Source organism: Quercus suber, unplaced genomic scaffold (genome assembly GCF_002906115.3).
Source record: "Quercus suber isolate HL8 unplaced genomic scaffold, Cork oak 2.0 scaffold_1086, whole genome shotgun sequence".
Lineage (NCBI taxonomy): Eukaryota > Viridiplantae > Streptophyta > Magnoliopsida > Fagales > Fagaceae > Quercus > Quercus suber.
This window is the reverse complement of record NW_027070491.1, coordinates 1-72,089: the sequence shown is the minus strand read 5'-3', so window position 1 is coordinate 72,089 and position 72,089 is coordinate 1. Positions and strand designations below refer to the sequence as shown.

Here is a 72,089-nt window from a genome sequence, read left to right as displayed (position 1 = left end):
TTTGCAAACATTATTAAATCTTTTTATTTTCCTATTTATCACACATGGGGAAGAGAAGATTTAAACCTAAGTTCTCTTCATGAATAACATTTAATAATACCACTAAGTTACAAAAATTTTGACAAAATATTAACAAACATAAAGATTAAAAGAGCAATAGATTGAGCATTCAAAAAAAAAAAAAAAAAAAAAGGAGACAAAGAGATTGATTGAAAGACAAAAAGAGATACAGGCTATCCTTTATTCAATTGAGAATATATAAATACAATTATTGCTAAGTTTACTTGTGATGGTAAACTGAAAATTGAATCAATTCCAATTCATCCATGAGAGTTGTCCAGGTCAAGAAGATAGAAATGGTTATCCCTTGTAGGATGGTCGTCAATGGGCATGAGGGTCGTCCATCAGGAAAGCGCTTGGGAAACCCCCGACACTTAGGAAATTTCCAGAAAGATTTACCTACAAAAGCTAGTGAATCAAACCATGTATTACTATTTTGAAACATAAGCAAGATCCTGATTCGTCGTGAAAACTTTCTGCTAAGTACTTAACTTCCAATGATAATTGTAGAAGATAAGATTGGACATTCTAACTCCTATAGCAGTTGTGGGAGTTAAGTTTGAACCTTCTAATTTCCTCAAATATTAGGGAAGTTACGAGACAAGTAACCACTCCAAAGCACATTATATAAGCACTCATCCACGTTAAATGGAAGTAAGTTCTCACTACTCTCAAAGTTGGAATTCTAACTTTCCAAAGAAAAAACTAACTTAAGCATTGAAGGGTTCTTGGTCGGTTCCTTCCAATCATCTTTGATCTTGTGTCTTTTTCTTTTCAGACCTCCCAAACAATCACTAGTTCATTGAAGCCCGGAGCATTCAGCCTATCGATTTTTTTTTTGCATCATCAACTTGAAATGATAAAATTGAAAGTTATTATTCTAAAAGTCTGTGCTCTTTCATTTTTGTACCCTCAAACTATAGTCGCTACTAAATTTATTGTTGGAAGTTTTGTTGGATTGACTTTGTTTTGAGTTGTAGTAATTGACCTGACTTAAGTAAAAAGTTGCATAATAAAGAACTAACCATATCAAATATGAAAGCAAACTTAGATGCACTCCCTTCTTGATATATAGAATAAAGGAAAACTTAGACTTGGGTTTGATACTTTTTAATAAATGGTAAGAATTGACATAAGCAAAACAAAGTAAAAACACAAAAAAAAAAAAAACAAAAAAACAAAAAACAAAACAAAACAAAAAACAAAATTAGTCTCAAGAATTGGGGAAGATTTTTTTTTTTTTTTTTTTTTTTTTTTTTAACAATGAAAAATTAGTATCAAAGAGTGTGCACAAAGGACTGGGTTGCCATCTTCGCCAATTGCTGGGCTTCTTGGAATATAGGTTCAGGAGCAACTTTGATTTGTAGACTTTGAAACATTCTCTTTTGGATTTGGAGGTCTTTTGGGAAAATCTCTACTTCCTTGTTGTTTGTATTTGTAGTTTCCACCTCTTCGGCTAAGTTTTCCAGAACTAACAAGTAAGATGACTTTTCTATATCCTTCCTTCCAAGTAGCATAGAGAGCCTTGCGAATAGTTAAAAGATTGCTACATCCTTTCTTGGGGGAAGAATTAAAGACATGGTTGGAACTTTTGTTGTTAAAGTATTCTTATTATTTATTCTTAACTTTTTGGCACGGTTTTTAAACTCGGATTGTTCATCAAACCATAAAGGGAAGAGGTTTAAGGTTTTTGAGATCGGACTGAGGTTCAACCAAGGTCAAACCGTGATAATGTCATAATTAATTTAATAATTATTTAAAATATAAATTAACATATTAAATTGGTATAAATATTAAATTTGTCTAAAATAAACCAAATAAATATAAAGACCATCTTTCAAATGTATTTTTCATATCACAGCTTCTCTTATAGTGTTAAAAAATCAACACAATATTATCAATTGTTAAACAAAATAATAATAATAAAAGAAAACTTATTTATTTACAATATACTATCAAGGTAAGATTTACATTATAGATTAAATAAATGTTTATAACATTATACACTCATTATAAATATATATTGATAGTGAACTAAAAATTGAACCATCTCCAATTCGTTCATAAGAGTCGTCCAAAGCCAGAAAGGTTAGCTTAACATAAAAAGGTCATCCATGGGCATGAAGGTCATCCATCAAGAAAACACTTGAAAGACCCCTCAACACTTAGAAAATTTTCAAAAATTGATTTATGTACAAAAGCTTGTAATTCAAACCATGTTCTACTATTTTGAAGTATGAGCAAATCCTTGTTTGTCGCTATAATTTTCCACTAAGTACTTAACTTTCAATGGCAGTTGTGGAAGTTAAGTCTGAATCTTCCAACTTCCACACACGTTGAGGAAGTTATTAAGCAAATAACCACTTAAAAACTCACTATATAAGGACTCATCCACACCAAATAAAGGTAAGTTTTCACTATTCCTAAAGTTGAGATTCTTGAGTTCTAGAAAGAAAAACTAACTTAAGCATTGGAGGGTTCTTGGCCGGTTCACCCCAGTCACCTTTGATCTTGTGTTTCTTTTATTTCAGATCTTTTAAGCGATCACTAGTTCATTAAAGCTCAGAGCATTTAGTCTATTGATTTTCTTTTCATCATCATATATAACGTTATAAGCATTTTTTAATCTACAATTACATTGAAAGTACAAAAGCAATAAATAAATTAAAATATACGAAATTACAAATTTGTGGGAATTGATGGGTCCGTAGTATGTTGTTATGATGTGCTATTCAAATTAAAAAATAAAAAAAAAGTTTTTAAAAAATTACAAACCAAAATGAAAGGCGGACTTTTCACATGGGAAAGGGTAGTGTCTATCAATGCATAGACCGTAGTGGTAGACAACTCATAGAAAAAGAAAAAAAATCTTGCCTTTTGGGTACTAGTGACTAGCAACAGAAGAAGGAAGATGCAAAAGAGGAAGAACAAGGAAAACGAAGATGAGAAAGATAAATAAAAGGTTTGTGCTTTTCATCTCATTGTATGTGGATTTCTTGATTTAGTGTATTTTGCAGGGACAGAGTTAGGACTTGGAGTTAAGAGGACAAAAGTATAAACAAAAAAGCAGCATCTTCTTTATGAGAATATTCAAGTTATGACTTAAAGCAATCATCTTCATACTAAGAATCTTGAAAGTTTCAATCCTTTTTAGATTTTAAATTTTTTTTAAAACAAGGTTGGTATGGACCCAACTTAATGTAATGTCGCCAAATCTCATCTTGTTGGTTAATGTGATAAGTATTTATTTGCTTATGCCATCCAGGACCAAGTTGTAATTGCAACAAACTCATATCAACCTTTTAAAATTTTGTTTGAGAATTTTCCTCAATAAGGATGTTGAGATTTTCCTTAATTTGAACATCAAGATTTTCCTCAACTGGCTTATCTAGATTTTTCCTAATTGAAACGTCAAGATTTTCCTCAATGAGTATATCAAAATTTTCCTCAACATTAATGATTGACAATATTACACCACTAGCATTAATTTCTAAGTCATTAGAAACTTTTCTTTTGAAAAAATCCAATATAATAATTAATTTTTTCATAATATACAAATAAAATATAATTTAAAATTATCATGCCATTATATAGTTAATCTCTTTAATTACTTACAAAAAAAAACATTTTTTAATTTTTTAAAAGACACCAAACCACTACCACAAAACTACATCAAAAGCATAAATGCAATATACAGGTGTTGAGATGTGTTGCACTGTTGCTAGTGTTGTACTGTTGCGTTACTTGCGTATTTTGTTTGTTTATGCTTTTCATTAAACAAAGAGAAGAGAGGACTGCTGGACTCAGTGGACTGGAGTCACTGGACAGCTCTTTATATATAAAAAAAATATAAATTTTGTCATTGATTAAATAGAGAAAGATGAGTCTAGAGTCATAGTGCAAGTTTACCTCTTTGTCTCTGGTTCTTTCTTTCACTCTTTCTCTTTAGTCTCTGCCTCTCTTCAAATTCTCTTCACAATTTATATCTGAGAGGGACGGAGGGAGGATACAGTATTCTCATCCAAAAAAATAAAAGAGATTGGATATGAATTACCAGGCTTGTTCTAACAGGGGCAAGGCGGTGTGGACTGGTGGTGGCTGGTGGCGTTAGGCGTGGTGTGCTACTGTGCTAGTCTGCCTCTGCTTCTGCTGCTCCCAACTCCTCAGTCTGCGTTCTGCCTTAAGTTAGGTTTAATTTATTTTTTGAATGGCTTAAAAACCCCTTCTTCTTTTTTCTCTTTTATTACGTGTGTCTTGCCGTTGGGTGTTTTCCTTGACTAGTTACATCTCTAGTTAGAATCGGCTTTTTATTTTTTTATTATTTTTTTATTTTTATAACTGATTGCGTTTGTTTTGAGGTGTTGTTTGGACTTAATTTTTGATACTGGGTTAGTTTTTTTTAGTTTTTAAAAATATCAATAATATTGTTGAGGGGGCGTGTAATTTTATTGAAACAAATGGCTAAAAATGATATATTGTATATATATACTAAATTAAAAAAAAAAAGAATCTGGGGGCTACTGCCCCCGCGTCCAAGAATAACTCCGTCTGTTTTGGGACTGCAATTTCAAATTTGGGGTTGATAAAGCACAAAAAATGGCACAAACAGCTCAGTTTCATGGGAGATAAGCTGAAGGTTTTTTTTTTTTAAATTAGTCTATATCTCTAAAGTTTTAAGTTTAACACTGCCTTCCACTTTGACTTTGGCATTGCCAAAAAAAAAATCATAATAATAATATTTTTAACTAGAGGAAGTTATAGATTGTGTTGCCTATATATCTTTACAAGAGAAGATTTCAACATCTTTCATGATAGTTTTTTTGACATAACCATAACATTACTCATCTCCACCTGGGCCACGCTCATGCCTCTTAAACAATCAGGCCCAAATCCAATTTTCATTTAAAATCCAAACAGCTTTACTTGCTACTTGGACACAAAATCAAACACCTTTACGCCCAAAGTCTGTACACACCTCTTCGTAGCTTTTTGATAGGGGTGTCAATTCGGGTTAGCGTGTCGGGTTCGTATCGTGTCGAGGTAGGGGTATTCGACTAAATGGCTCAACCCTAACCCGACTCATTTAATAATCGTGTCATGATCCTTCAACCCTAACCCGACCTATTAATAAGGCGGGTTGACCTGACCCAACCCATTTGACACGCTTAATAAATGAGTCGTGTTGGGTTGACATGAATGTAACATAACCCATTTCAACCTGCATAATATTAAATATAACATCCATCTAGAAACAATGTTTTTTACATCCCAAAAAGCAGTGCATACACTTCAAGTCTTCAACTCACATTCAAAATAATATAGTTCAACAAAAATATAACATTCATCTAGAAATAAGTTCTTATCACTCCAAAAGAAGTGCATACACTTCAACCCAAATTCAAAATAACAAAGTTTAACAAAAATAAAATAACAAAGTTCAACAAAAATATAATATCCTTGGAACTCGTCAATTGCTAAGTATTAATATTGAAAGAATTTGAGCAAATAATAGACTAATCCTGACTATGACCACGACTAACATCCATAGATTCTTTGTTGATGTCCAAATTCATAACATCTTCCACAAGCTCATCCAATTTCATTTGTGCAAGTTCTATGCCAAAAAAAAAAAAGTATTAATAGTTCTAGGGTCTGTAAATTTTCAATTTCTAATTATATCCATTGTAAATTTTTGTAATTACTCACTTTTCTTTTTAAATTTAAAATATATGTTGGATATAAAAGGTATTTGACAAATCTAAAATAAAATAAATATTTATTTGTTATACGAGATAAATGGGTTGTGTTAAGTAGGTCATTTTGGGTTGAAACAAATAAATTGGCGTGTCAAACGTGTCTATTGCGGGTTATGCGGGTTGACCCGCTTATGACATGTTTCTTATCGTGTCGCTTTCGGATTGACCTGTTTATGACCCAAACCCATTAAGGCCCAACCCTAACCCGAAAAAACCCGTGTCGGGTTCGTGTCGTGTTCGCGGGTTGGGTCGAACATTGACACCCCTACTTTTTGACACCCAATGTGTGTGTCCCGTGCGGTGCGGTAGGGACACACACTTTGACTCACGTCTCCAAGTTTGCTTAAAAGCTTGGGCCTATTTTTGAGCCCATGAAAGAAAATGAGTCCATATTCCATTATATAAGCAGCATTTTAGGTTAAAGCGTTTTATAATTTTTGTGGAGAGAAAGGAAGCGGCGGCAGCATATGATGGGGAGAAATGCGTGTGCATCTTTACCCACCAGATCTGTGTATGTTCCAACTTGTTCTCTCCCTTTTTGTGTAAGGGTTTCATTTCATGTTCCTACTTGTTCTGTTAGTACTACCTGTGCAACTTTTGCCATTGCTAGTAGTTATAATTTCGAAAACCCAGATCAGTTCATGAATTATGTGAGAATTCGATACAGAGAATTTGATCATGGTTTGGATCCGTTTGATAAACTGCTTCATCTGAACCTTTTGGCTGCAATTATAGATTTCATTAGTTTATACTTTGCAATTGCAGCAATAAATTATTCGACCGTGATTACTTTGTATAAGGATTTGAATATTAAATGTTGTCTTCAACTTGTCTTTTTCAAATGCGTTGATTAATTGCTTCTGCCATTTGAAATGGATTAGTTGTCGCTTTTTTTGTTAGAAAAAATTATGTCCGCCTATTATCCTAAGTTTTGGTTGCTTAGGAAGATGGAAGATGATAGGCTGTTGATGTAATGTTTTGATATACAACATTATAATTGACAGTTTATGTAAGGACATATTCAAAAGGTTAAAAAAATTTGGATTTGGAATCCAAGAAAAGGATTTGGAAGCCAAGAAAAATAACTTTTAGATTATGTCTTTCATTAGTACATAACATTATCATTGACAGTTTATGTAAGGACATATTCAAAAAGTTAAAAAAAACTTGGATTTAGAATCCAAGAAAAGGATTTGGAAGCCAAGAAAAAGAACTATTGGATTATGTCTTTTCTTGAAAAGGATTTGGAAGCCAAGAAAAAAAAGATATTTGAAGCAAGCTGACAAAAAGAAGAATGAGAATGGATGGATCTGCATAGAAGAAATTAGAAGAAATTATGATGCTAGTTGATGATAATTGTTTGTAAAATTGTAATAAAAATATTTAGTTTGATCTATAAAAGTGTTCATCTCTTATTTTTCAAGTTTCATGATGTCTTCATCAATGGATATTAAGACAAAGAATTAATGAGAAAATTAGTCTCTTTCACTTGTGTGGTATATTTATTCCAAATATTGCAGGCTTGTGTTCCAATGTACATGGTGAGGTTACTCATTTCAAAAATTGGAAAATATTAAGTTGGATCTCAATATTTTAATCTATAATATCCTTGTAGATGGAATGTCCAAAGCGCTAGGAAACTTGAAACTACAGGTAACTATTATCTACCTTATGAAGTGGAGTAGGACTAGCTGACTAGTAAATGAAGTAGTAGAAAATGGATGACAATGGTTGCTTAGTTGATTGCTTGGTAGGTAACATAATAATCTAAAAGATATATTAGAAAAAGAAGACAACATGGACAATGAAACTTTAGCAGAAAACTTGTTTGATGATTGCGGAAATACAAAATTTGAGGAATCTCCTCAAAAGCTTTTGTTTAAGCTATCTTAATATAAATAATTGTTATCTTCATTACTAATTGCTCTCTCTTTCCATTTCGTTGGACAAGGTTACAATTTTCATCTTTGTAACTTATTATTTTACTTGTGTTGGTAAATGTTGCTTGCAACTTTGGGATACGACAACTTGTGTGAAATTGTTTGGCGAAAACACCATTTTGGTCCCTACGTTTTAATGTTATAGTCAATTTGGTTCTTATATTTTAATAGCAGTCAATTCGGTTCCTTCGGTCCCTGTTATTTTTAATGTTTAGTCAAATTGGTTCCTACCATTAAATTACTAATGGAAAATGTCTACTTGGCAAACAGTGTGCTTAGTTGGCACAATTAAAGCTTATGACTTATAAAATTGTACGTCACAAGCATCCCCCCCATGTCACCCATTCTTCTCAACTCAACTTTGTAAATACTAACAGCAAAGGCCAGAAAATGAAGAATCATTTTGAAGATGATGGTGGTGAACTTGATTAAGCATCCAAAATGAAGTTAATGAGCTTACTAGTATTGATTGGTTTGGTATTTAGTACAACTGTCAAATTGAATGAAGTGTGTATATATTTACATTGTTAGTAAGAACTGTTAAAACTGATACTGGTTCTTTTACACATATGATACTTGAAATTTTATGCTATTCACTAATGTTAGGAAAAGAATGTTATTTGCACACTTTGCTATGCACTTTTTTTTCACTCCCACCCTTTAGACCTTCATTTAAAATTAAAATAGTGATCACATTTCCTTAAATTTCTAAACTACAATATTTTTTTTCGTGTGTTCCTCAAAGTTTGTAATAGAGGTGAGTTGAAGAGCTTCTCATTTTAGTGCATTCTTTAATGACTTGGTATTTAGATCATGTCATAATCACATACACATGTTATAAGATGCTATACTTATTTATATTGGAACCCTTTTTCCTCCCTTCGTGAAATAGTTTGCAGACTATTATGATGTGGGCCATTCAATTTGCAAGGAGTGGTATCAAATTTGGTCTTGCGTTTTAATTTTACCCAAGGTGTTTGAGGAAATGTCCTCCTTTGGACTCTTTGGTGGTGGGTGGTAGCTTTTTTTGTCAAAGTAAAATAAAAGACGGTTTGATGGAAGTGTTTTGTTGGTAACCATTTTCTACATTAATACCTTAATTAGGATGAGATCATATGGATGTTGCCTTTTCTACTTAATATCGCATTAGAAGATGGTGCATGCTAATTTGTGTTGAGATTGATACGCTGAGATGTTTATATATCATTGGCTATGGAAATTGCGATATGACATTTGAGCATGAGAGAGATGATCCTTGGGTTCTCTAAGGGGGTCTCACAAAGTTAGTGAGCAATTTCATGGAGAATTGAAATATTCTGTTTATTTGGGTGGTGGTTGTTTGACAGCTAGAATTTGGACGGCCTTTGGCTTAATGAAGTTCATGTTTGCTAATGATAAGTACGGAGTCGCATCTTGCTGTACTGGTTAGAACTACTCTTTTGAAGGTTGCGAATGTGGGATTTTTTTGGGACTGTTCTAAATATGTTTGCAATGTAACACTTTTCACCTATATTTTAAATTCAAGAAGATGTAAAAAGGAAGCAAACCTTCGTAATTACATAACCACTTAATCCAATTATTACACAATACATAATCTGAGTGGGGAGGCCAGCACACTGCCTATGTCTATCACATGCCTAATCTTATTTATAAAGAATAAATCTTGTCGATCTGGCTATATGTGTAATTATGTATGTGCTGGGTTGTGTGAGCAACAAGAAATGTACAAGAAGTGAAGCTTTGGACAAAGAATGACATATTAGTTTTACATGCTTACAAGGGGAAGGAAAAGTCTAAGAATCTTGATAGAATGAATTTCATTTGTGGGTCAATATCTGGTGGGAAGCATAACAGATATATGTCATTTTTCTAACAAGATGAAACCAGGACTGGTAAAAATAAAACCCTTCCCCACCTCTCTCTTTCAAGATATCCTAATCTCTATGCATACATTTATATGGAATGTCAATGATGTACTTGTGGTTATGGTTACGCACACATGATCTTTTTATGGCAAAGAGTCCCATTTATTCCTATTAGCAAAAGGTGCACTCAATTACTCTATTCTTAATAAAGTATGAAGAATCAATTTTTTTTTGTGTGACAAACGTATAATTGACTTCAAGCCCTTAGAATCTTCATTACAAATATTGACTCATGTAGATAGTTTGCAACCATATGGTGTCCTATATTCAGTCAAAGAAAAACAAAAAAGGTAGATGAATGAATTCATTCCCCTTTGTTGTTGCGTTGAAAGCCATGTTATATTGTTCGTATCCCAAAGTAAAATTTTAAAAAACCTTAACTATTACATGTTAATTGCTTTTTCGTCATTCAAAAAAAAAAAATTTGCATTTACCTAATATTTAAATCAACTCAACTAAGCCTTAATCCCAATTAAATTTAGGCTGGCTATGAATTCTTGTCAACTAATAATTAAGATATTTAATTGAACCTCACTAGCTGCATTGTTACCCCAAGCTGGTGAAAGAGACACTAGTAACTATCCACATTATTTAACTAGACAATCTTTTTGGTGGACCATGGACAAAAAACTTCAGAATTAGTAGTCAAATTTTGTTACAGATGGAAGGTTGATTTAACTCCAATGCTACTCCATTATATTGTGGTGCTCATTCCTCGCAAATGAGTGACAATCTTGAACAAGTAAATCTAATGTCCAAAGTTAAGGCCTTTCATAACTTCTTAATTTTTACAGAATTACAACTCATGGAAAGATGCTCAAAAGCAATTGCCTGGAAGGCCTTCATAAATCCAAAAGAACTTAGTTTTGGTGATGATTATGTACATGACTTGAATTTTTTAGCAAATAATGCTGTGAACTCAAAACTTGAAGACAAACTTAAATTTTACAAAGTTACAATTCATGGGAGGCTCAAAAGCAATTGCCTAGAGGACCTGCATAAATCCAAAAGAACGTAGTTTTGGTGATGATTCTGTACAAGACTTGAATTTTTTAGCAAATTATGCTATGAACTCAAAACTTGAAGACAAACTTGATGCCTGGTGGTTTGAAGATGTTTCATTTATTTGAATAGATCAATATAATGAAGTCATTCAAACTATTAAAAGTAAAGGGATGAGATCACAGTTTGTAGGATCATGAAGAGATCGTTGGATTGAGAAATGGTTTTACCGAATCACTTTTGGGCCTCACAATTTGGCTCCCAAACATCTAAACCCACACTTATAGAGTTACAATTCCAGATTGAATTAGATGGCCTCACAATTAGTAACGTTGTTTAAGTATTGTAGAAATATATGTAGGTGAAAAAGTATTGTGGAAATACGTGTTGTATTGTTTAAATAACAAAAACTGTTATTCAAACAACATTACTAAACAGACCCTAATTTTATCACCAAAAAAAAAAAAAAAATATCGTGGTCTATTTCTTTTTTGTTGTTACATAAATTTCAAGGGTTTTCGCACCCTATATATATATATATATATATATATATTGTTATTAATTTTTTTAAGTTAAAACTATCTCTTTTTTTTTTTTTTTTTTGAATCAAATTCACTCTTTCTTATCAAGACCAAACAATCTCAAGTGACTCTCCTCATTTTCTATTAACAAGTGACACCCATATCTTCAAGCAAATTTCTTCATTTGAATCTGTTCTTTATGTGTATTCTCATTTATTTCTTAACATTCTCAACAACTAAACTTGATCATTTTATGAATATGCTATAGTCATTTAGTGAGTTCTAATTAGCTTAATTAGTAAATTTTTTGTTGTTGAATAAGATATCTAAGATTTGAACCCAGCCTATACAAAAAACTAATTAGTGTTTTGGCCGGATGATAAAGAGTAATCAACATAAAGTAGACATCATATGTTAAAACTACTTACATCCTCTTAAAAAAATAATTTTGAAAAAAATCCAACATTTACTATCATAGAGCATAACTGGTCTTACAGCACTTCTTTAAAAAAGTGTTAGCTAAGTCAAGCCAAGCAATTACATTTTGAGCATATAGAACCTCACTAATAAACAACATATTTCACTTATATTTAAGATTTGTCAAAAACATTGCAAGCACGATAGGCCTCTGATGGAGGAGCATAATATAGGGAGGAAATGGAGCCCAAATGGTGAAAGAGCCGAAGGAGGCTGAATTATTCATTTGATTTGTGCTTGAGCCAAATGATGAAAATTTATGATGTCTACTTCCCTCAACCGATAGATATAAAATAATTCACTTATCCCACTGTTATTTCTAGCTCTGTTAGGAAAGAAAGTAGCAAACTCATCTTATAGTTGTTCCCTAATGAAGAATTTTAGGAAATTTGAGTTCTCTTTTATCTCATCCACCCATCCATGGAGGGTTTCAGTATCTATCTTAGCAAATTTTTCTAGATCATGAGACATAATGTTCTTTGCGAGAGCTATTTGAAATCTTAGTAAAAGACTGGATAATTTATCTCATATTTGCTTTTCTTGAAGAAAATACTGGGTTTGAGTCCATAAGCAATGAAAATTTCTTTTGAAGACTTGTTATTTCTCCCTAGTGGGGGTTCCTTTCAACATTTCCTCATGGTCCTTAACTAGGAATATTTAACTCATCATAGTGGAAAGTGACTGGAAAGTGACTATGTTACAAGGTAGTCCTTAGGGGCATGTTAACGAACATAGTTCAATTAGAGAAGTGAGTCATCCAACAAAGATAGTATTTGACCAATTAATCAAGCACCCATTTGAGTTCTTCATATATATATATATATATATATAGATATATTTTAACATTAATTTATAACTATTTCATAGTATAATTTCCTGTATTTTTTTTTTTTTCACTTTATTTTATTTAAAGTCATATTTTTTATTATTTCAATTGAAATATCTATTTTCATTACTATTAGTGTTATTTATTTATTTATTTGTCTTCCTTTACTCTTATTTTGCTTCCCCAATTTGAATCAAATTTCTTTTTTTATTAATTTTTTTAAGTTGAAACTATCTCAAATTTTTTTTTTTGGAATCAAATTCACTCTTTCTTATCAAGACCAAACAATCTCAATTCTCAAGTGACTCTCCTCATTTTCCATCAACAAGTGACACCCATATCTTCAAGCAAATTTCTTCATTCAAATTTGTTCTTTATGTGTATTCTCATTTATTTCTTAACATTCTCAACAACTAAACTTGATCATTTTATGAATATGCTATAGTCATTTAGTGAGTTCTAATTAACTTAATTAGTAAATTTTTTATTGTTGAATAAGATATCTAAGATTTGAACCCAGTCTATACAAAAAACTAATTAGTGTTTTGGCCGGATGATAAAGAGTAATCAACATAGAGTAGACATCATATGTTAAAACTACTTATATCCTCTTAAAAAAATAATTTTGAAAAAATCCAACATTTACTATCATAGAGCATAACTGGTCTTACAGCATTTCTTTGAAAAAGTGTTAGCTAAGTCAAGCCAAGCAATTACATTTTGAGCATATAGAACCTCACTAATAAACAACATATTTCACTTATATTTAAGATTTGTCAAAAACATTGCAAGCACGATAGGCCTCTGATGGAGGAGCATAATATAGGGAGGAAATGGAGCCCAAATGGTGAAAGAGCCAAAGGAGGCTGAACTATTCATTTGATTTGTGCTTGAGCCAAATGATGAAAATTTATGATGTCTACTTCCCTCAACCGATAGATATAAAATAGTTCACTTATCCCACTGTTATTTCTAGCTTTGTTATGAAAGAAAGTAGCAAACTCATCTTATAGTTGTTCCCTAATGAAGAATTTTAGGAAATTTGAGTTCTCTTTTATCTCATCCACCCATCCATGGAGGGTTTCAGTATCTATCTGTGCAAATTTTTCTAGATCATGAGACATAATGTTCTTTGCGAGAGCTATTTGAAATCTTAGTAAAAGACTGGATAATTTATCTCATATTTGCTTTTCTTGAAGAAAATACTAGGTTTGAGTCCATAAGCAATGAAAATTTCTTTTGAAGACTTGTTATTTCTCCCTAGTGGGGGTTCCTTTCACCATTTCCTCATGGTCCTCAACTAGGAATATTTAACTCATCATAGTGGAAAGTGACTATGTTACAAGGTAGTCCTTAGGGGCATGTTAACGAACATAGTTCAATTAGAGAAGTGAGTCATCCAACATAGATAGTATTTGACCAATTAATCAAGCACCCATTTGAGTTCTTCATATATATATATATATAGATATATTTTAACATTAATTTATAACTATTTCATAGTATAATTTCTAATAAACTAAACATTTCAAGAACCCTTCTCTAATTTCAAAAGTCAACTAACAATTTTCCAGTAGTCAACACTAGTAAAAAAATCTTATGTTTATTTCAATTTCATTAATTATGAGCTTGGTTATAAAATTTAGGTCTTAAGTCTTAACCATTAATATGAAGTGATGGAAACAATGAAAATTGTGAATGCTTAAGATTCTTTTTGAAAATGAATTCAAAATTTTCATATTCGAACTAGTATCTCGATTTCATCTATTCTGACTCATTGTTTAAGAGTTGAGGAATTTTATCACAATCATTGATTTTTCATTAAAATTCATGATAGTCACTCATATCCAAAATTTTTTTTCTTGAAGGCCACATTCATACCCAATTCTTAAAACTAAGATTACTAGTATAATACAAGATATTTTTGACTTCGTAGTGTAAAAAACAAATCTCATCTAAACAAGCATGTAACAATTCCCAAGATTCCAATTGTCTTCTCTTCTACAAATGGGTGTGACTCTAATGGATACAAATAATGAAATAAAAAATAGAAATTCACCGTTATGAAGCTTCCTTAGATTTCTTTCATTAACAAAAATGTAAACCCCATATTAGAAAATGTATTTACAGCTTAACGACCATAGCCGACCATGGCCTACCATGTTAGCAAGAACTACAACGACATCCTCTAATTACTACACAGGAAACTCCCATGAAATTGAGGCACCTAGACCCATTCTGTCAAAACGTGGCAGTCCCGTAGATGTCTCTCATGTCAATGTTTTTCATGTAAAACAAAGCTAACTTGTGTACTAAGCTAAAGAGAAAAACAGTAAAACAATCTTATAAAAAAAAAACAGTAAAACAATATGCGACCTTCTTCTTCCACGTAGAAAATATATATCCTTGTGGCTTAATTATAGGCGTCTGTTAGATTAATAATTCTTTTTCCTAGAGGGAGCCACGTGTCACCATATTATTTAGAGGACATAATCTTGCCATTTGGCAAAAAGAGTTCACTATTCTGGTTTTGTTAGTTGGTCCAAAACGACGACCCACCTATTAAAATAAGAACTTTTTTGGGGTCATGCAATAAATTAAAATTATGATACATGATAATATTTAATATGACAAGTTACTTATTTGTTCCTTAATTTTTATGATGTTTGATTCAGCAAATTTTTTTTTATGATGTTTGTTAATTTGGTCTCAGGCTTTTTAAATATGTTAATTTTTTTCATAATTTTTTGATATTATTTCAAAATAATCATTGTTATTAATTAATTAATGAAAAATGTTGACGTAGCTAATGATTTAAATAAAACATTATTTTATACTATGTAGACCGACACATGTACTAACACATTAGCAATACATTGAAAAAAGAAAATTGATAACAATTCACGTGCAAGCATGTGAGCCTCTATTTTGGATCAAAACCTCCAACAGCCCGTTTGAAATGACGAAAAAGAATGGAATGAAAAATAATGAGAAAAAATTTAAAACATTTATTCACTCTCCTTATTTAAGAGTTTTAATGGAGGAAATAAAAAATTCATTCTTTCATTTGAAAGTTTAAACGGGAGGGAATAAAATGACTAGGAGGAAATGCCAATTTTTCTCTATTCCATCGAAATCTCAAATTTTCATTTTTCCAAAAATTTGAAGGAATTGGAATAAATGAAATTAGATTTAATGAATTTTTTTCTAAAACTCCGAAAATGTCCTTATATATTCAATCTAATAGTAATATTGTCATAAAATGACATTATTCATTTCCTTCTATATTACTCTCGAACAATGTTATTATCTTTCATTCCTTTATTTTAAACATCCAAACATAATTACTTAATTTCATTCAATTCATTTCCCTTGAATATATTCAATTTCGTTCTATTCTTTTATGATTTCTCATTCTATTACATTCCTTTATGAACTCTCAAATGAAGTGTAATTATTAAATCAGTTTTAGCACTCACTCACAATCGTTTTGGAGCTCCTCCTCAAATTTGTCGAGAGGAAACAAAACAAGAAAAAAACTTTCTCTACTTTGATCTTGAATTTTGGTTTCAAATTCAATCAATCCTTGAATATGAAAGTAGGATATAAAGGAGGAGGACAAAACTTAGTACAACACTTTAGGTGTCATTACTTAGGTTTCTTTTTTAGAATTCAACCATGTAGTTTTTTTTTCATGGGATGAAAGTATGTTTTTGGTTAAGTAGTTACATGATTGAATTTTAAGAGGAGAATCTAAGGAATAATATCTAAGTACTGTACTTAAGTTTTTCCCAAAGGAGGAGTGTCCAACCTCAATTAATAACAATGTAAATAGAAGCATATGAAAAAACGTTGAGCCAAAATAGCAGATCCTTCTCACCCATGTACAACTCTATTGACTTCTCGATAATATTCATGTCCTCCTATTTCTTTGAAGAATCTAAAACTTGAGCCTTCATGACTAGACCAATACTGTGCACCATCCTCACACCTTGCTATCTTGACCACCTTCCTAACCTTCATCTGAACCAAGAAAGCACAGGTGCGGCTCTAAGGTCGCCGCACCCGCACCAAATTTGCCCTGACGCGGTGTCCAGTGTTTGATGTGCCAATTCGCCTCTTTTTTTTCTTTTTCTTTTTTATTCGTACCGATTCAACTCGATTCTCATCGATTAGGGCCGAAACCGACTGATTCAACCAAATTCTGAGGGAAACGAGAGTCGAAACAACTGAATTGGTCTGATTCCGGCCGGAACGGCTGTCGAAATAGATTGATATGGCCAATATGGCAGCCGAAATGGGCCGCTGGCCGCCAATCTTCTGCTTCATGTGGAGAAAAAAAGAAGAAGGAAGAAGAAGACGAGAAGACTCAAAGAAATGGTTAGAACATGTGAGGAAGAAGAATAAAGGTATATAACAAAATAATATAAATTAAGTAGGTGGGAAAATCAATTGTTTCATGTGGGTCATGTAGGTGGGCTTAGGAATTGGAAAAAGAGTAAAGGAACCTTCTTGAAAGGTGGTTTTTTGTTTACAATTACCAAAAATATTGATTTTATTAAAAACAAATCATAGATAATTGTTTTTTAATAATAAACTCTACCCTTTATTTGAATTTTTTTATATAAAAAATATTAAATTCACTATATAAAAATATTTTTAATAATTTTTTAATTGCTAAAAAAAAAAAAAAAAAGGAAGAAGAAGACGAGAAGACACAGAGAAATGGTTAGAACATGTGAGGAAGAAGAATAAAGGTATATAACAAAATAATATAAATTAAGTAGGTGGGAAAATCAATTGTTTCATGTGGGTCATGTGGGTGGGCTTAGGAATTGGAAAAAGAGTAAAGGAACCTTCTTGAAAGGTGGTTTTTTGTTTATAATTACCAAAAATATTGATTTTATTAAAAACAAATCATAGATAATTGTTTTTTAATAATAAACTCTACCCTTTATTTGAATTTTTTTATATAAAAAATATTAAATTCACTATATAAAAATATTTTTAATAATTTTTTAATTGCCACACCCTGCCACACCCGCACCCGCACTCGTACTTGCACCCGAATTTGGAAACGCACCTGTGCTTTATAGATATGAACCTTCTTCCTATGATGGAATAGGTGGCTATGCACTATCTTGATTAAGGGCGGGGGTGAGTGAATCTAAGTGAGTAATATTAGGGATTTTGATCGATTTTTGACCTTATATAGAGTCTGCTTGCACTTGAATTATTATCAGTTTATTTAAATTATTAGTCATGTCAGCATTTTTCATCCACCACTTAAATATTTGAATCATTTTCACACAATGCCAAAATGCTATGACCAAATTGACACGTTTGAAAGGTTTAAGTCAAAATTGACACAAAACATAAATATTAAGGAGCAAATAGGTATTTTACCATATTGGACATGATCATGTTTTATCACTACAGACTAAAACCGACCATTTCACTATGAACTTTGGATAATGTTTTAGACTCCACTAAAATGTTATGGATAATGTTTTAGAATTTTTACCAAAAAATTAAGATAATGTTCGGAAAATTGGACTAAAACTGACCATAACGTGCATTAAAACGGTTGCAATTTGAGAAGGTTGGACATTTGTTGACATAACAATTTACAAAGATCCCATAAAAAAAATATTTAACAAAGAGAGAGAGAGAGAATTAACAATTTATATACATCAACATATTTGTTCTTAAAAATTGAATTATGAACAAAGAAACAAAGCAAAAGCAAGACCAACGGTCCTGAAACTCCTGACAAAATAATAGGAGTGAGTCTTCGACTTAAAACAGAAGACTTGAAACTGGCAGCATATGTGATAGGAAAGTCTTCAACTTAAAACAGAAGACCATTCCAAACCATACAAATAAAAACCAACCCTGTACCAATGTACTTCTAACCCTACACAAGCTTCATTTCCATTGAACTTATAACAAGCACTAAGCAGCAGATGGGGCATTAATGTAGTGACCAACAGCCTCTGACACTGCTGTCAAGAATCGTTTCAAGCCATTTTTCTCAACACAAGCTTTAGCCTCTACAGAAGCCATTGTGTTCTTGTAGTCCAATGACTCATCATTGTATATGTCCCACCATTTCTTCACTAGCAACTTGATGTCTTCCCTGTCCATGTTCTCTTCCTCACCAGTGTACCTCCATGGCTTAGAGCCCTATAAACCAATCATAAACATACTTCATTAGTATTACACATCAAGAAAAGAAAGTTTTAAATTTATTTTAAAATTTGTGATTATTACTATAAACAAAATAGATACTCACAGCAGCACAATAGTGAACGACTTTAACTTTGTCAAACTCAATATTCTCAGGATGGCGCCATAACATAGCAAGTACAAGATTGTAAACTGAGGAGATTGGCTTGTAAATATCGTTGAAGAACATATTCAAAAAGTCCTGGAAGAATTAAAATTTCTTTAGTAAGATACTATAATTTACTAATATTCACCATAAAAAAATGAATAAAAGTCAGAGATTTATGAGCTTCAAAGCTAGTGAAGCACATCCACAACCAATGGCTAGAAAGTAGCTTCATATGTATCAAATCAAGCCACATGACCTCCGAAATGGGTCATGTTTGAACAAGCAATTAATGTGAATTGCATGAAACACATGGTAGTTTTTCAACCACAACTAGTACTAAGATTTACCTGCTCAGCAAAAGTGGTAGGAGAGGTAACTTGAAGGGTCTCAAGGAGATCATGGTATGTGGATAGATTAGGCTCATACACAAAGAAGCCAGCATTGAAGTATAGGGGAGGCTTGGGGCCAAGTTCAGCAGGCCATTGGACTTTGTCAGGGCACTGCTGGCAATAGCCAATCTTGTGTTGTGGGGTGTCGCTCCATGTTTTCTCACAAAAGCAGTCCATAACAGCATAGAAGTGGTTGTCTGGCAAGTCAAAGAGGTGGTCAATGTTTTCAAACACTTGGATGTCTCCGTCTAGGTAAATCATCTTGCTGTACTCCACAAACTGCACACAAAGAATTGGAATTTAAGTGCTAAACATTTGAAAGCATTTTTGAGATAACACGTGTTAGAAGCCCACAAACACAGTTTCAAATAAACAAATCTCTTGTCACTCACAGAAAGCAGAAACTATGCGTAATACAAGCAAAGATTAATGGTAAACATACATACCTCCCAAATACGTAGCTTGGAGTAATTGATGACATAGTAGGCCATGGCAAATTGGGTTTGGTTCTCAGGTGGGTACACAGGCTCAATCTCCCTCACTATGCACCCTTGTGAAACCAATATTTCACGGTGGTCCTCAGGGACATCAGGCAAAATTGCAACCACTAGAGGGTACTTGGTCTTGACCTTTCTCAGGCCTTTGGCTAAGCCCACCACACCTTTCACATAGTCCCCATTTCCAGCCAAAAATGTGACATAGGCCTTGCTAGGCATGCTAACGGGTTTGGTGGTGACAGTGGTGGTGGTGGTGGTGATGTTAGGAGCCATTTGAAGTTGGTTTTTGAAGAAAATGTGAATTGAAAAAAGGTTTTAAACTTCGGGATTGGGTTTGAAAAGGATTTAGAGTGTTTGGCTAGAGAGAAAAATGGTTTCTCTAGTAAGATGAAAAGAAGGGTGTTGAGTTTAAGGTTTGTGGGTTGGGGAAGAAAAATGTTTTCAAGGTCCTTTTGGTATGGAACAGAGTAGTAGAGAAAATTTGTGTTTGCTTGAGAAGAAAAGTACGTAAAATATTGGAATGGTTTTTGTGTGATGGACTTGGAGTAGTAGAGTGGGGTTGTTTATATGGAGTTTGGGGTTGATTTGATTATGGTAAAATATTGGGATTAATAGTAATTAATAAATAATTCCGCGTCGGTGTGGAAAAAAATTTAAGCTTCATGGGTCCGATTGATCCCACTTTTTCCTAAAGAAATCGTACTCTTACACGTGGCAGCGTTCTAATCTGACAGTTATAAAGAGGTGTCAGGAATTGGACGGTGCACGAAATGGGGGATAAATAAATAATAATAAATATAGAATAGATTCAATAGAAAAAAGTAGAAGATTCGTTAGTCAACTTTCCACAATATTTAAAATACTAAGAGGGTGTTTGGTAGAATAGTTTGAAAATTGTTGCTTATTGTTTTTTGAAATACGTGTGGGTGAAAAAGTGTGTTGAAATGCGTGAAATGCTGTTTAAAAACTAAAAAATATTGTTTAAAATGCACAACCAAACAGGGCCTTAGGGGAGGCTTGGGGCCAAGTTCAGCAGGCCATTGGACTTTGTCAGGGCACTGCTGGCAATAGCCAATCTTGTGTTGTGGGGTGTCGCTCCATGTTTTCTCACAAAAGCAGTCCATAACAGCATAGAAGTGGTTGTCTGGCAAGTCAAAGAGGTGGTCAATGTTTTCAAACACTTGGATGTCTCCGTCTAGGTAAATCATCTTGCTGTACTCCACAAACTGCACACAAAGAATTGGAATTTAAGTGCTAAACATTTGAAAGCATTTTTGAGATAACACGTGTTAGAAGCCCACAAACACAGTTTCAAATAAACAAATCTCTTGTCACTCACAGAAAGCAGAAACTATGCGTAATACAAGCAAAGATTAATGGTAAACATACATACCTCCCAAATACGTAGCTTGGAGTAATTGATGACATAGTAGGCCATGGCAAATTGGGTTTGGTTCTCAGGTGGGTACACAGGCTCAATCTCCCTCACTATGCACCCTTGTGAAACCAATATTTCACGGTGGTCCTCAGGGACATCAGGCAAAATTGCAACCACTAGAGGGTACTTGGTCTTGACCTTTCTCAGGCCTTTGGCTAAGCCAACCACACCTTTCACATAGTCCCCATTTCCAGCCAAAAATGTGACATAGGCCTTGCTAGGCATGCTAACGGGTTTGATGGTGACAGTGGTGGTGGTGGTGGTGATGTTAGGAGCCATTTGAAGTTGGTTTTTGAAGAAAATGTGAATTGAAAAAAGGTTTTAAACTTCGGGATTGGGTTTGAAAAGGATTTAGAGTGTTTGGCTAGAGAGAAAAATGGTTTCTCTAGGAAGATGAAAAGAAGGGTGTTGAGTTTAAGGTTTGTGGGGTTGGGAAAGAAAAGTGTTTTCAAGGTCTTTTGGTATGGAACAGAGTAGTAGAGGAAATTTGTGTTTGCTTGGGAAGAAAAGTACGTAAAATATTGGAATGGATTTTGTGTGATGGACTTGGAGTGGTAGAGTGGGGTTGTTTATATGGAGCTTGGGGTTGATTTGATTATGGTAAAATATTGGGATTAATAGTTGATGGGGTAGCGAAAAAGCAATCTCCTATTCGTCCAGTTGGGTCGTCCATGACATGCAGTTTACTAAACAACTAGGCCATCTCCTATTCGTCCAGACCTCTCTTCCCTGAGAGGTCGACCAATTGGGTAGATCCCGTAATCAAGTCAAAAGGGTCGTCCACGGATGAGTCTCATGGACGACCAGATAACAGCATGACAAAGGGTCGTCCATAAGCATTGCACATGGACGACCACACGATACTTAGCAGGTTTTGAAGTGGTTCATCAACCGGTGCTTATCCCGTCAATTTCTCCCAAGTATGTAACTTCCAGCAGCGGTTATGACCGTTAAAGAAGTTACATCCGGATTCCACAAATCTGGGGGAAGTTATTGAACCGAATAACCGCCATAAAGTACCCTATATAAGGACCGGTCCGAATTATGTAAAGGTATGATATTCTGAGATCCTTACATTACAGTTAGATTTCCAGGAGGGAAGGCACTAACTTCACCATCGGAGGATATTGGACCGGTCCACCCTGGTCATTCCTTTGATTCTTTTCTTCTTTTTCAGGCCTTTGCAAACGTTGTAGCCCATCGAAACCGAAGTGTTCAACCAAACTGATTTTATCCACCATCAATAGTAATTAATAAATAATTCCGCGTCGGTGTGGAAAAAAATTTAAGCTTCATGGGTCCGATTGATCCCACTTTTTCCTAAAGAAATCGGACTCTTACACGTGGCAGCGTTCTAATCTGACGGTTATAAAGAGGCGTCAGGAATTGGACGGTGCACGAAATGGGGGATAAATAATAAATATAGAATAGATTCAATAGAAAAAAAGTAGAAGATTCGTTAGTCAACTTTCCACAATATTTAAAATACTAATTGATCTTTTTTTTTTTTTTTTTTAAATAATTACAAAAGAAACATATTGTGGTCTATTTTTTTGGTTGTTACATAAATTTCAGGTTTTTTCGCACCCAGTAATTAATTAATGTACTTGGCGAAATCAAATATTACCTTTTTTTTCTTTTCTATTTTTGGAGGAAATCAGAGATTACATATATGCATAATTTGTGACAAAAATGGCGATAATTTATAAGATAATCACATTTCCAATTTTAGCTTGCAATACTGCCAATACAAAAGCAATGCGGTACTTAAATTAAAAAAAAAAAAAAAAAAAAAAGCAATGCCGTGATTTTTAAGTTAAAATTGATTTGTAAAAGGTTTCATATTAGATGAGATCCTTTTGTGATAAGGTTCTGTTTTTTTTTTTTTTTTTAAATATTTATTTATATATTTATTTTAAGTTTTCTCTAAGTTTTAAATTAGTTTAAGTTGGCTACATGTATTCTTTTCTTTCACTTTATTTTATTTGAAGTCATATTTTTTATTACTTTGATTCTCAAAAAAAAAAAAAAAAAAAAATATTACTTCCCTAAGGACCCTAACTGATATATCTATTTTCATTACTATTTTAGTGTTATTTTTTATTTTTTTGTCTTCCTTTACTCTTTAATTTTTCGCTTCCTCAATCTGAATCAAATTCACTCTTTCTTATTAGGACCAAACAATCTCAAGTGACTCTCCTCATTTTTCATTAATAAGTGACACCCATATTTTCAAGCAAATTTCTTCATTTGAATCTTATCTTTATATGTATTTTCACTTATCTCCTAACATTCTCAGTAGCTAAACTCGATCATTTTATGAGTATACTATACTTATTTAATGAGTTCTGGTTAACTCAGGTAGTAAATTTTTTGTTGTTGAATAAGATATTTAAAATTTGAATCCAGTCTATACAAAAAACTAATTAGTATTTTGACCGGATGATAAAGAGTATTAATCAACATAAAGTACACGTCATATTATGAAACCACTTACCACTTCTTAAGAAAATAATTAAAAAAATAAAAACCAACATTCAATATTATAGAGCATAGCTGGTCTTACAACACTTCTTTGGAAAGTGTTGGCTAAGTCAAGCCAAGCAATTGCATTTTGAGCATATAGAATCTCACTAATAAACAAAATATTTTCACTTGTATTTAAGATTTGTCGAAAACATCGCAAGCACATTAGCCCTCTGGTGTGGGGGCATAATATAGGATGGAAAGGGAGCCCAAATGGTGAAAGAGCCAAGGGACGCTGAATTATTCTTTTGATTTGTGCTCGAGCCAAATGATGAAAATTTATAATGTCTACTTCCCTCAAGGGATGGATCTAAAATAATTCACTTATCCCACTGTTATTCTCAGATCAGTTATAAAAGAAAGTAACAAATTCATCTTATGGTGGTTCCCTAATGAAGGATTTTAGGAAATTGGGTTCTCTTTCATCTCATCCACGAATTTAGAATCTATCTTAGCAAATTTTTCTAGATCATGAGACATAATATTCTCTACGAGACTTATTTGAAAACTTAGTAAAAGACTGGATTTGTTATCTCATATTTGATTTTCTTGAAGAAAATACTAGGCTCAAGACCATAAGCAATGACAATTTCTTATAAAGACTTGTTTTTACCCCCTAATGGGGTTCTTTTTACCATTTCAACATGGTGCTACTGCACTATTGATTAACTAGGAGTATTTAACTCGTTACAGTGAAAAATGACTTACTCCCAAAATTTTACATTTTTTTTTTTATCCAGCACCTAAAAAATAAAAATGAAACCTTATAAGGTAGTCCTTATTGACATGTTAATGAAGACAATTTAAGTAGAGAAGTGAGTCATCCAACATAAATAGTATTTGACCATTAATTTATAACTATTTCGTAATATAATTTTTAAAATAAACTAAATATTTCAAGAACTCCCCCAGTTCACCAAACCCCCCGGATTCGCCATGAAAGGAGCAAAAAGATATATATTTCAAGAACCCTTCTCTAATTTCAAAGCCCAGTCACAATTTTCCAAAAGTCAACACTAGTGAAAAAATCTAATGTTTATTTCAATTTCATTGGGAACTTAATTATAAAATTTAGGCCTTAACCATTAATTTGAAGTGATGAAAACAATGAAAATTGTGAATGCTTAAGATTCTTTTTCAAAATGAATTCAAATTATTCATATTCGAATAAGTATCTTGATTTCATTTATTCTGAGTCATGACCTATCGAATCAATCATATACATTATTTAAGAGTTATGGAATTTTATCATAATTATTAGTTTTTTTTGTTGAAATTCATGGTAGTCATTCATACCCAATTCTTTTTTTCTTTTTTTCTTTTTTTAAAAAGGCCACATTCATACCCAATTCTTAAAACTAAGAACTAGTATAATATATGGTAGTTTTGACTTAAAATGTAAAATAAATTTTTTTAAAAAAATCCCATCTAAACAAACAGGTAACAATTTCCCAGATCCCAATTGTATTCTATTATACACATGGGTGAGACTCTTAACTCTACTGGGAAAAAAAAATCACCGTTATGAAGCTTCCTTAGATTTCCTGCCCCATCTTAGAAAATGTATTTACAGCTTAACGACCCAGCCGACCATGGCCTACCATGTTAGCAACAGCGTCCTCTAATTACTGCACACGAAACTCCCATGAAGTAGAGGCACCTAGAGAGTCCTAGACCCACTCTTGCAACGCGGGGCACTCCCATAGATGTCTCTCATGTCATGTCAATGTTTTTCTCGTCAACCAAAGCTAACTTGTGTATTAAGCTAAAAGGGCAAAACAGTAAAACAGTATCAATTGGGTCCATGCATGGGACCTTGCTTCTTCCACGTACAAAACATACAGCTGTGGCACAACCATAGGCCTCTGGTAGATTTATATTTCTTTTTCCTACTGGGGGCACGTGTCACTATATTATTTAGAGAACTTAATCATGACACTTGGCAAAAAAGGTCACTTTTCAGGTTTTATTAGTTGGTCCAAAAGGACGGCCTATATCAATTAAAATAAGAACTTTTTCGGGTCATGCAATAAATTAAGATTATGATACTTGATAATATTGAACGATGGTCCTTAGTTTTTATGTTATGGGTACTTTTGTCACTAATCTTTTAATATTATGTCAAAATAATTATTACCATTAAATTGTAAATAAAAAATATTGGTGTGTCTAATGCTCTAGATAAAACATTCTTTTTTGCCATGTAGACAAACATATATGTAGCCACGTTAGCAATTCATTCAAAAAAAAATTGATAACAACTCATGTGAGACTCTATTAGGGTTAAGAATCCCTACAGCTTGTTTGGAAAGAAGAAAAAACGTGGAATGGAAATAAATGAAAATAATAATTTTAGAATGTTTAATCACTTTCTTTATTTGAGAGTTTTAATGGATGGAATAGAAATTTCATTCATTCATTTGGAAGTTTAAGTGGGAGAAAATGGACAAGGGCAGTTCTACATAGAGTCTGGGTAGTCACAAGACTACCTTGACCTAGAAAAAAAAATAATTATTATGTATAAATTTTTTATCTTTAAAAAAACTTTGTGACCACCCTAAATTCATAGAAGGAAATTGTAAGACTTTATGTTTTGTGTTTGTGCGTGTATTTATTTTTATTTTTATTTTGGTCAATATATAAAGTTATCTTTTTATTAAATTTTGTATAATTTAAGTTTCTTAATAACCACATTCAAAAAATTTCCTGGAGCCACCATTGAGAATGGAATGAGGAAATGCACATTATTTTCTATTCCCTTAAAACCTGAAATTGTCATTCCTCCTAAAATTGGTAGGAATTGAAGATAATGAAATTAGATATAATGATTTTTTTACTAAAACTCTCAACTATGCCTACATATTCTACCATTTATTTTAAAATATGGGTCTAATATTAATATTGTCATTAAATTCATTATATTTCATTCCCTTAAATACTTATTTCCATTACTTAAACCTATTCCATTTCATTTTATTCCTTTATGATTTACTCATTCCATTACTTTATGAACTCCCAACCAAAGTGTAATTGCTCAATCAAATTCAGAACTCACTCATGATTGTTTTGGAGCTCCTCCTCAAATTTGTCTAGAGAAAACAAAACAAGAATGAACTTTCTCTATGTACTTTGATCCTAAATTGTGGTTTCAAATTCAATCAACACTTTACTTTATCTATTTTAATACTCTACTTTATAATACACCCAAAATCAAAGATTTTATTTATTTTTTACCACTTTATTAAAATAGTTTTTTTGTTGAGTTTGTTGCTACAATGAGCTGCTATAGATGGCCGCTTGCTATAGCTAAGTGCCAATTATAGCATTAGACATGTTTGATGTAGTATATTTTTTGTGTGTTAATTATTATTAATAGCATTTTTAGCATTAATTCAGCATTCTTGATGTGAATGCTCTAAAGGAGTGTCCAACTGGTAAAGATTGAGAGAAGGACCCTCAAAGTGGAAAAGTATAAGTATCCAACCTCCAATAACGATGAAGATAGAACCATATGCAAAAATCTTGAGCTAAAATAGCAGACCCTTCTCTCACCCATGTAAAGCTCTAATGTACCATCCTCACCTTGCTGTCTTGACCGCCTTCTCGACCTTCGTCTGAACCTTATTTCCACAACGTTTGATGGAACAGGTGGCTATGGTCTTGATCATGAGCGAGTGAGGAGGTAGTACACACTTCAGTTTAGAAAAATATTTTTTTATTTGACCCGTTAGTCATATTAGTATTTTCATCATTTAGTCATATTAGTATTTTCATCATTTAGTTAACGATATAAAACATTCTGACACAATAGCAAAATATTAGGAATCAAATTGACACACAACATAAGAAGCAAATAAATCGATAAGTTGCACTATTGAATATTATCATGTATAATGACTATGATCATGTTTTATGACTATGGACTTAAACTGACCATTCGACTTTGGATAATGTTTTAGACTTTGTACTAAAATGTCAAAATAATGTTTAGAAATTTGGATCAAAACCGCCCCTAACGTGCATTAAAACAGTTGCAAATTGAAGATTGGACATTTGCTGACATAACTTTTAAAAAAATATCCCATAAAATAAAATAAACACTAACAAAAGAGGAGAGAGAGAGAGAGAGAGAGGGAGAATTAACAGCTTACATACACCAAAATATTTGTTCTTATAAATTGAAAATACAAACAAAGCAATGCAAGACAAATTGTCCTGAAACTCCTGACATAATATTATAGGAGTGTAAGTCTTCGACTTAAAACAGAAGACCATAACAAATTGAAAACTGGAAACAAGTGTAATATGAAAGTCTTCAACTTTTTTGAGTATTAACAGCAGAGGAAAGTCTTCAACTTAAAACAGAAGACCATTCCAAACTGTACTAATAAAAACCAACCCTGTACCCATTACTCCTAATTTCACACAAGCTTCATTTCCATTGAACTTATAACTAGCACTAAGCAGCAGATGGGGCTTTAATATAGTGAACAACAGCCTCTGACACTGCTGTCAAGAATCCTTTCAAGCAATTTTTCTCAGCACCAGCTTCAGCCTCTGCAGAAGCAATTGTGTTCTTGTAGTCCAATGATTCATCATTGTATATGTCCCACCATCTCTTCACTAGCAACTTGATGTCTTCCCTGTCCATGTTCTCTTCCTCACCAGTGTACCTCCATGGCTTAGAACCCTATAAACCAATCAAAAATATACTTCATTAGTATTATATATCAAGAAAAAATATTGAAATTTATTAAAACTTGAGATTGTTACTATGAACAAAGTGGATACTCACATTAGCACAGTAGTGAACAACTTTGACTTTGTCAAATTCAATGTTTTCAGGATGACGCCATAACATGGCCAGCACAAGGTTATAAACCGGGGAGATTGGCTTGTAAATATCCTTGAAGAACATATTCAAAAAGTCCTGAAATAATCACAAAATTTTTTTGGTAAAAGTCGTAATTTATGTGCCTCAAAAGCCAATGAAGCACATCCACAACTTAATAGTCCACCGGCTAGAAGGGAGCTTGATATGAATCTAGCTATCAAATCAAGCCACATGACCCCAAAATGGGTCAAGTATGAACATGCAATTATGTGATGCATCATGCATTTATGTGAATTGCATAAGATACATGGTAGTTTTTCAAACACAACTAGAACTAAGATTTACCTGCTCAGCAAAAGTTGTAGGAGTGGTAACTTGAAGGGTCTCAAGGAGATCATGGTATGTGGATAGGTTAGGCTCATACACAAAGAAGCCAGCATTGAAGTACAGGGGAGGCTTGGGGCCAAGCTCAGCAGGCCAGTTAACCTTGTCAGGGCACTGCTGGCAATAGCCAATCTTGTGTTGTGGAGTGTTGCTCCAATTTTTCAGTTAACCTTGTCAGGGCACTGCTGGCAATAGCCAATCTTGTGTTGTGGAGTGTTGCTCCAATTTTTCTCACAAAAGCAGTCCATAACAGCATAGAAGTGGTTGTCCGGTAAGTCAAAGAGGTGATCAATGTTTTCAAACACTTGAATGTCTCCATCTAGGTAAATCATCTTGCTGTATTCCACAAACTGCATAAAAAAAAATTTAGAAATTTGAGTACCATTTACAAAACTGTAGAAATCATTCAATTGGGTGCCAAAAAATCCTAATAAATCATATAATTGAATCAAAAAGAGAGATTATAATTTATATCATAAAAAATAGTAGTACATATTCTACCAATTATGTACAAACGATTACTAAAATTTCTTTAAAGATAAAGAATAACCTTAGACTAGTTTAGGAAAATTTATAAAATATAAAGTCTTTGTTTACCGCAACAAGAAAAGTTTGGTTCCATTTTAATTTTAAAAGGAAAAGCAAGATTCAGGGGCGACTGGAATTGTATTTTATAATTAAAAAAAAGCTTACAAAATGACCAAAACAACCTCACATGCAATTTTCCCATAACACGTGTCAGAAGCCCACAAACACAATTTCAAAAACAAATCCTTTGTCACTCACAACAGCAGAAACAACGTGACACATGCAAGCAAAGAATGGTAACATTAACAAACAATCAAACATACATACATACCTCCCAAATACGAAGCTTGGAGTAGTTGATCACATAGTAAGCCATGGCAAACTGAGTTTGATTCTCAGGTGGATACACGGGCTCAATCTCCCTCACTATGCACCCTTGTGAAACCAAAATTTCACGGTGGTCCTTAGGGACATCAGGCAATATTGCAACCACAAGAGGGTACTTAGTCTTGACCTTTCGCAGGCCCTTTGCTAAGCCAACCACACCTTTCACATAGTCACCGTTACCAGCCAAAAATGTGACATAGGCCTTGCTAGGCATGCTAACGGGTTTGGTGGTGACAGTGGTGCTGGTGACGTTAGGAGCCACTTGAAGTGGGTTTTTAGAGAAAATGTGAATTGAACAAAGGTTGTAGACTTTGGGATTGGGTTTGAAAAGGATTTAGAGTGTTTGGTTTCTCTAGGAAAATTAGAAGAGGGGTCTAAGTTTAAGGTTTGAAAGAGAGTAGGAGAGGAAATTTATGTTTGCTTGAGAAGAAAAGTCTGTACTCTGAATGGTTTTTTTGTGATGGACTTGGGAGTGAAGGGTGGGGGTGTTTATATAGAGCTTGGGGTGGATTTGTTTATGGTAAAATATTGGGATTAATGGTAATTAATAAATAATTCCTGTCGGCAATGGAAAAAAATTAAGATAGATATGGCCCATATAGGTCCAAATGGCCCACTTTTGCCAACACAAATTAAATAGACTAGCACATCTCAGGGTAATGGCGTATTCGTTATTCAATCCCAAATAAATCTGATCCTTACGTGTGGCATCGATCTGATCTGACGGTTATAAAGAGGCCTCGTGAATTGGGTGGTGCAGGAAATGGGGGATAATAAAGTAGTAATTGATAGTAAATTTTAGTCAACTTTTCACTACATTTAAAACTCAAACTGATTTTTAGACAAAAAAAAAAAATTTAACTGAATTTTTTATAATTACAAAAAGTAACATATTATGGTCTATTTCTTTGGTTGTTACATAAATTTCGGGATTTTTTGCACCCAATAATTAATGCACATGGTGAAATCAAAGATTACAGAGATTTCATAGTATTTATGACAAAAATGGTGGATAATCTATAGGATAATCACATTTCCAATTTTAGGGTAAAATTGATTTATGATAAGATTTCATATTAAATGAGATCTTGACAAGGTTTAGATTGAATGTTCCAAACTCAATTACCAATAGCTTTGTAATTTGATACTATACTTAGTTCTCTCTAAGTTTTAGTTTAAGGGTGTAATCAATCGGTTTTGGTCAGTGAGAATGGCAATTTTTCAACTGAACCGAAATTGTCGGTCTTGCCTTATTTGACACCAACACCGACACTGAACCCTAAGGAGGGAACATCGACACCAAACAAATTACATTTTCGTCGGTTCGATTAGGTTAGCTTTCAGTTTCTTTTAATTTCTTATTAGCCAATCGGATTAAAGAAAAAAGAAAAATTCAAATCATGTATTTTCACTTTTTCAACAAACAAACAACACAAAAATCAAACCAAATCGAACAGATAACTTATACTTTAACACAAAAGAACATACCCATGAGGGAGTTGATGAAGAACTTTAACCAAAAAGAGAATAAGAGATTCGAAAAAGAGGTGGAAAAAAAGCAAGAACAATGGAGGCATAGAGCGGTAGTGAGAAGCGGCATGAGTGTGTGACAAAGAGAAGAGAGAGGCACGGAACTCAAAGAAGAAAAGAAAGACTAAGTGGCGACTAATGGCTTGTTTGGAAGTTTAGAAAGGGAGGAGAGTAGAAGGGAGTAGAGGGAAGGGGAGTAGTGGGGAGGAGAGTAGAGGAGAATGATTCACCTCCACCTTATTTGGATGTTTTTAAAATTAGTAAAGGGGAAGGGAGTAATTAGTCCTTCCTCTCGTATAATTTTGTTAATATAATAAGGGTAAATTAGGTAATTTACTTGATCAATAGTTTATGTACTCTATTCCCCTCCAAATCTCTCCAATTTGAGGGAATTAAAATTGAGGGGCTAGAACTCCTCCAAACCCCTCCAAACTCCTCCAAACCCCTCCCTCTCATTCTTTAAAAAACTTCCAAATAAGGTAATTGCATTACTCTCCCTCTCTCTACTCTACTCCCCCTCCTTTTTTAAACATCCAAACATGCCATAAAGTAACAAGTGAAGAGAGTATGGTTTTTTGTTTTAATTTAATGTATAAAACGACATAGGTCTGGTATGGTTCAAACCTAGGCCAAATATTGTCAAACGCTTGTCTTATCACTAAACTAGAGGTACTATCTTGAAATATTTTGTACATTGTAATATTTAATACGAATCGATCAGTTTCAGTTCAGATTTTTATTTTCTAAACCCAAAATCGAAATCGAAATTTTTGGTTTTAAGAAATTGAAAATGAAATCAAACATTACCCAAACCGAACTGAAATTTTGGACTCTGTTCAGGCTGTTTTGGTTGATTTATCATTTTTTTTTTTTTTGGCACCTCTAGTTTTAAATGAGTTTAGGTTGCCTATATGTCCTTTTTTTTCACTACGAGTGTTTTTTTTTTCGGCTTCCTTTACTCATTTTTTTTTCTTTAATTTCAATCAAATTCTCTCATTCTTATTAAGACCAAATAATCTCAAGTGACTTTCCTTATCTTTTCATCAATATGGGACACCCTCAATTTTAGGCAAATTTCCTCATTTGAATCTTATTTTCCTATTTAGTTTCACTTATATGTTTTAACATTCTCATCAACCTATGGCATCGGTTCTATAATAATTATATTTTATTATCAGGCAAAGACGTTAATTTATTTTTTGTGTATGCAGTCTTTAAACCCATATTTCGTATTTGACAATAGGAAACTTTATCAATTGAGCTAACTACAACCAAAATTTTAATAAATATTTTTTTATCTTCATTTTTAATGCATGGGACCCCATTCAAGTGTCTTTGTATTGCAAAGAGGCTGCATAAACTATTAAGTTTTTACCATCATCTAGTTCACAAATTGATTTTATGAAAATATACTAAGTATAATATTTGGCATCTATTGCATACACTCTACGTCTCTATATAATCTATAATATATAATAATTCCCTTAAGAGATGGATCTATAATAATTCACTTATCACATTGTTATTACCAGCTCTGTTATGAAAGAAAGCATCAGTCTCATCTTATAGTTGTTTCCTAATGAAGGGTTTTAGGATGGTTTTAGGATATTTGTCGCTCTCCTTTATCTCTTGATTCTCCTCCATCCATCCACAGAGGGTTTCCATGTCTATCTCAATAGATATTTCTAAACCATGAGATATAATGTTCTCTACAAGTGTTATTTGAAATCTTAGTGAAAGACTTGATTGGTTATCTCATCTTTTCTTTTCTTTTCTTTTAACAGTTTCGAGTTCATAAGTAGTGACAGTTACCCTATAAAGACTTATTTTACTATAACTCTGATTGATTCCCTTAACAAAGACATTGTCTTTTGAGTTGCAAGCCCATTCTTCAACAAGCACGCGATCAAAGCCTTGGGCTCTTCCTACTACTTGGAGCTTACAATTTCATGTTTATTTTACTCCCATCACCCTTCCCTCATAGTGGTATTTTAATATCAATTAGTCAGGAGTATTTAGCCTTACAAGGTAGTCCTTAGGTACATGTTAACTAAGACAGTTCAAGTATAGAAGTGAGTCATTCAACATAAATAGTATTTGACCGGTTAGTCAAGTGCCCATTTGAAAACTTCATATCTGTTTGCTCTTGAAATTTCACTAATCTAGGATCACCCTCGTCAATTCATCTTTCACTTTCTCACTTGTTCTTATTTAAACATTAATTTATAACTATTTGGTAATATAATTCTAATAAACTAAATAAATACAATTTCAAAAGCCAAATCACAATTTTACAATATATGGTCAACACTAGTGAACAAATTTTATGTCTGTTTAATTTTCATTAGGAGTTTAGTTATAAAAAATACATCTTAACCATTAATCAGAAGCAATGGAAACAATGAAAATTGTGAATGCTTAAGATCCTTTTGAAAACCAATCCAAATTAGTCATTACTTTTATAAAAAAAAATTTATAATTAATTTGTCTTTCCGCTCGAACAAGTATTCTTGATTTCATCTATTCTGACTCATCTCCTATCAAATCAATCAGAGCTAGTAGTATTACATTATTTTATAGTTGTGAAATTTATCATAGTAATTGGTTTTTCACTAAAATTCATGATAGTCATTCATACCAATTCTTAAAAATTAGATTACTAGTGTAATATACGGTGGTTTTAACTTCGTAGTGTGAAACTAAGGCCTCATCTAAACAAAATCTTAAAATTACCAAAAAAAAAAAAAAAAACCCTCATCTAAAGAAACATGTAAATTCCCAAGATCCCAATTGTCTTCTACACATGGGTGTGACTCTATTGGATACCAAAAATAAATAAATAAAGAAATTCACTGTTATGAGCTTCCTTAGATTTTCATCATTAACATAAAGTAAACAACCATAGCCGACCATGGCGGCATGGCCCCTGCCATATTAGCAACAACCTCTAATTACTACACGCGAAACTTCCCTAAAGTCGAGGCACCTCGATCCATTCTTTCAACACGTGGCACTCCCATTGATGACTATCATTTCATTTTTTTTTTTTTTTTTTTGAGAAGGTATGACTATCGTTTCATTGTTTTTCTTATAAAATAGAATAATTTTCTAGTACTAAATAATGTGCCATAATTGTCTTATGTATTACATAATTGTTTTATGTAACAAACTGTAATTAACAGTTTATTACTATCATATATATATACATCCAAAAAAAAAAATTTTATCACTCAGTCTATTACATAAAACAAAATTATTCTATAAGAGCTGTAAAGTTGAATTTAATCAATAATTTTGTTGGCTTTATTCCGTGCCAATTTGTTTGTAATACGGCATTTAGAAACTATGTATTTAGGTGGAAATCATATAAGGGTAGTGTGTGAGAGAGTGTGAAGAAAAGCTCAAGAGTGTGCAACTTAGCAGGGCCTTGCGACTGGATCTCGCGACTGGCTCGCAGCTTGCAAGTTGCTAAAAGAGGCACACGTGTGAAGCATGCAGAGGAACTGAAGTGTTACGCCAACTGTTGCACCATAGGACAAAACTTCCAGTAGGCCAGGCCGTTATCTCGCGACTCAGTCAAGTCGCAAGGCTAAGTCGCCAGTTCACTCTGTTTAAGGAAAACTAACCTTTCGCATTCCAAACACATACTAGTATAAATATCCCTTAAATCTACGTATTGTAGAGAGATTCTAGAGAGAATTTTGAGAAAGAAACCCTAGAGAAAAACAAGATTGACTCATCCACAATCTTCATCCTTATTTCTCCAAATTCTTCTACTCTCACCTTTTCCACTGTTACATTCTTGAGAGGTACATTTAGCTAAATCTTTTTCTCACCATACCCATATTTGTGAGAAGGTTATTTGTTACTTAATAAGCAGTTAGGAACGGACCAATTGATATTGGTTGATGCTATGGGCTATAGCGGAATCCAGTGAACTAGAGAAGACAAAGATTCGGAGCAACCTCGTTGAAGTAAAAAGCTTGGAAGGCTTAGGTACACTGGGTAGATTAGGCTTGGAGGGTCTTCTACTGTTCATGTATCTCAACTTGATTCTCTAGTGGATTATTGACCGTTTGGAGGGCGGTAGAGAGATTTTATGCCGAGGACTTCAGTTTCCTCTTCAATAACACATCGCTGTGTTTTCTCTGTGTTTGCATCTCTCTTCCCTTAATTTTTGCCATTTAATTTCTGCTGTGGATATGATTTTATTTGGTTTAGATTATGTTATCAATTCTGTTTTAGCTTATTTACATTTTTCGCATGTACATTATTTGTTAATAAACTTGAATTTGTAATTTGTATTTTGAGGGTCTAAACGTTCAAGGTGTTTTACACACATATTTGAACATTCAAGAGCATTGCCATTAACTAATGCATCTAGCTTGTTACATGCATTTTGCATAGGACAAGGTTTCTAACTGTAAAATTTTATATCCACTAAAAATGTATAAGAGGAGTTTGAATGGTATCTCTCTAAATTAGTTTAGAGAAAAACCTTTTTTTTCCTTTGACATAATACTATAGTAAAAAAAAAAAAAAAAAAAAATCCCTCTGTATCAAATACAACAACCCTGTAGATAAAAGCAAGTGCTGCACTTGCTACAATTCCCTTTGCTTTTAAAGAATATTGTAGTGCTGTGTATCTCTTTGAAAACAAATATTTTATTTGATGCTCGAGTATATTAATTTCACAAATATATTGCTTCCCCCTCTCTCTCTCTTTGCTTCGCCCCACAAAAGAGCTTGTAGCTCCCACTTCCACAAAAATTTAGTAAATATTTTTCTTTATGTTGTTAGATTATGAACAATTATCATATAAAATTCTAAAATTGAGAATTATCATGATTTTACATGTACACAAAAATAACTATAAAACCTACCTTATTCTTTTACTAAAATTTTCTTAAGATCAAGTTTTGAAATTAAAAACACTTATAGGATTGGTTTCTCTCTCTTGATCCTCTTTTCACTTTCACTATTTAGTGTGTGATGGGAGCTAAATGTATCTTTTTACAGGCTAAGAGAGGATCAAATTCCTTGTACATATAACCTCCACTTGCCCATCAAAGCGAGTGAGTTACTTAGGAAACCTACTTCTCTACTAACCAATATTTAAGGACATCTAACTTCTTGCCAGACCTATAACATACAAGAAGTTATCAAATGCTACATTATCAAATAGGACAATTTAGTTTTACATATACATATGTGAGTAATGTGATTGGTTAAGTAGTTAAATCCTCATTGGATACAAATAAAAAGAGTGAGCGGTTAATATAATATAGTTGAACCTCATATGCAATTACATATTAGGCTTAAAACTTCGGGTCAAGTGGTTTCTCTACAAATTATATTTACTACTCAAAGAGTTTTTCCTTAAGTGTTTCTCACACTTCCCTATCTTGACCCTCTCTTCCCTTATGTTTTGGGGATGGGTTTGAATTTGGCCACGGTTGTTGATGGTTGTTGTAGGGTTAGGTGGGTTTTTAATACAGATTTTGGGCAAGTTATTTTATAATATTTTAATATGATTTATTAAAAAATAAAGATTAAGATTTAGAATTGTAAAAGTAATTATATAAAATAAAGAAAGTAGGTTTTGATAGTGCAAATATTTTTATGCACAAGCAAGAATGCTCTAAAACAAAGTAGTCGGTCCATGGGACCTTACTTCTTGAAAGTAGAAAATAAACAGTCATGTGGCACAACTAGAAGTAATGTCAAAAAAACAGTGTTAAGTGGGTCCATGGGACCTTACTTTTTCAAAGTAGAAAATAAACAGTGGCATAACCATAGGCGTCTGTTAGACTCACGGAATTCTTTTTCCTAGTGGGGGCTACGTTTCACCATATTATTTATTATTTAGAGAACTTTAATCTTGCCACCTGGCCAAAAGGTACTCTTTTTCTAGTTTTGTTAGTTGGACTGAAACGGTAAAACCGACCATTTTCACTTTGGATAGTGTTTTAGACTTTCTACTAAAATGTTAAGATAATGTTTAGATATTTGGACTAAAACTGATCCTGAGGTGCATTGAAACGGTTGCAATTCGACAAGGTTGGACATTTGCAGACGTAAAAAATTAACAAAGTTTCCATAAAAAATAAAAATTAACACACACAAAGAGAAAGAGACACAGAGAGAATTAACAACTTATGTACACCGAAATATTTGTTCTTATAAATTAAAAATATGAACAAAGAAAACAAAGCAAAAGCAAGACCAAGGCCAAAATGGGTAACTAGCAATAATTTTCCAATTATATAATTTGTAGTCAATGCGTGTAAAATATATTTTTTACTAACATCTCGAGTCTAAGAGACTCGATTTTGGCACATAAATCGAGTCTCAGAAACTCGTTTTTCATGGCCTGATCATGTCTGATGTGGCATCTTTTTTCACGTAGTGCCCACATGAAAATCGAGTCTTTAAGACTCGATTTATAAGGACAGACCATAAAAAAGAACAACCAACAACTCCAACAGAACAACAGCACCAACAAATCAAAGAAATCAAAGCCAAAAAAATAAAAAATAAAAATAAAAAAGATGCCGAAGAAGGAAAAAAAAAAAAAAAGGCCGAAGAAAACAACACCTGCACTGGATCAGGTCGAGACCCAGGCTGCGCGGCCTGCGAGACTTTCTCTCTCTCTGATCTGACTTTCTCTCTCTCTGATCTGATTGTATTTTTATTTTTTTAGGTGTTTCAGTTTGGGTGTTTTAGCTTGTACATGAGACCTGGGACTTAAAATTTTTTTGGTTTACAAATCGAGTCTCTGAGACTCGGTTTATATACCAAAATCGAGTCTATTAGACTCGAGATGCTAGTAAAAAATATAGTTTGCAAATATTGACTACTAACTATATAGTTGAAAAATTATTGCTAGTTACCTATTTTGGCCCAAGACCAATGGACCTGAAACTCCTGACATGATAATAGGAGTGTAAGTCTTCCGACTTAAAATAGAAGACCATAACAAATTAAAAACTGGTAACATATGTAATAGGAAAGTCTTCAACTTAAAACAGAAGACCATTCCAAACCATACAACAAATAAAAACCAATCCTATACCCATTACTTATAGTCCTACACAAGCTTCATTTCCATTGAACTTAAAACAAGCACTAAGCAGCAGATGGGGCATTAATGTAGTGACCAACAGCCTCCGACACCGCTGTCAAGAATCGTTTCAAGCCATTTTTCTCAACACCAGCTTTAGCCTCTACATTAGCTAATGTGTTCTTATAGTCCAATGATTCATCATTGTATATGTCCCACCATCTCTCACTAGCTACTTGATGTTTCCCTGTCCATGTTCTCTTCCTCGCCAGTGTACCTCCATGGCTTAGAGCCTATAAATCACTTAAAAACATACTTCATTGATATAACATATATCAAGTAAAAAAAAATTGAAATTTTTAAAATTTAGAATTGTTACTATGAATGAAGTGGATACTTACAGTAGTGCAGTAGTAAACAACTTTGACTTTATCAAATTCAATGTTCTCAAGATGGCGCCATACACATGGCAAGCACAAAATTGTAAACTGGAGAGATTGACTTGTAAATATCCTTAAAGAACATGTTAAAAGTCCTAAAAAATCAAAAAAATTTTAGTAAGGTACTATTACTAATATTCACCATAGAAAAAAAGAATAAAAGTCATAGATTTTTGGTTCAAAGCCAAAGAAGCACATCCAAAACATAACGGTCCAATGGCTTGAAAGTAGCTTGATATGAACCTATCAAATCAAATCACATGCCCTCCAAACTAGGTCATACACTGTAAAGTTGTGATTTACAACTATGTGTTGTTGGCTTTATTCCGTGCCAAATTTGATTGTATTTCATTCAATCTTTTGTACTGTATTTATTGTGGATTTGATTGTAGGGTTGTGTGATATAGAGAGAGAGTGTGAAGACTCAAGCAACTGAAGACTGAGGAGCTCTCGCAGGTATCTTGCGACTAAGCATCCCACGAAGTGAACCATGTGCCCTGCACATGACTGGAATGTGAAGAGTCAGGACAGATGGCGACAATTATATTTCATGAGTAGTCGCGAGTAAAGCCTTCTCGCAAGACATCCGTGAGACATTTGTTCTATCAGACTGTACTATTTGATACACACTTTCTGTAATCACACTATATAAACCCACATTACCCCCAAATGTTGAGGAGTGCTTCTGAGAGAAACCCTAGCCAAACATCTTAAGAGTTAGAGATTGTTATACCCACAATCCTCTACACATTTGCTTGTAGAATTTCTTCAACTCCTACCTCTCCATTTCCATACCATTAAGAGGTTGATAGCCCAAACACTTACCACACCCTTTCAGAGTGTCAAGTGGGTTTTGGAGCTACTGGAAAGTATTGGAAGAAGCCAAGGATAGCAGATGCAACATGAAGTTTATTGGGACCCGAAGAGTTAGACAAGACACAGTTCCAAGAAGCCTTGTTGGAGTAGGAGTTTTGAGGGCTTAGGTACATTGAGTAGATTAGACTTGGAGGGTCTCTTGCTAACTCATGTATCCCACTGATTGTCTAGTGGATCGATTACCGCTTAGAGGGCGGTGGAGAGGTTTTTTGTCAAGTTTTTTTGTCAAGTTTTTTGGTTTCCTCTTCGATAACACATCGGCGTGTTATCTGTATTTGCATCTTTCTTCCCTACTCTTTTACATTCCATTTTACTGCTGTGTTGCTATAATTATGGATAAGAATAACTTGTTTGTTTATCCGCTCACATTTAAACTATTCGCACTTAGTATTAAGTTAATGTAAAATCTATAGAGCCGTAACTTTAATTTAGGGGTCTAAACAGCTATTGTGTTTTTAACACATTTTCGAGCTTTCATACACAAATAAGAACTTAATGTGAATTGCATGAGTTGTAGGACTAAGATTTAACTGCTCAGCAAAAGCTGTAGGAGAGGTAACTTGAAGGGTCTCAAGTAGATCATGGTATGTGGATAGATTAGGCTCATACACAAAGAAGCCAGCGTTGAAGTGCAGGGGTGGCTTAGGGCCAAGCTCAACAGGCCAGTTGACTTTGTCAGGGCATTGCTAACAATAGCCAATCTTGTGTTGTGGAGTGTTGCTCATGTTTTCTCACAAAAGCAATCCATTATAGCATAGAAGTGATTGTCTAGTAAATCAAAGAGGTGGTCGATGTTTTCAAACACTTGAATGCCTCCATCTAGGTAACTTAGAACCACATTTTAATAAATACTTTGTTATCTTCATTTTTAATGCATGGGACCCCATTCAAGTGTCTGTATTGCAAAGAGGCTCCATAAACTATTAGGCTTTTACCATCATCTAGTTCACAAATTGATTTTATGAAAATATACTAAGTATAATATTGGTAGCTATTGCATACAATCTACACTATATATAATCTATAATGGACAAAACTTAGGTACAAATATTTTAAGTGTTATTTATTAGGTTCCCCCTTTTAAGATTCAGTCATGTGGCTACTTAATTAAAAAAATATATTTTCATCCCATGAGAAAAAATCTACATAACGGAATCTTAAAAGAGGAATTGAAGAACAGCACCAAAGTACTATACATAAGCCTTGCCCATCTATAATATATAATAATTCCCTTAAGGGATGGATCTATAATAATTCACTTTTCACATCGTTATTACTAGCTCTGTTATAAAAAAAAAAGATCAATCTTATATTATGTTGTTTCCTAATGAAGGATTTTAAGATGGCTTTAGGATATTTGGGGTTCTCCTCTATCTCCTCCACCCATCCACGGGGGTTTCCATATCTATCTCCACAAATATTTTTAAACCATGAGACATAATTGTTTTCTGCAAGTGTTATTTGAAATCTTAGTGGAAGACTTTTTTTTTTTTTTTTTTGAGGAACAACGAAAATTGCTTTTATTCCGCTAAGCCTAATAAATTGGCTTGTAGTACATCATAAAAATGTGAAAGAACCTCCTCCATCCAAACTAACAAATCTGGAATGCCAGCGGCATGTCTAGCCAGATTATGAGCTAAAACATTACAATCCTCTTTGCATGAGAGTANCTTGCTAACTCATGTATCCCAACTGATTGTCTAGTGGATCGATTACCGCTTAGAGGGCGGTGGAGAGGTTTTTTGTCAAGTTTTTTTGTCAGTTTTTTGGTTTCCTCTTCGATAACACATCGGCGTGTTATCTGTATTTGCATCTTTCTTCCCTACTCTTTTACATTCCATTTTACTGCTGTGTTGCTATAATTATGGATAAGAATAACTTGTTTGTTTATCCGCTCACATTTAAACTATTTCGCACTTAGTATTAAGTTAATGTAAAATCTATAGAGCCGTAACTTTAATTTAGGGGTCTAAACAGCTATTGTGTTTTTAACACATTTTCGAGCTTTCATACACAAATAAGAACTTAATGTGAATTGCATGAGTTGTAGGACTAAGATTTACCTGCTCAGCAAAAGCTGTAGGAGAGGTAACTTGAAGGGTCTCAAGTAGATCATGGTATGTGGATAGATTAGGCTCATACACAAAGAAGCCAGCGTTGAAGTGCAGGGGTGGCTTAGGGCCAAGCTCAACAGGCCAGTTGACTTTGTCAGGGCATTGCTAACAATAGCCAATCTTGTGTTGTGGAGTGTTGCTCCATGTTTTCTCACAAAAGCAATCCATTATAGCATAGAAGTGATTGTCTAGTAAATCAAAGAGGTGGTCGATGTTTTCAAACACTTGAATGCCTCCATCTAGGTAACTAGAACCCACATTTTAATAAATACTTTGTTATCTTCATTTTTAATGCATGGGACCCCATTCAAGTGTCTTTGTATTGCAAAGAGGCTCCATAAACTATTAGGCTTTTACCATCATCTAGTTCACAAATTGATTTTATGAAAATATACTAAGTATAATATTTGGTAGCTATTGCATACAATCTACATCTATATATAATCTATAATGGACAAAACTTAGGTACAATATTTTAAGTGTTATTTATTAGGTTCCCCCTTTTAAGATTCAGTCATGTGGCTACTTAATTAAAAAATATATTTTCATCCCATGAGAAAAAATCTACATAACGGAATCTTAAAAGAGGAATTGAAGGAACAGCACCAAAGTACTATACATAAGCCTTGCCCATCTATAATATATAATAATTCCCTTAAGGGATGGATCTATAATAATTCACTTTTCACATCGTTATTACTAGCTCTGTTATAAAAAAAAAAGATCAATCTTATATTATAGTTGTTTCCTAATGAAGGATTTTAAGATGGCTTTAGGATATTTGGGGTTCTCCTCTATCTCCTCCACCCATCCACGGGGGGTTTCCATATCTATCTCCACAAATATTTTTAAACCATGAGACATAATGTTTTCTGCAAGTGTTATTTGAAATCTTAGTGGAAGACTTTTTTTTTTTTTTTTTTTGAGGAACAACGAAAATTGCTTTTATTCCGCTAAGCCTAATAAATTGGCTTGTAGTACATCATAAAAATGTGAAGGAACCTCCTCCATCCAAACTAACAAATCTGGAATGCCAGCGGCATGTCTAGCCAGATTATGAGCTAAAACATTACAATCCCTCTTTGCATGAGAGTAAAGTAATTCTTCAAAATGCTGAGATAACTGTTTAGCATCTTCAATGAGTAAACCCATTGGTGTGAGCAAACTCTCTTCCTCTATTAACCCTTTAATAACTGTCAATGAATCACCCTCCAACACAGCCCGTTTCACTCCCACATCCAAAGCAAAAGAGAGAGCCCAGCCCGCTGCTTTTGCTTCAATATCATTGCTACATAATAACTGGTGTACCGGTTTTGAACATGAAGCAATCTCAGAACCTTGGTGGTCTCTTATTACAACTCCAATACCAGATTTTTTATCACGTGGAAAAACGGTACCATCAAAGTTAATCTTGAATAGCTCAGATGGTGGTGGCCGCCAAAGAGGTCTGGAACGGTGAACCCACTGCACTAGAGTAGCAGTAGCCAATTGTCTCGCATGATAGTCAGCAAGCCAGTACTTTGCAATATTAGGAATCTGATGAAGTGAGTCCGCTGGTTAGTTGAGGCGAACTCGATTCCGTTGGTTCCAGATTGTCCAAACCGTGACTGCAAAGAGCTCTGGCTGATGGTTGTTTTTAATTAGCCATGATAGCAGCTCCTTGAAAGTCATGAACTGAACTGAAGACCGGAAACTCCACAGCTCCATATCTGACCACACCGAATCTAAATCTGGGCAAGACCACAAAGCATGCTTCGAATCTTCTGAATTGGCGTGGCATCTGACACACGATGAATCTGTTGAGATGGTGCCGCGGAACAGAGCACTCATCGTTGGAATGGCTTCTCGGCAAGCTCGCCAAAGCAGTGTTTTCACCTTAGGAGGAACACGCATTGACCAAATTCCATTCCACAGCTGCTTCTCTTCATTTGTAACCTGTGGTTCATTATGCAACTCATCTTCCTTTTCTAAAAACCTGTATCCAGACTTGCAGCTATATTGACCATTGCTAGAGTGAGGCCAGAACAGGAAGTCTTCTGAAGCTTCATTGCTTAAAGGGATAGTCTTGATCAGCTTTGCTTCCTCCGTGTTAAACAGCCCGTATAACATCTCTTCATTCCACTGCCTGCTGCTTGGGTCGATAAGGATGTCCACTTTAGAGTTCTCAAATTCTGTCAATGGAAAGGACAATGCTTGTGGAGGATGTTTCCTTGGCAGCCAATTATCTTGCCAAATACTAATTTTTTTTCCATCACCGATTTTCCATCTAGCCCCCCTTTTAATCACATCCCTCCCTATAAGTATACGCCTCCAAGCATAAGAACCCAATCTTGAGTCCGTGGCCTCCATAATAGTTGTATTTGGTAAAAACCGAGCCTTGAACACTTTGTAGAATAGGGAATTGTGATTGTGTAAAAGCCGCCACGCTTGCTTTGCTAGTAATGAGTCATTGAATTTACTAAATCTCTGAAACCCATTTCACCCACTCCTTTGGCCTTGGTTAAATCATCCCACTTAACCCAATGGATCTTTCTTCGGTCTCCTCTTTGACCCCACCAGAATTTTTTGATCATGGCCTCTATCTCATTACATAGGCCCATAGGGATTTTGAAGCATCCCATGGTGTATGTAGGAATAGCTTGGATGACAGATTTTATCAATACCTCCCTTCCAGCTTGTGAAAGTAACTTCCCTTCCCATCCTTGAATTTTTCGCCACACCCGCTCCTTAATGTAATTGAAGCTCTCTTTTTTTCTTTTCCCTACCAAGGATGGTAGGCCCAAATATTTCTCATACTGCATAATTTCAGGTACACCCCACGCTTCTTTAACTTGGTCCTTTAGAGCACCATCAGTCGCTTTGCTGAAGAAGAGTGCTGTTTTGCTCCTATTTACTTTTTGACCGGAAGCAACTTCATAGGTATTCAAAATATCCAATACTTTGCCACACTCCTCCATTGTTGCCCTGCAAAAAAGGAGACTATCATCTGCAAAAAGCAAATGTGTTAGTTTGGGGCCTCTCCTACAAAGGGAAAAGCCATGGATATCTCTATTCCCTTCTGCGTTTTTTATCAAACCATTCAACCCCTCAGTGCAAAGCAGAAAGAGAAAAGGGGAAATAAGGTCGCCTTGCCTAATTCCTCTTGTAGGATGAATCATTCCACAAGGTTCTCCATTCACCAACACTGAATAAGTAACCGTTTTCACACACAACATAATCAGGTTTATCCATCCTTCATTGAAACCCATCCTCCTCATAACACCTTCCAAAAAAGTCCATTCCACCCTATCATATGCCTTACTCATGTCGAGTTTAACTGCCATATAACCATGTGAGCCAGATTTATATCTTTGTAAACAATGTAAAGTCTCAAATGCCACCATTATGTTGTCAGAGATAAGTCTATCTTTTGTAAAGGCAGATTGGTGTTCAGTGATGATAGAAGGAAGATTTTTTTAAACGGTTGGCTAAAACTTTTGAAAAGATTTTATACAACACGTTACATAACTAATAGGGCGAAAATGGTGGGCAAATTCAGGGGATTTAATTTTGGGGACAAGTGTGATAAAAGTATGGTTGAGAGACTGGGGTAAAATACCTGAGTTTAGCCACATGAGGATAGAGGAGGAAACATCATGTCTGACTGTTCCCCAAAAGTGTGGTAAAATAAAGGTGGCATTCCGTCTGGGCCAGGGGCTTTAAGGGGAGCCATTTGTTGTAAGGCCACTTCTACTTCATGTACTTCAAATTTTTTGCTTAATAGGGCATTCATCTCATCAGTAATCACCCTAGGTACACACTCCCACACCTGTGAAGAATCCATATGACCCGTAGAAGTGAAGAGTGATTGGTAATAACTTACAAGTATTTCTGTAATGTCTTCCGGGTTAGACTTCCATGAACCGGCTTCATCTCTCATACCTTCTATCACATTTTTCCGGTATCTTTTCGTAGCACAACTATGAAAGTACCTCGAGTTTTTATCTCCTTGCCTTGCCCATAAAATCCTTGACCTCTGTGCCCACATTGTGGCCTCCTTATCATGCCACACTGATACTAATGCTTTTAATGAAGTTTTGGTTCAAAAGAATAAAAAATGAAAATAAAAACCAGCTTAGTTGAAATGGGTTTTCAAATGTACACTTAGCGAACCAAAAAAAAAAAAATTAAATAAGAAGATTTGGAGTTAAGAAATCCCTCCTGAAGACAACATTTTTGTCCAGAGTCATTCTAACATGATTATGTATCTTATATGCTCTTCCTTGAACCGTATCATTTATTTTGGCTCTTTTGGAACATTTTGGTGGTTTACAATAAATTGATTTTTCAACAATTAGGCAACTCAATCTCTCTACTCATTCTTGCCACCATCCATTATACTTGTGAATTTTACTATAATGCTTATAACACAAAAGTTTCACTTACTAAACAACTGAGTTAGATTTCATGGTTCCATTCGCCTATTGGCTATTTGAAGTCATAACTTGAATATAGATGGTAGCTCCAAAGAAAACCATGATTCTTTGGGAGCTAATGGTATTTATTAGAGATTAATTAGGTTATTAGATTGTCGGTTTCTTGATTAACATAGGATGTCAAATCAACAATTTTTGTGGGATTGGTGGACATGGCGGAGGATTGGAGGTGATTAACCGTGGAACAAGACCATGAACAATACAAGTATGGATTAATGTGGTTTATTTCAATATCTTAATAGATTGATGTTATGGAATAATTAGTTCTTATTATAAAAAAATAAAAAATAAAAAAACTCTTCAACTAGTAATTGTAATGGTTTATTTGGTATAGATTATTTTTATTTGTTTTTTTCCCTATTTAAAAGTAGGCTAGATAAAAGTATAAGGTAGAAAGCTGTAGATTCTCCCTTAGGTGGGAGAAAAACGTATTCTTAAATATTTTTTTTCACCTCAATTTTTTTTTCTTTTTTGGGTGTCAATTTGGGGGATCCCTAATTTACAAACCATGTAGCAAAATACCCCTGTTTTGAAACTATTTAACAAAATTCCCTTGTTTTTTAAACTCAATTTTAACAAAATCGAGTTATGTGTAAAACTCGATATCCTCAAAATCAAGTTATATGAATATTTTTAAGTGAAACTTGACATTAGTAATATTAAGTTCCACTTAAATTTTCAAAAAAAAAAAAAAAAAAAAGTGGCAAAATATGCATAGAACTCAACATTGCTAAGGTATATCAAATTGAGCATTGAGATACCTGAGTTTCTCCCACGCTTCCGGCCTCCTAGCTGTTTCAGGCTCACCATAGAATCCGGTTAGACGCCATTCATTCTCCGAACCCCTATCTATGATAGCATCTATATAGTACTTGCATGATCCCACAACTGACAAATTAATTGAAGACTTCCAAAACAAAGCCAAGCCACCACCTCTACCCTCCCTTGGAACCACCCATCGGTGATCGTGTTCAATACTTCTTTGTATAATTTCCAGCCTTGCATCATCTGTAAGTGTCTCAGCCATAAACACTACAGAGGGATCTTTAGCCCGTGTGAATTCCACAAGCTCTCTCCCTGTACGTAGGTTCCCAAGCCCACGACAGTTCCAAGCTAAGCAACTCATTGCTCCTGGCGGGGCTGAATATCAGCCTCCGCCAATATACTGGATTCTGCTTCACCATTCTGAGAAATCTGAAGGCGCTTTGAAAACACTTCTGCATGATCATCTGAAGTCACATGCGCTCTCTTCTTCCCTGTAATTTTTCCAATTGAATTAACCTGACTTTGGGTGACCGGCCTACATCTGCGTGTCCAAGAAGGGAGAACACGTTTTGCATGGTCCGGGACCCTAGCAGGCTCACGACTACTGTTTAATTTTTTTCCTTCAATTGGATCCCCACAATTAATTCCTTCACGCGTCATTGATACCACCACATTATTTTTTTCCTTTCCTGGCACCTCATTCACGCACTCTTCCACTAATTGATCCGTTGCAATAGTAGTTGACTTCTCAATCACGTTGGGCTCTCCTGGCAAGTCATTAATCACCGAATTATTTGCATGCGGGAAAGGTGGGATTGCGTCATTTATGGGGTGTAATTCAGTGTGACCGTTGCGCCTTGAATGAGAATTAAATTTCAGGTTGTAACAGTTCTCCGTTGGTTCCTTTTCCGGCATGGTGGATAATTCAGCTTGGTGGGGCGGCGCTGGACCATTCTTCTCCTTCTGACTGCCATCTTTTCCGTGACTGGCTTTCTTCATGCTCGAATAGTAACCCGGTACAGAGATTGTGTGTCTTTTTGAAGCCACAAATGGCTGTGCTCGCAAACCAGGTCCGAATTCTCGTTGCTCACTCTTCAGGGTCCCTTCACTTTCAATCCAAAGCTCATAGTCCCGATCATCGTGTGTGAGGCGACCACACCAATAGCAGAGATTGGGTAATCTCTCATACTTAAAAGAAATTCATACTTGCTTTTCATCGTTCAAAGAAACTAGGCGACCTCGACACAGTGGCTGATTTATATCCACTGCAACTTTTACCCGGATAAAGTTGCCTCCGTCGTAAAGTTTCTGCTCCGATTGGGTGATAACCTCCCCACCACTCCACATATTTTTTCCGCTGCTGCAATAGTCATATACTTCAAAGGTAATCCATGGACTTGCACCCAGAAGTTGGTTCGCTCAAATTTGAGATCCTCCAATGGTGAATCATGATCATAACGTTGCATGGCGACCAAATGCTTGTCAAAGCTCCATGGTGCACTACTGAGGATTCTGTCAACCTCCTCCTTAGTATCGAAAGAAAAAAGAATTTCATGGTCTCCAATCTTTTGAATCTTGAAACCTTTCGTTGCACGCCACAAGGGAGTGAACGTCCTTGCTATTGAGTCAACATTGATAGCTCTCTTCGTTGTGAATCTTGCTGCAATGGAGAATTGTTTGATACTCTCTTCATTCGTAAGACAACAACCCGGTCCTTCCTTTTCTGATAGAGAAAGGCGCTTCCAAGATTGTGCCAAATCCTCCATGGACTTTGTTATCAATCTCACCTCTCTCACAAACTGTTTCCCAAACCCCACGACAAAACCCAACTAGCCTTGGAGTACACGTGGAACTCCAAGGAACCTAACAGCACCTTCACAAGAAGGGACAATCTATTCTACAGTGCAAAAAAGTCAGAGCTTAGGCTCAACACTCTCAAGCAGCAGAGAAACACTCAGTAATTCAAACGCATGGTTAATTGCAAATGAAAACTGGCAAAGATTTGATGATAACTCTTTGTTCTCAGAGCGTCACATGTACCATTGTGGCACAAATTATGTCATTTTATATGATCTTAGAATTTATTCATCTATAAGTTACTCACTTTCATGTAGCCCAAAAAAAAAAAAAAAAAAGATTCACTTTCTGCTCTCTTATGTTGAATCTAAGGGGCCTAGCATGAGCAAAATTACTCTTCCAAAAAGCAAACTGATTGCTTAGAAAGCTGACACTGCTTAGAAAGCTAACACAAGGCCCAGAAACAAACACATGGCAATTAAGCCCAAGAAAAACCACTAGTGGGTTTCATTTAGTCATATGGCTTAAACCTAATCATTTCACAAACGAAGACAAGACTCCATATATTTGTTGCCGACAAAATTAGAGGAATTAAGCAACCGTATCAGCTGATGCAATTTTTTTGTCTATTTTATATAAAAAAATTAATTTTTTTATTTTACACATTTATTTTTACAAAACATTCACATTAGTCTATTTATTCTACACATTTATTCAATAAAATATTAATTCTTTTACAATTTTTTATTATTTTTGATGATTCCAAGAAAATCAGTGGGCTGAAGATCTCCGGGTCTTAATCTTGAAGGGTGTCCTGGAAAACAAAATAGAATTAGAGGAGACCGGTGGAGGCCGGCCAAGGGTCCTCCGATGACAAAGTTAGTTTCTTTGTTAATCGCTGAAAGAGAGAGAAAATGCTATCCAGAATTTTTCAGAATGTTTTTCATGCCTCGCTTCTTTGCCAGTGAGTCTTTTATATAGTGTTCGCCTAAGGCGGTTACCTTGTAACTTCTCTAGGCATTGCGGGTCTCTGGAGTAACCACTATAACTGTCATGGAAGTTACAATACTTAGATCCTCAATCATTTACTATAGAACGGTTGATGGAACGTTGCATCCGTTGGGAACAAACGCAACGTCTCATCTCGTCCGTCTTACCTTTACAAAGGACGAGACACTGTTATAATACCTAGTTCGTCCGTCATCCGGGACGGACGAGACATTATTACAATGTCTCGTCTTTGTCCCTCAGTACAACGGAGACCGATTAGGATGAGTGTTGATTTAATTGGCAAAGGCCCCTTCCTTTTTCTTGGACGACGTGTGTGGACGAGTTGGGAGTTAAATACTTTCTCCTTCACCATCAATTTTCTCACTCACTACCCCTCTCTTTCACAGACCCAACACTACCAAAAAAATACTAGAATACCAATTGCACAAGTTACAGTAACCGTGAATATATGCACAATTACTGTAGTACTTGTGTATTTATGCACAATTTTACACCCACTGATATGAGTGTTTTTTTGTTTAAAATGTATAAAATGGATTACTTTTTGTATTTTGCAAGATTTTGCATGAGTTGATGGGATTGCTCTAAAAAGAATATGGATTCCCGTAGGGTCATGACTCATGACATAACCCAAACCCAATCCCCTACTGGAATTTGTTGTTGTCTCCTGTGAAATCAACTCTTTAGCGTTCATTTCTTGCCAAATTTTGTTGCCAGAAAACACTGAGACGCTCAAAGAGTGTAAGCTTGTCATTTGATTCAATTTAATATTCTTGTAATTTGACAAAGGCTTTCTTATATGCTTTCTTCCAGGTATGAAAATTTAATTTAATGCTCAATATATACTTGCTTCTCCTTGCAATGCTTTTTAGAAAGATGGAGAATTTGTTTGAAAATTTTGTTAAAGATTTTGAACATGTTTTTCTATTTGTTTGTTTTTTTTTTTTTTTTTTTTGAATATTTGGATTGTTTGATTTTTCTATGTGGGTTGCTTGATGATTCTTTTTTTTTTTTTTTTAATTTGTTTGTTTTATTTTTGCACCAAATTAACCGCACCGCCCCGCTATGGTCAACCAAACCTGGTGTAGACCGGTTCTTATCCTTCATATGTGAGGTGCGGTCAAGCAGTGGGGCAAACCGCAACCTACAGCTGTGGTGCAAAATTCCCCCCATAACTGGCCGCACCAAAATTCCCCCATAACTGGCCGCACCGCACTGTGTACAGGCCTATCTACAACTGTCATTAACAAATAAAAAGCACTACAAATATCAATTTAACAAGAAGTAAAATACCTTCTAAAAAAAAATAACAAGTAAAAAAAAATTATTCGCCAATATAGTAATCAATATAAATATTAATATTAATATACAACGAATGTAAATATGTATATATATAATAATAATAATAATAATAATAAAGCGGGCATAATAAACTGCAAAATGCGGGCAGTGAACACTCCAAAGTCATAAAAAACAAGGAGAGCGAACTCCTTCAACCAACCAATTATCAGCTGCCACGTACCCCTCTGTAAATCTCCACTCCATCTCCTCCTTAATAGTGAACCTCCGATCACCAGACCTCAAAGCCTGGTGCAATTCTCCGAGTCCAACCTTGGCACACGTGTACACTAAATTCTTCACGATCCTACTCCCGTCGTCCACCGCCGCATTCCCCACACTCCCCCAGCTGCAAAACGACGCACCGTTTTGCACCTCGCGCACGATCACTTCCGCCGGGTCCGAAGGGTTGTGCAAAAAGACGAAATTGCCCATCGAGTTCATCGCAATCGACGTCACGCGTGGACTCTGCCCTTTCAGTTTCGCCACCAGCTATTTCGGCATCTCACTGATTTCAATTTTCATATCCAACATTTCGCCCTTCACTTCCCACATTTTTACGCTTTTGACATTCTCAGCCTCTCCGACCAAACCCACCATGAACATCCGATTATTGAAGAGAAAACGTTTTGATCAGGTCGGAGATCGTAAGGTCCTTGCCAGGTCTTAGTGATAGGATCGAACGAGTGCGTCGCACCGGAACATTTCTCCATCACGTACATTTTTGACTTGTCCACAGCCACCGAAAGCCAGGTGGAGGCACAGGAATCTTTCAGAATCGCGGGCATGTCGTCGCACGTGTCCCACGCGCGCGTCGTCAAGTCGTAAGTCTCCACCGCGAGCGGGTCGTCCCCGAAATCACACGCGCCTCCCGCAATCACCACGCGCTCGCCCACCAGCGCCACGATCGGGTCGGGTCGCCATACCAGCGGGGCTACCGCCTTGTGTCACGTCAGCTGGAGCGGGTCGGACGAGAAGACGAACCGGAACGGGCTCTGCATGTAGAGCAAATTCGAGCGCGACGATCGGAGGGTCGAGACGTAGTTGATCGAAGCTGCTCGATGTCGACCCACACGTGCGAGCGAGGATCGTAAGCGTGCGAGGTCGTCGTGTACGGATACCGGGTCGACTGGGCGTGGACGATGAGCCAGGGCTTGACCGGGTTCAGGTGGCGAAGAGAGGAAAACACAGCGCCTTTCCACGAGGTGGACACGTGGCAAGCCCGGACGAGGTCGATGAGCGGCACGTGCGTGAGAATAGCCTCTAGAACATCACCGTGGATTGGGGCTTCTTCTTCATCTGCTACAGTTTGGTGTTTCGCCATTGTTGTTTTATATTTTGAGGTTTTGTATATTGGTGTGTGAGAGACAGAGGGAAAGGATGGTTCGGAAGCTCCTTTATATAGAGAGAGAGAGGGAAAAATGAGTGATGTGGAACACTGTAATAGTAAAGAAACTTCGGATAGACCGTAGACTAGGCGCTTCGTATAAATTTTCTTTTCTTTTCCTCTTAGGCTGTGTTTGTTTCGTGTAAAACGTTTTTCAGAAAATACATATTTTTCGGAAATGTTATTTTTCAGAAAAGGAAAATATTTTTAAGTGTTTGGGTGTATTATGAAAATTGTTGTGGAAAATATTTTTATGTGTTTGGTTATATTAGGAAAATGCTATTTTCCGGCAGCAAATTTCGGCAACAACACAACAACGACGACAACAACAACAACAACAGCAAATTCCAAATTCCAGCAACAACAACACCAACAACAACAATCAGTTCATCCAAAAAAAACAATAACAACAATCAAATTAAAAAAAAAAAAAATAAAAAAAAAAAAAACTGAGAGATCGAGGAAGAGAGAGCTCCAGGTGCGATGGCGCGATCGAGGGTCTGGGTCTGGGTCGAGCGGCGTTGGAGCGATGGCGCGATGAAGGAGGCGATGGGTCTGGGTCGACGACGAGGTGCGATGGCGCGATCGAGGTGCGATGGCGATGGCGCGATGGCGCGATCAGCGCGGTGCGAGACCGGAGCTCGAGGTGCTGCGATCGGAGCTCGAGGTGCGATGGCGTGGTTCGTGGGTTTGTCGATTCCTGGCGCCGGCGAAGTTGAAGGCTCGTGAACGGACTGCGTGGATCGGTCTGTTTGTTCTGGGTTTCTCTTTTTCTTTGGTGGATCGGTCCGTTTTTCTGGGTTTCTCTTTTTTTTTTGGTGGATCGGACTACGTTGGTTTCCTTTTTTTTTTTGCGTTCTTGGCTCCTGTGGTGTGTGTTGTTGTTGTTGTTGTGCTCTTCGTTTCTCAATTTTCCGGAAAATGCCATTTGAAGGTAAAATAGAAGGTGAAATGCATTTCCACCAGGGGAGGGCTTATTTTCGGTCAAAGGGGAAATTCTTTTCCGTTGACCCAATTTTCCTAAGCAGCCAAACACCCACATTTTACGGAAATTGATTTCCGGAAGTAGTTTGAAGTTGAAACAAACACAGCCTTAGTCATTTACTAAGAAAAAGTCTTGTAAGGGGTTTTCAAAGTAGACAACTCAAAAGAAATATTATAGTATTTAACTACTATGAGCTATACTGCTTTTATTTTTATATTTTTAGAAACCTAAAATTTAATTTTAAGTTAAAAGGTACTCAAAGGTCAAGTATGAATTGTCATCAAAGACTCACTCTTTTGTCGGGTTTTTAAATCCAAGTTTTTCCCTAGTAGCTCTATTATGGAAGCTTCTGATTCCAATTCAGGTTCATAAGCATAGCACATTATCTTAAAAGGTTGTGATGTTCTCTTAAAAGGTGTGAAATGGAGAGTGGGTTGTAGGGATTCCATTGGAGTGTGGCTGGATTCATGGTTACCGTCCTATGATCATCCAAAAATTTTATCTCCATTAGTTGCAGGTTTTGAAGATGCTAAAGTTACCAATCTCATTGATTCGATCACAAGATAGTGGGATGTTAATCTCCTGCAAGACATGTTTAATCCTTATGAGGTTGAGTTGATAATGAGTATTCCCTTATGTTGTTCCTATGTTGAGGATAAACGAGTCTGGCCCTTCACACCATCGAGCACATACTCAGTGAAGACAGGGTAATAGATTTTTTGCAAAAGAAATTCGGTCAATATTGCTCCCGTGATTCTGAAAAGATGTTGGAGTTTGGAAGCTTATTTAGGGATTGCCTGTCCCTAACAAAGTTAAAAACTTTGTCTAGAGGTCTTGTAGAGATGTGCTGCCAGTAAAGAATAATTTGAGGAGGTTTCAAATTTTGGTGGATGATGCCTGTGATCACTGCCACTCATCCCCTGAAATGGTACTGCATGCCGTTTAGGATTGCCCAAAAATCTCGAGAGTGTGGGATACATATTCGAAGCTTGCTTTCCATCGTACACACTGGTTTTCATCCATCACAGAATTGTTACTCTATGCCCATGGTAAAGGAAAAAATCTGGAGTTATTGGTGAAACTCATATGGACGATTTGGTTTAGCTAAAATCAGATTAGGACAACCAGCAGTAACTACCCCATCACACAGGTTGCTCCAAATGCTTAAGAAGCTCTCCAAGTCTTTCGCCAAGAAAATATCACTCCCTCATCTCAGTTTTTAGCCCCTGCACCCCCACGGGTTAGGCGGTCTCCTCCCCCAGCTAACTCTCTCAAGGTAAATTTTGATGGTGCTACTTTCAGGGATATTAGGAAGGCATGTCTGGGAGTGGTGATTTGCAACAACCAAGGACAAGTCTTAGCTGCCCTCTCTCAGCAGATTTCTCTACCTTATTCCTCAGATGTGGTAGAAGCCTTGGTAGTAGCACGAGCTATCTCCTTTGCCCTTGAAATTGGTTATTTCTCATTTATTCTTGAGGGTGATTCTGAAACAGTGATCAACACTCTCAATAGTGTATAGGATTCCTTATCCCCTTTTGGCCATATTATACCTACAGTGACGAAATATTTCGTCACTAAAAATTTCAACTTTTAGTGACGAAATATTTCGTCACTATAGCTTAATTAAAATTGCGCCAAAATTTCCCTCCACTGGCGCCTATTTTTTAGTTTACAATAGCGACGAAATTTATTTTTCGTCGCTAAATGTAATAATTTTTTTCACGTTTAGTGACGAAATTCATATTTCGTCACTAAAGCTGTATTTTTAGCAACGAAAAATATTTCCTCACTAATTTTCGTCACTAAAAATACATTTTGTTGTAGTGATAGTAGCCCGGTACAGAGATTGTGTGTCTTTTTGAAGCCACAAATGGCTGTGCTCGCAAACCAGGTCCGAATTCTTGTTGCTCACTCTTCAGGGTCCCTTCACTTTCAATCCAAAGCTCACAGTCCCGATCATCGTGTGTGAGGCGACCACACCAATAGCAGAGATTGGGTAATCTCTCATACTTAAAAGAAATCCATACTTGCTTTTCATCGTTCAAGGAAACTAGGCGACCTCGACACAGTGGCTGATTTATATCCACTGCAACTTTTACCCGGATAAAGTTGCCTCCGTCGTAAAGTTTCTGCTCCGATTGGGTGATAACCTCCCCCACCACTCCACATATTTTTTCCGCTGCTGCAATAGTCATATACTTCAAAGGTAATCCATGGACTTGCACCCAGAAGTTGGTTCTCTCAAATTTGAGATCCTCCAATGGTGAATCATGATCATAACGTTGCATGGCGACCAAATGCTTGTCAAAGCTCCATGGTGCACTACTGAGGATTCTGTCAACCTCCTCCTTAGTATCGAAAGAAAAAAGGATTTCATGGTCTCCAATCTTTTGAATCTTGAAACCTTTCGTTGCACGCCACAAGGGAGTGAACGTCCTTGCTATTGAGTCAACATTGATAGCTCTCTTCGTTGTGAATCTTGCTGCAATGGAGAATTGTTTGATACTCTCTTCATTCGTAAGACAACAACCCGGTCCTTCCTTTTCTGATAGAGAAAGGCGCTTCCAAGATTGTGCCAAATCCTCCATGGACTTTGTTATCAAACTCACCTCTCTCACAAACTGTTTCCCAAACCCCACGACAAAACCCAACTAGCCTTGGAGTACACGTGGAACTCCAAGGAACCTAACAGCACCTTCACAAGAAGGGACAATCTATTCTACAGTGCAAAAAAGTCAGAGCTTAGGCTCAACACTCTCAAGCAGCAGAGAAACCTTTACTTTTAACTTTTTTTTAGGTGTTGATAGATAGGTTCAAGTTACACCTGGTAGAGTTACACATTTTTTAAACCATTAGATTTAAGTATATCCAACAGTTAAAAAAAGATAATAATTATTATAAATATTCTAATTAGAATATAATTAATTATTCTCATTTATTACCTTCTAAACCTATCTCTAAACTCAAAAAAAAAAAAGTTTGCATTCTAACTCTCTCTCTCTCTCTCTTTGAGGATGGCACTTGTCAGTGACAGCTCAGATCTTGATGCGTACAGTGGACCATACAATTCTAGAGAAATGCCAAAGCTTAAGGATGAATATTCAAGTTCTGAATCAGAAACTCGAGCCTTTAATGCACGTAGTGGTGAGCAACGATATGGCAGCACAAGAGAAGGCAGTGCCTGGTTTTAACTACATGTGAATCCAAATGGTTTTCTATTACACATTATTTGACCCATATAGGGCACTAAAAAGCCAATATCTGCAAGAGAGGCCTTTGTTTGATTTAATCTGACTTAACTAGTGTGTAAAGCTTTTTTTCTTTTTTTCCCCCTTTTTCCTTTTCTGGTGAATCCTGGTATATCACTTAGTCCCTCGAAGTATTTGCAGAGTAGGGGAAGCTTAAACTGAGAGTAATACCCTGAAGAGTACTCACAATATTGGCCTGGAATACAAGCTCTTTCTCCGGTGACCCAATCCCGCTCCTATCCTAGTGTTGAGGGATCATCTAGTGGATCCAATCGTTACAGTGAATGTCCATTTGGTTATATACCTCTACATGGTTCTAGGAATTAGTCAATTGGAAAATCTTCTGGCTCTAAAAAGCCTGAGTACAATGTGAGTTCATTGAAGACAAAATTGGCTTTAAATTGTATATCGAAATGGTATGATTAAAGAGATAAATAGAGGCACGTCACAGACCACTGTGCTGTAAATCCATTGGCATAATGCCTGTAATCCAATGATCATCAGAACAATGCAATCATAAGGCAATAAGGGAACTGTTAATTGGTCTTGCACTTTGCAAATGTAAAAAGAGTGGCAAGGTCACCTTTATTTCTGTTCATTGGAACTTCTGATTCATTGGGTCCCTTGGTTGAATTTTTGTACCAACGACCAACCTATTGTGAGTACAGTATGATTATAATATCATTGCTCTCCAATCATCAACAAAAATGATAAACTCAAGCCGCTCATACCACTCTAGCAGAATCCTTTTTCTTTGAAAAAAGAGAAAGGAATAAAGACAACAATTAGACGAGAGAGAGAGAGAGAGAGAGAGAGAGAGAGAGAGAGAGAGAGAGAGAGAAACGGAGAGAAACGTAAATGAGAGAGTCAGATGTCAATTTTTTTTTTTTTTTTTTTTTTTTTTTTAAGTTTAGAGATAGATTTAGAAAGTAATAAATTAGAGTAATTAATTATATTTTAATTAGAATATTTGTAATAATTATAATCTTTTTTTTAACTGTTGGATTTGCTTAAATCCAATGGTTTAAAAAATGTGTAACTATTTATAGTTACACCAGGTGTAACTTGAACCTATCTCTATATATATATATATAAGTTGCGTTCAAATTTGATGGCTTGACTGGTTTGACTCTTTAAATTATTTAAATAACAGCTGTAAATTACATTATATATATGTATTTGACTTAACTAGTGTTTTATGTAGAATTATTAATGTGAAAATGGAAGTTTCCATTGGTTGATCCATGTCTTTTAATTTCTTTCATTCTCTCTCTCTATAATGGCTAACGAGTAATAAGTGTGAAACTTCACTAAAATTTTCTTCTTTTACATTGTATGGTAGTACAGTACAATGTAAATTTATATTGTAGACACACAAAAAGTGGTAAATGTTTACGCATTTACAAAATATGGTAAATATTATACACTTTTTGCAAATGTACATTTGCTTCTTTTTTGAGTGTTTACATTGCAAATACAACCTAAACATATGGGGTTCCAGGCTTAAATGTAGACAACCTAGCATGTTACATGCCTATCATTTTTGGATTCTATAGGTTATATTCCTTCCTATGTTGAAAATTTTAGAAGAGTTCCAACTATAATTAATTTGGTAGATATTTGTCTATAATTTGAATTATTAGATTTTATTTCCACGTATAATCTATTTACTAGATTTAAAATAAACAAAAAAATAACATGATTTGAAATTGATAATTGTTGGAAAAAAATAACAATTGATAATAATGAACTTGTGATACTCTAAGAGAAATTCGAATCTTCACATGGAAGAATTTTTCCAAACCCACCCATAATACTTCACTCCTCTCTTGACTTTCACCTACCAAGCTAAAGATTGGGTTGTGTGACTGAGAAAAGATTCCTTCAAATGAGTGTTCATTTGTATTGTCCTTGTTTTGAAACTTCTAAAATTTGGGTTGTTAATTTCACTTTTTAATTTTTCTGTTTTGGCTGTGGTTTGAACCTGATAAATGCAAAAAAATTAATAAAAAAAAAATCAATAGCACAGAGACATGTCAAGGAGGCAAAGAGAACTTACTAAAATAGCTTTGCAGATAGGTAGATGCAATCAACGTTGGGAAGAATAAGAGAAAGAGGAAAAGAACCAGTCCTCGATCAGTAGATTACCAGCAATAATGGGTGTGAAAGGAAGAGCTGAACCCAACAATGAAAAGAGGAACAATATATTCATATTAAAATCAAAAAATGGAAAAAAAAAATAATAAAAATTAAAAATTACATAAATTAGAAACGAAGAAGCAACTAGTCACAGGATGAGAGGGCCCCTTCTCTCTCTCTCTCTACTGCCCCCTTAAAACTAAATTTACCTTCACCAATCTATTATCATGTTAAAGTATTTTTTATAAACAAAGTTGAAGTTAAAGCTACAACTTTCCTATGTATGGTGTTTACACTCAATACCTTCATTTTTTCTACATAATCAATCACAGAAATATATGGGTTCTTTTTATACTGAGTCTGACTTATTCATAAATAGCCAAGTTATTTAAAGCCTTATCTCTATGAAGGTATTGAGTGTAAACTCCATGGGATTCAATTTTGGATAATAAAACTAACTCAAAAAATTAAAACAATTTATCAAATATTATATTCACTGGATGATATGATAGTACATAGTTATTATAATTGCCTAGTCTCTGCATCAGTTCTCAAGAAGCTCAACAATTGTTACTATTCTTCATTCCTTCATGTTTTAATGACTAGATTTGAGAATGTATAATAAAATATAAAATAAAAGGTTGCTCTTTTAGTTGTTTCACAGGCTAGCTAGAGAATTGGATCTAATGGATTAATCCTAGATGATCATGCTTTAAACGTTATAGCTCCATATTCTGTCTATCTTCTGGATATTGTTTGACATTAAATTCATTAATTTTTTCATCTTATTTTAATTGTTGTTTTAATAAACTATTTATTTAGCCAAGAAATATAAAATCAATAGAATGAAGGACATGTTAGAGTGCACTTACTGTATTAGTTTTTGCAAACAGGTAGATGCAGCGCCAACGGATGCCAATAAAAATTGAAGAGGTAGTAGGATTGAAGAAGAGAAGTAATAGCGTAGCAATTTTAACGTATTTTATATCCCCTTACTCATTTCAATTTAATGTTTTTACGTTAGTACGTGTATTGTTAATAGAAATGTTATATACACAATATTTCCATAACAATTTTACAACAAATTTTAAGTGACAAATTATTATTATTGAATAAAAAAATGACATTAATAATATGTTTAAATTAAAACTAATAACAATTTATCACTTAAAATTTTTAGTGAAAATGTTATGTATGTAATATTTTTCAATTTTAAATTTGTAAACCCACTGCAATAGTTTGGAGTCAGAAGTAAACAAAATGCTTTTTTTTTATAACACTTATTGCTAATACAACATTTGATTTAAGTGACTCAATTTATCTCTCAAACAAAAAAGAAAAAGAAAAAGAAGTGACTCAATTTATTGTCTGACAGTGATGGGCATGAAAGAAATTGAAGATGCAATTCAATTCTGATGGCTGAACTAGTACTGATTCTTTACAATGAATCAAACAACCGTGGAAGTCACATGTATACCATTCTTAATATGTGACTGCAATGAAGTGAGGATGTGTTTCCTTATCGTCCACTCCTTTTAATTGGCCCTTCTTTCATGAAATCCACACGTTTGTGAAGTACGATTCTTGGCTGAAAGCCTAAAATCGTAGCGGAAAGAATTTTCAAAGTCTACTAAGAAAAACCTGTCTGAAGTGGTTGTATAGGTACGTGCATTGGGGAATGAAGTTGCATTCAAATTTGATGGCTTGACTGGTTTGACTCTTTGAATTAATTAAATAACAGCGGTAAATTACATTATATATATGCATTTGACTTAACCGGTTTTTTCCCTAAAATTAGTCATGTGAGAACGGAAGTTTCCAATGGTCGATCATGTCTTTTAATTTCCTTCATTCTCTCTCTCTATAATGGCTAACGAGTGTGAAACTTTACTGAAATTTTCTTTTTTTACATTGTACAAAAGTATAGTATAATGTAAATTTATATTGTAAACATACAAAAAGTAGTAAATGTTATATATATTTACAAAATATGGTAAATATTGTACACTTTTTACAAATGTACACATTTGCTACTTTTTTGAGTGTTTACATTGCAAATACAACATAAACATATAGGGTTCCAGGCTTGAATGTGGACAATTGGACATCAGAACTTAGCGACTGCCGTAGTCATTGAGGCTAGGATGTTACGTGCCTATCATTTTTGGATCCTAAAGGTTATACTCGTACCTATGTTGAAAATTTTAGAAGAGTTCCAACTATAATTAATTTGGTAGATATTTGTCTATAATTTGAATTATTAGTGATTTCCATGTAGTATAATCTATTTAATAGATTTAAAATAAACAAGAAAAAATAACATCATTTGAAATTGATAATTATTGGAAAAAAAAAAAATAGTAACGATTTTTGTCCCACCCCACCTCTTCTGGAACTTGATAATTGTTGGCAAACAAGTAATGAACTTGTGATACTCTTGGAGGAATTCGAATCTTTCAAATGGAAGAATTTTTCCAAACCCACCCATAAATACTTCACTCCTCTCTCGGCTCTCACTACCAATCTAAAGATAGGGTTGTGCGACTGAGAAAAGATTCCTTCAAATGAGTGTTCATTTGTATTGTACTTGTTTTAAAACTTGTAAAATTTGTGTTGTTAATTTCACTTTTCAATTTTCTGTTTTGGCTGTGGTTTGAACTTTGAACCTGATAAATGCAATAATATTCCATGCTATCTCCTTTGGTTGTGTTAATAAACTATTTTTTCCTCAACCAAAAAAGAAAAGAAAAGAAAATAAGTAAATAGCACAGAGACATGTCAAAGAGGCAAAGGGAACTTACTAAAATAGCTTGCAGATAGGTAGATGCAGTGAACGTTGGGAAGAATTAGAGAAACAAAATGAACTAGACCTCAATCAGTAGATTACCAGCAATGGATGTGAAAGGAAGATCTGAACCCAACAATGAAAAGAAGAACAATATATTCATATCTTAATTAATCATAAATGAAATAAATAATAACAACAAATTACATAAATTACCAGCACGATCTCTCTCTCTCTCTCTCTCTCTCTCTCACTCTAGAAGAGTTTTGTTATTTCTCTCTCTCCCACTCTCTACTGCCCTCTTGAAACTAAATTTACGTTATAATATCAAAATTACTGTTACAACTTTCCTTTGGCCCATAACTGAAAGAAAAATACTTTAACTTTAAAGTTTTCATTTTGACAAAAATACATTAACTTTAACAAAAACAAAGTTAAAGTTACCATTGGACACTTTTATCTGCCATGAGGCCCATAACTGAAAGAAAGAGACAAAATTAAGAAAATAAGCGAATACAATTTATGAACAAAAAAAATCAAAGAGGCAAAGAGAACTTACTTAAATAGCTTGCAGATAGGTAGATGCAGTGAACGTTGGGAAGAATAAGAGAAAGAAAAGAACCAGACCTCAATCGGTAGATGTACGTGCAAGTTAGTTTTGAGTTTATATAGAGGAATAAAATAAGTCATCTAACTATACATCTACATGAAAAAGCTTCCAAGTGACAAAGATTCTAGCTTTGACATGACAAACGTTAGAGAAGAAGAAATGATAATAAGAATGTAAAAAGAGACACAAGATGTACGTGGAAAACTCTAGAAAAGGGATGAAAAATCACGACTTGAGCAAGAATGGAATGTTCTTGCTTTACTCAGATTTGTATTATGTGAGGAAAAGAGGTCACTCTTGTACAATAAGGGTGTTCTTCTTTAAAAAGATGTCTTGTTTTCTACCTTCCTATCTTATCAAGTTTCTACTCTCTTCTCCAAATATCTAGTTGGGTTCTTACCCTAAAATACGACTGCATGTTCATCTTATAATTTGAGGAACATGGTTGAGTACAAGGACAGGTGTCAAGTCATCACTTCCTTATTTTGGACCTTTTCACAGCTGTGATATAATCTATTGACTAGAGGATAGAGATTGTGCCAACGTGGCACTGGGGCCTGTGGGTAGATGACTTTGCCATTGCTTGGGAAACAGCCCCTGGACATTGAGAAGGACATCAGGAGTATTGTGAATGATACACGTGTCTCTGAAGTGGTCCAACATGCATTTAACCAATAAAGGGTATCCTCATAGCTGCTGACCTTAGAAAGTCACTATCTTTCCTTTTTGTGAGTGCTTGAGTACCATATTAGATGCATATCTTACTTCTTTTTCAAGATAGTCATGCCTTTAGCACAGACCAAGAATAAGATTTTTTAGCCAACACTTCCTCTTCCTTTGCTCACAACCACTCCACGTGTAGGGTCCAGTTCAATCACATATGCATTCTCTTATGCCTTAGTGGTGTAATGTAGAGTAGATTACCGGCAATGGATGTGAAAGGAAGATCTGAACCCAACAATGAAAAGAGGAACAATATATTCATATCTAAATCATAAATAATAAAATAAGAAGAACAAAGAAGCAACCAGTTGCAGGATGTCATTGAAACTCACCGGAAATGAGGATGAAAGGGGCACGTTATCTCTCTCTCTCTCTAGAAGACTTCTGTATTTTCAGTTCTGTTGTTCCTGGCAGCACAAAACTCTTTCATGGATCTGAATTCTGAAGTGCATATAATTAGCTGTGCTTCACTTTGTACCCTTTCTTCAGCTACTTTAAACATTGCTTATATTAAATTAATTAGTGGGTGTATTATTAGTTATAAAGTTTATAGATTCCAGTATTGAAGTGTTTTTGCGTGACACATCACGATGGCATATTGAGTTTGAATAGAAAGAAAAAAAAGCATTATGAATAGAACTTTTTTTTTTTTTTTTTTTATCAGATGAATAGAATTTTATAGTTTGCCAAAAAGCAACATAAAAAAATTCCACTATCGTACTTATCCAAAAAAATAAAAAGTTTCCTCTAAAACAAGTAAAGAAGTTCTAAAAAAGCTAAATAGAGTGTAAACAAAACTTATACTGGTTACCACAAATTTACACTTTCTTTTCTTCTATTTTCATAACGGAGTAAATTACTTGCATATAGCAGTAATTAAGTTCATCCCATTTGACACGTTAAAGAAGAAAACCAAAAAAAAAACAAGTCAAGAGTAAATGCATTCAGTCGGGGTAGTTTCGAGTGCCGTTCCAGGTCTTTTATTTTTTTGAGAAGGTGATCAAATCTTTTAAAAGGTCAAATATTTAGGCTAAAAAGCTGAGAGCATGTAAATTATGCTAAATTTCAACCCACCACCACTGGCCGAAAGAAAGAAAAGGCACAATTATTAGAAGAAGTAGGACCCATCGCTGGCTGAAAGAAAGAAAAGGCACAATTATTAGAGCAACTGAAAGAAAGAAAAGGCACAATTATTAGAAGAAGTAGGACCCATCACTTGCCGAAAGAAGATGGGTTGTGGATTCAACGTGTCCGTAACGTGTATTCCGAAAACATGAGAAAACAACTAGTCCTTTGTTTTTTTTATCAAAAGCAAGTACTTAGTTGCCGAAAGAAGCTCATTACTATTCTTCATTCCTTCGTGTTGTAATGACTAGATTTGAGAATGTATAATAAAATAAAAATAAAAGGTTGCTCTTTTGGTTGTTTCACAGGCTAGCTAGAGCATTGGATGTAATGGATTAATCCTAGATGATCATGCTTTAAATGTTAAATAATATATTATAAACTCAATTTAAAACATTAATATTATTATTTTTGTGTATGTTTTAATAAGTATGATTGTTTATTCCAAAAAAATAAATTCTAAAAAAAGCTAAATAAAGTGTAAACAAAACTTTATACTGTTACCACGAATTTACACTTTCTTCTCTTCTATTTTCATAACGGAGGAGTAAATTACTTGCATATAGCACTAATTAAGTTCATTCCATGGGACACGTTAAAGAAGAAACCAAAAAAGCAAAGTCAAGAGTTAATGCATTTAGTGGGGGTAGTTTCGAGTGCCGATCCAAGTCTTTTATTTTTTTATTAATTTTTTTAGAAGGTGATTCAAGTCTTTTAAATGGTCAAATATTAAAGGTGTGTTTGTTTGGAGGTGAAATATGATAGACGGAAAACTTTGAAAAGAAAATAGGAAGAATTTTTTTTTTTGGAGTGTGTTTGGTTGGATGAAGAGGAAGGAAAATAAATAATAGGGTCCAAGTATTTTCTCTCCGAACTCACCAAAATGTTTTCTCCTCAAAATGAGGAGAAAATTGAGTAAGGATGAATTTTCTTGATGGACAAAAATGTTATGTGCACGTGCCTTTATTTATTTATTTTTTCTTCTCCCCAGGCAGTAATTAACGTTGCTTCTTTTTTCTTTTTTCAGGGCAACGTTGCCTCTTCTCTTCTTCTTCTTCTTTATTCTTTTTTTTTTCTTTTGATTTTCTAGGCCTGGGCGTTCCCTTTTTTTTTTTTTTTCTGATGAGCAGTAACTTGCCTCTTCCCTTTTTTTTTCCTGTTCTTTTTTTTTCCTTTTGATTTTCTAGGCTTGGGTGTGATAGTTTTTTTTTTTTTTTAAAAGACTTGATTTTTATTTTGGGACATAATTTTTTTTTTTTAATAAATTTGGGGTGATTACCCTTTTTTTGTGATTATTTGTCAATTTTTGTTTTAATTGAGCATCATTCTTTAAAAATGGTATATAAATAAATTTATTCAAACTTATTTTTTTATCATTCTATTTTTCCACTCTCAACTAAACAAAAAAAAATTAAATATTTTCTATTCTTTCAATTTTTTATTGTCTTACTATTTTTTATTTTCTTACTTTTTCACACCTCGAACAAATGGCCACTTACGCAAAAAAGCTAAGAGCATGTAAATTAATGTGCTAAAATTTCAACCCACCACCACTGGCCGAAAGAAAGAAAAGGCGCAATTATTAGGACAAGTAGGACCCATCACTTGCCGAATGAAGATGGGTTGTGGATTCAACGTGTTCATAACGTGTATTCCGAAAACATGAGAAAACAACGTGTCAGTTTTTTTCACCGTGTATATTTGGTAATTGATTTTTCCTTTTATTTTTTATTTTTTAAAAAAAAAATTATTTTTGAGATTAAAAAATTTGTTTGGCAACTCAAAATAGACAGAAAGTAAAAATTGTTCTCAAAACTCAATTTGTAAAGGAAACTAAAAATATGCAAAAGACTATTTTTAGTTTCTAGTTTTCAAAAGTCAATGAAAACACGCATTTAATTTAATAAATTTATCTTATTTAATGAGTTAACATTAAAGTTCAAATTCTAGTAACGACATATTTTAGTATTTTCTATTTTTTTCTTCAAAAAACTATTTTTTTTTATATTTAATTTTAACTAACCTAACATGTTTTTGATTTCAAAAATATAAGAAAATTGTTTTTTCTTTATATTTCCAAAAACAAGTTTTTGAAAATAGAAAACAAAAACTATTACCAAACATAACCTTAGTTTTGTGCTTCTACTTTTCATTTCTTATTGACTCACAATTTAAATTTGTTTTCATTTTTAAATATTTAACAGAAAATATTTTAAATCAAGGCGTAAATGTTAAACAACATCGCAAACAATTTTTTATTTTGTTCCAGTTAAAAAAAAAAAAAACTTGGAGTTCAACTTAAATCTAAAAATTTTGGAGACAACACTTAACTCAAAGGTTTAAATCCTATGAATATGAGCTTAAGGGTCCATTTGGATATAGCTGAAAACTGAAAACACTGTAGCAAAATTAATTTTTAAATGTGTGAATAGTATCGTAAGACTCATTTTTAATGAAAAAATTGCTGAAAAGTGAAATTTGTGGGTTCGTGAACAGTGCACAAAACAGTTGAAACGCAAAACATGCGTTTGGAAAGCGCAAACGCGCTTCCCATACTCACACTAACTATAATGTATTAATTAACCACTCATTTTTCTCATTAATATCCAATGTGTGTTTTCACTATTTAACTAATCACACTACTCAAGGAAGAAAGGGGAGAGGAAGAAAGAGAAAGGAATGGTGAGAAGAAAAAAAATACAAAGGAAGAAAGGGAGAGAACCGGAGAAAGAAAGAACAAAAGAGATAAAATAGTGAAGGAGAGAGAGAAATGTTATTTTAATTTAAAAAATGAAGAAGTAAGAAATATAAAAATATTATTTTTTATAAGTTTTCAGCTATAGTAGACTACTATAGATGGCAGTTTACTGTAACTCATTTGCCAAAATTTTTAAGAATAACACCATTGTTGTTAGTATGTTTTTGTGAATGAATTGCTAAAAATAGTTTTTTTTTTTTTTTTTAACTTTTAAGAACTTTACTATGAATGCTTGCTCGCATTTGACATGGAGTTAAGCATTGATTTCATGGTCAAGCAAGCATGCACATTCCATGGTGAAAAGAATCTACTTTTCATACATCCATTAAGAAAGATTGATTTTTAGTTTAAAAAAGGTTTCAATGGAAAAACATGTTTTCAACTTTTTTTTAAAAGAAAAAAAATAGTATTCTTATCGGGTCTGGCATCCATGGATAAATATATGTGTAATAATCAGGTATGAATACTTAATGGGTAATAGAATCTGGGTATCCACGTGTTAAAGTTTCAGGCCGGGTTTGGGTAAATTACTATTTTGGTCCTTAAACTTTATTAAAAGTTTGTTTTTCATTCCTAAACTTTAAAAAGTTTTTTTTTTTTTCATCCCTAAACTTTGTAAAGAGTTGTTTGAATAGTATAAAGACTAAAATAATGATGAAAAAAGAACTTTTTCAATAGTTTAAGAATGAAAAACAAACTTTTAGTAAAATTTAAGGACATAAATAAAACATTTTCAACAATTTAAGGATGAAATATGAACTTTTTAAAATTTAGGAATAAAAAAAAAACTTTTAGTTAAATTTAGGGAACCAAAATAGTATTTTACCCAATATTAAAATAAACAAACTGAATGTATAACTACTCAATATTAATTATATCTTTTTATTTGTTTGTGTCGAATTTTTATATATCTATAAGCCAAAAGTCTGTAAATACAAAACTAACATAACCGACAGTATCTTCATATGGTGGTACAAAGTTTGTTAGTCCACTTTATGATCACACCTACATGTCCATACTCCATATGTATATAACATAAAAGAGCATAGTGAAAGTAACGTTCATGGGTGAGAGAAACCAGTATAAATGTCTAAGTAGAAGAGCAAGAGCAACTTCTGTGTCTCTCTTTGAATGAAAAAGTTCTGCGTAAGGACTTAAATGAAAACACCCGCACGCAAATGAGAGAAAAAGCAGAGAATGCAATGCAGGCTTCAAAATCATGGGTAGTACTCGTAGGTGATGATACTTGTGGGACTGGATGTAACTATTAAGTTGTGTTGGCTTTGGCTTTTTAGCTTCTGAGTATTCTCTTTTGGCAATTAATTATTATTAAATTTATTGCTAGCTTTCAGGGCTCAAAAGTTGTCTATGATTTGACATTCCAAGTCCAAATTTACAAAATATTGAGTTTTTCTTTGGACATCAAAAGGTTGTGTTAGATTATTTTGGCAACAATGCATGCTTAAAGGATGCCAGGGATGTTCTCCATATTATATACTTGCCTTGATCGACTCATGGGTAACGTAAATTGTCTTACTAGCTAAATTGTGAAAGATATTAATAAACTTGCGGGTGGTCAAGATTGTGATAAAAAGTTGAAGATTTGTATAATCTAAACAAATCAGGATGCCTCAAAGGCCAAACTAGTCAACACCCAAGTGGTTTGTTTTGTTGAACACAAATGCTCAAAATTTGATAAAGAAGAACTTCACTTTACTAGTTATCATTTTGGAGTAGGAACGTTCTTAAGGGAATGTTATGTGCCTCATCTATATATCTATATATATAATAATAAGTAAAACTGAGATAAACTCAAATTAGAATTCCAAATTAGAGTTTCAATTTTGCGGCATGTATCATAAATTATTTATTATTAAAGAGTTTTATTTCTAAATTTTAGAAGCAAATGTGGGACCATATCATAAATATTCATCCAAATGAGTTATTAAGTGCAGAAACCAAATAGTTTAGAATAAATGAATTTGTAAAAAAAAAAAAAAATGCTTCACAATAATAAATAAATAAATAAACATGGATAATTTACATTTTATACCTCATAATATCCTTACAAAATTTTTTAAAGAGTTAACAAAATATAAAAATGACTATCAATAGTATTTAAATTATATACATAAAAATTATATTATGCATCTTATTGTATATCTTTAAGTATATCCATGCATATGTATGAGACTACAAGTTAGTTTAAAATTAAAATTGAATTTTAAAGATGGGTGAAAATTGTAGATGAGTAGAAAAGACTCAAAAGAGTGAACATATAAAAAAAAATATACATCAAAATGGCTACACATTGACACACAACCAAAAAAAAGACTCATCGGTTGATAGCTACCCATACATGTGGCTGTCTGCATCTATGCTTCTGCATACGTATGTTTTTTCTTGTGTATATTTGCACGTAACAAATATATAGAAATGATCCTATTAAATAATTTAAAAGACGCAAAAATAAAGGTAATGCAATATCTTTTTCATGTTTATCATAATAATGCAAATAACATAAATGGCTAAAACACAAAATTTTCACCTAAAACCTCATCCACGGTATATCAAAACCACTTAAAGACAGCCTCCTTTCATCTTGGTACAACATTATTATCTTTTTGCAGTTTTGGATCATTTCAGCTTTCCCAGAAAATACTTATTGGTTTTCAATAGTAGTTACTAGTTACACCAGGAGTTTATTTATTCAAGAAAAAGAAAATTACAATCTTGTTATTTTTTATAGTACCATACAGCATCAAGACTGAGGCAGTGACCAAATCAGATTCCCCTATACGAAGTACAATAACAGAAAAACATCAAGTGCTCGACCATTGTTATGTGGGATATATCTGAATTGAAATCAGAGGCTAGTATTTGCATCACAACAGCTATGAACATCTTTGAGAACCGCTAATTCTAACCACAACTTCAGGAGTCCATAAGGCGTTCCATGACCAATTTGACTAGAGCGGGAGCATCAGCAGTGACTGCAACCTTCACTGTGGGTTTATCAGTCCATTCAGTGACTTCACCAAACCTGGTTCATTGCAAAGAAAGTATTATGAGTCAGTCGGAGCACAATAGCTTTCTCTCCTTTTCTTTTTTTCTTTTTAATGACTAACCATTTTTTTAAAGTTAGTTTTTCTATACAAAAATTTCAGGGATACTGAGAAACGCTATTTAACTCTACACTGTTTTAATCATAAAAATCATTATTATGGTCAGAACCCCATTATCTGATACAGGAATGGGATCCTAATGCAACACAAATATTAAAAAAAAACTAACTCAATTCAGACAATGTCATCTGCAAAGGATATACAGAACCAAAAATCAAGCAGCTGCATCTGCTGATTTTAGGTGTCCAAAGTCCTACCTCTTCTGTTTGTTGTATAATATTGTTAGTCCCTTAGTGATGCCACTTGTCTGGACTCTAACCACACCCTCTGTGTAAGTCATAAGTGAAGGATCAACAGCTGCAAGAATGGTTGCCGGATCATGAAGATAAACTCCTACATCAAGACAAAAACTGGCATCAGTAAATTAAACAATTACCTATCAACTCACTCAGTTTCATCAACTCTTTAAAAAATAAACCAACCTTTTATGTTGTATGCATCGTGGTGATATGAAAAATACACGTCTAAGATTTTGCACAAGTACTGAGCAAATTTTCCATCTGACCTTGACAGCTTCTCTCTATCAGCATCTATAATGTATCAAAATTGATGAATCAAATTCAAAGCAAATCCAAATGACAAAAACAAAAGATCAAAGCGAAAGAGGAAAACAAATATCATCAAATTACAATTTTAAGTTTTCATTTCATATTCTGATTGGCAACTCTACGTACAAAGCTACAACATTGTTATAATTTGTGCAGAACAAACATATAACCTGGATAAAAAGGTCATGGGTATATTTTTTAAATATAGAGGGTAACATCTTACAAGAAAAAAGATGGAAGATTCCTTAATTCTTACAATAAAATATGATTAACAGTGCATAATACCAATTTGCCAAAAAGTACCTGTGAAGACAACTTGATGAGTAACATTTATGCCCACAGCCACTACATCTGCTCCACTTGTGAATACAATATCTGCAGCATCTGGATCGCCAAAAATCTGGTCATCAAATTTAAGGGTTAGAGAGGGAGAGGGGGGAGAGAGTTGGAAACCACCACAGGGCAGGGAGCATGTTGGGGAAAGTGAAAATGGACCAGTGAAAGACATCAAAGATCTGCTCAAGGAAAAATTATACAGATTGCTCCATATACTTTGTTTCCCAGGCTTCTTTATAGTCGATAAGTATTATAAGTATGTGGTTCATATCCCAATAGCTTAAACTTTTAGGACAATCGGTAATTTAACAATAAGTTTAAGAAGAGATCAAGTTATCAGAAAAGGATCTCTAAAATTCTGAGGACAAAGGCACCCACACTCTCTATCTCCGGCTCTTACTAAGTAGGGCAGCAAAAAAATTGAGCTATACAAAAGGCACCTCATTTGTGGGTTTGGTAGGCTTGCATGTAGAACAGCTCACTGAGCAATGTACATTTTGAGTTTATGAGTTGGAAATCACAGTCTGAATACATAAATTTCAAGCAACTTACATTGGCTTCTGATGCGGGATTCACATTCCCATTTACTAAAAAAGCACCACCAAGAAGAACAATCTGCCCAATGTTCTTTGAAAATTCAGGATCTCCTTGGATAGCCTACACCAACGGATAACATAATTCAAAATATAATGGATAATATTCAATATTAGAGACCACGCCAAATGATCAGGAACTCTAACCAGTGCAATATTTGTGAGTGGGCCTAGTGCCACAACCGTGACTTTTCCTGGATGAAGTTTTGCTTGCTCAATGAGAAAATCAGCTGCTGACTGTTCAATTGGCTTTCCTTTTGGTGGAGGGAAATTTTGGTTGCCAAGTCCATCTGTACCATGGACGAAACCAGCAATGCGCAGTTTTGCGTTATTCTGTAAAATGAATAAAGAAGAACAAGAAAATTCAAATCATACATCAATGTCTACTTGTAAATGAATGATATGTAAATAAAAATGTGATGGTGCTTCAA

The 72,089-nt window shown here is 34.3% G+C and overlaps 5 protein-coding genes, 2 long non-coding RNA genes and 1 pseudogene across 7 annotated transcripts; all 8 read right to left on the bottom strand.

Annotated features, from left to right (window-relative positions):
* Positions 1-18,174: 18,174 nt before the first annotated feature.
* Positions 18,175-20,269, bottom strand: LOC112007240 (galactinol synthase 2). Its single transcript, XM_024039562.2, has 4 exons — positions 19,680-20,269; positions 19,192-19,512; positions 18,803-18,937; positions 18,175-18,693 (listed from the first exon to the last, which is right to left on the bottom strand). Exons 1-4 carry the CDS (start codon positions 20,001-20,003, stop codon positions 18,463-18,465), a joined length of 1,011 nt encoding a protein of 336 aa, XP_023895330.2. The 5' UTR covers positions 20,004-20,269; the 3' UTR covers positions 18,175-18,462.
* A 183-nt stretch (positions 20,270-20,452) lies between these two features.
* LOC112023339 (galactinol synthase 2) lies at positions 20,453-21,673 on the bottom strand. The gene is made up of 3 exons (XM_065769227.1): positions 21,124-21,673; positions 20,731-20,956; positions 20,453-20,457 (listed from the first exon to the last, which is right to left on the bottom strand). Exons 1-3 carry the CDS (start codon positions 21,445-21,447, stop codon positions 20,453-20,455), a joined length of 555 nt encoding a protein of 184 aa, XP_065625299.1. The 5' UTR covers positions 21,448-21,673.
* A 6,173-nt stretch (positions 21,674-27,846) lies between these two features.
* Positions 27,847-30,296, bottom strand: LOC112007268 (galactinol synthase 2). The gene is made up of 5 exons (XM_065769225.1): positions 29,772-30,296; positions 29,083-29,262; positions 28,874-29,014; positions 28,490-28,624; positions 27,847-28,384 (listed from the first exon to the last, which is right to left on the bottom strand). Exons 1-5 carry the CDS (start codon positions 30,039-30,041, stop codon positions 28,154-28,156), a joined length of 957 nt encoding a protein of 318 aa, XP_065625297.1. The 5' UTR covers positions 30,042-30,296; the 3' UTR covers positions 27,847-28,153.
* Positions 30,297-51,210: 20,914 nt separating this feature from the next.
* LOC112034470 (F-box/kelch-repeat protein At1g23390-like) lies at positions 51,211-52,668 on the bottom strand (annotated as a pseudogene).
* Positions 52,669-55,410: 2,742 nt separating this feature from the next.
* LOC112004301 (uncharacterized) lies at positions 55,411-56,196 on the bottom strand. The gene has a single exon (XM_024036529.1). The coding sequence runs from the start codon at positions 56,194-56,196 to the stop codon at positions 55,411-55,413; it is 786 nt and encodes a 261-aa protein (XP_023892297.1).
* Positions 56,197-58,915: 2,719 nt separating this feature from the next.
* Positions 58,916-62,148, bottom strand: LOC136065689 (uncharacterized). The gene is made up of 2 exons (XR_010627288.1): positions 61,797-62,148; positions 58,916-59,031 (listed from the first exon to the last, which is right to left on the bottom strand). It is a non-coding gene; the product is annotated as an uncharacterized LOC136065689 (long non-coding RNA).
* A 457-nt stretch (positions 62,149-62,605) lies between these two features.
* Positions 62,606-64,096, bottom strand: LOC136065693 (uncharacterized). Its single transcript, XR_010627290.1, has 2 exons — positions 63,446-64,096; positions 62,606-63,338 (listed from the first exon to the last, which is right to left on the bottom strand). It is a non-coding gene; the product is annotated as an uncharacterized LOC136065693 (long non-coding RNA).
* Positions 64,097-69,643: 5,547 nt separating this feature from the next.
* Positions 69,644-71,991, bottom strand: LOC112011021 (probable uridine nucleosidase 2; the record flags this gene model as incomplete). The annotated part of the gene is given in 6 exon segments (XM_065769229.1): positions 69,644-70,039; positions 70,379-70,514; positions 70,604-70,711; positions 71,033-71,129; positions 71,618-71,722; positions 71,806-71,991. Coding segments are annotated over 6 exon segments (741 nt in total), but the record flags the coding sequence as incomplete, so codon positions are not given.
* Positions 71,992-72,089: the final 98 nt, after the last annotated feature.

Excerpts from the sequence above, each read along its gene's own strand:
- LOC112007240 (XM_024039562.2), bottom strand. The coding sequence starts at position 20,003 with ATGGCTCCTAACATCACCACCACCACCACCACTGTCACCACCAAACCC. Across the intron at positions 18,938-19,191 it reads CTACCACTTTTGCTGAGCAG|GACTTTTTGAATATGTTCTT; the intron begins GTAAATCTTAGT and ends TAATTCTTCCAG. Across the intron at positions 18,694-18,802 it reads TCGTTCACTATTGTGCTGCT|GGCTCTAAGCCATGGAGGTA; the intron begins GTGAGTATCTAT and ends ATTGGTTTATAG.
- LOC112023339 (XM_065769227.1), bottom strand. The coding sequence starts at position 21,447 with ATGGCTCCTAACATCACCACCACCACCACCACTGTCACCATCAAACCC. Across the intron at positions 20,957-21,123 it reads CCAAGCTACGTATTTGGGAG|TTTGTGGAGTACAGCAAGAT; the intron begins GTATGTATGTTT and ends CTTTGTGTGCAG.
- LOC112007268 (XM_065769225.1), bottom strand. The coding sequence starts at position 30,041 with ATGCCTAGCAAGGCCTATGTCACATTTTTGGCTGGTAACGGTGACTAT. Across the intron at positions 29,263-29,771 it reads CCAAGCTTCGTATTTGGGAG|TTTGTGGAATACAGCAAGAT; the intron begins GTATGTATGTAT and ends TTTTTTATGCAG. Across the intron at positions 29,015-29,082 it reads GCCAGCAGTGCCCTGACAAG|GTTAACTGGCCTGCTGAGCT; the intron begins GTTAACTGAAAA and ends TGCCCTGACAAG.
- LOC112004301 (XM_024036529.1), bottom strand. The coding sequence starts at position 56,196 with ATGGAGGATTTGGCACAATCTTGGAAGCGCCTTTCTCTATCAGAAAAG.